This window comes from Cornus florida, unplaced genomic scaffold (genome assembly GCF_030987335.1).
Source record: "Cornus florida cultivar Cherokee Brave unplaced genomic scaffold, ASM3098733v1 CherokeeBrave_3.0.0_Hap2_Chr07, whole genome shotgun sequence".
NCBI classification, from domain to species: Eukaryota; Viridiplantae; Streptophyta; class Magnoliopsida; order Cornales; family Cornaceae; genus Cornus; species Cornus florida.
Genome location: NW_026775577.1, coordinates 28,651,698 through 28,723,786, shown reverse-complemented (window position 1 = coordinate 28,723,786; position 72,089 = coordinate 28,651,698). Strand labels below are relative to the sequence as shown.

Sequence of the window (72,089 nt, the reverse complement as noted above, 5' to 3'; positions counted from 1 at the left end):
GCTGTTTTTATTTTACTTCCTCTCTTCAGCAGAGGATATGTATGGACCTTCCTACTTCTGAGAAAAAATGGAAAGAGATGATGATAATTGTTAAAGGAAATTGGGCTATGTCTCAATCAAGCAAACTCCCAATCCCACGCAAATTTGGGAAGTTAGGTATACAATGTTTTCCTTCCCTTCATAACAAATGCTCTGGTTGCTTCACATATCGAGTCTTACTCTTTCGTCATACTTATGAATTTCTTGGTATTTTTTCAGCCACCTTCCCCTCCTCTGCAGCTAAGAGCAGGCTCACCTTTCTCGAAGAAGAGGTTTGGAGTGCTCCCCCATCCGTTGAGGAGTTGCTATCTTCGTCCAACCTTAAAGCAATCACCTCCAGCGCTGCAACAGCTAACCTCGTGGATTTAGCCCTACCTACCTTTGATAGCTTCCCTCTTACTGACGAGGAGAAGAAATGAGCTGAAGCTTTTAAGAAGAAAGCGGCGGAGGATCAGCCCCCTGTTGTTATCCGTTCTACTGAGCATGAGAAGGAGGTTGATGAACCTCCTCTAAAGAAGACAAAACATAACCCTCCTTCTACCAGCAAAAGTAAAAATACCTCCAAGAGTAAAGGTAAGAAGGCTAATAAAGCAAACCATGATGATGAAGTTATATCTTACGTCTTAGCAGAGGCTGGAGAACCTTGGAGACCTATCTTTTTAAGAGCTGATGAGTCAGTTCTACATTCCAGAGATTCGATAATCACTGACCCCTCTGCTGCTTTGGTAGTAGCTCAGAGGATGTGGCTGCCCAAAGATGAAGAGATCATTAGGAAAATGGGGCTGGACCAGCTGCTTCTCTCTGCCCCCGTTCGTGCTATGGAGGTTTGCACTTTGCTTCTGCTTTGATGTTTACTTAACTTTTTTTTCATATCACTTATGACATTGTTGATTGTACAGAACATGTACCATACCATGGCCCTGTGCACCACAGCTGAAGCTCAATCCATATATATCTAGAAAATGGATAAAGAGCTGGAGGTTGCTGGGAAGAAACTATCTCACGTGCTCTTGGATGTCAAGATGGCTTATGATGCCAGAGACGTGTGTAAAAGCCAACTTACATCTGTTGAGGCTAAAGTGATGGAACTGGAGACGGAAAACCTTCGGTGGAGGGATGCGGTCCATACTTGCACAACTACTGAAAAGCAGATGCAGGAACGCTACTCTTCCTTGGTGCGCTTGTCACGTGCAAAGGCCTTCCGGTTCAGCTTTAACCAAGGCTCAGGCGATAAACAAAAGGATCCTAAGACCTTTGATGCTGATATGGGGGTGTCTTTCCCTTATGATAACGGTCCGAAGGCTCAAGAAGCCGAGGTGTTGTTCGCTGAGATGGTGAAGTCTCATCAGGGGGATCCTCCAGCGTTAGGCTCTTCAGTTCCAGCAACTCCAAACCCTTCAATACCCCTATCTTCAAGCCCAAATGTGGTGAAGGCCTTTGACTCTGCTCCTTTTGACCTAAAGAGGAAGTGAACCTGTATTGGCTTCGGCCTGATATACTCATTTTGCTTGCGTGAACAATATTTGTAATAACTTTGATATCGAATTTCTTTTAGAATTTGCGTATTTTCTAGTACTTCAGAATTGCATATTTGTGCTGAGCAGCTTTCATGTTTTTTTGAGAAAAATTCATTTTCTCTTGGAGCTTCTGACTCCTTATGGTCCAAAGCACTTGAAGCTCCTGGCTCCTCATGGTCCGAGGCAAAAACAAGGACGATAAAAAGGAGGGAACTCTTATGGCAGTTAAGTTATTAGCTTGTGATGGTTAGACCATTTAGCGATTTAACCATCGAGGGAACCATTCTTGCCATTGACCTTGTGTAGAATAAGTATATCAATACTTATTTTTCCTTGTACTATTTCAATATGGGACAAATTACTTACTTAACTCAGTAATTGTCTTAATCAAATTCATTAATTCTGAGAATAAAATGTCAAAGAATATCTCAACCTCTTTTTAGGTTGTGGCTAATTCATCCGGATTTTGACCCATTTACTTGTATTCAAATTCCTAGTTCGGAAGCGTGAAATTCCTTGTTTTAGAGGAATGTTTTGACTACTTCGGACACTTGAGATCCAAGGTACATGTTTGACTGGTATTTTCAGACTCCTGAGGTTTGGAGTGTGTGCCTCCTCGGCCTCTACATGTGCCTTAGGGGAATCTTATTGAGGCCTTTGAATTCCAAACTTGTTGGAGTATGTGTTGCATTTGTATCATCACGATCCAAGGATTTTGAGAATGATAGGCTCAAGAAAGAGGGTCCCTTGATATGTTGGTTCTCTGATTAAGCGATTTCATTTGAAGACCTATTTATCAAGAGGCACCTTTCTTAGCGATCAATAAGTGTGGGATTGCACTATATACTGCACTCACGTTTTTCATTTATTTTTGATATGGGACAAAACTTTCTACGGGTCGAACACTATAAGGCCAAGTATGGTGGCCTGCAAGTGTGACAGTCATGAAGAATATTTTCCCTCACTTGAGTTCAAACCTTATTGACGTAACTTCGGACTCGAAACGTCCGAGGAGGTAGGTTCCTCAGCCATGAGCCTGAGAGAAATTGCATTGTACCGGACTACAAGAATTCGAGGTGGTATGTTCCTCAGCTAGAATCGAAACGTCTGAGGTGGTAAGTTCCTCGACCATAAGTTCGAGAGGAATTGTATTGCACCGAACTCTTGTAGTATGAGGTGATATATTCATCGGCTATGAGCCCGAAAGGAATTGTATTGTATCAGACTCTTGTGGTTCGAGGTGATATATTTCTCGGCTATGAGCCTACGAGGAATTGTATTGTGCCGGACTTTTATGGTTTGAGGTGATATATTCCTCGGTTATGAGCCTGAAAAGAATTGTATTGTATCAGACTATTATGGTTCGAGGCATGTATTCCTCGGCTATGAGCCTGAGAGGAATTGTATTGTGCCGAACTCTTGTGGTCCGAGGTGATATATTCATCGGCTACGAACCTGAGAGGAATTGTATTGTGCCAGACTCTTATGGTCCGAGGCATGTATTCCTTGGTTATGAGCCTGAGAGGAATTGTATTATGCCGGACTCTTGTGGTCCGAGGCATGTATTCCTCGGCTATAAGCTTGAGAGGAATTGTATTGTGCCGGACTCTTATGGTCCGAGGCATATAGTTCCTTGGCTATGAGCTTTAGAAGAATTGTATTGTACCGGACTCTTATGGTCTGAGATGATATATTCCTCGGCTATGAGCCTGAGAGGAATTCAGTGGTACTTTCAGATTCTTGGGATCCGCAGCAGGTAGTGTCCTTAGCTTCTTGCTTTAGAGGAATGTTGTTGATGTCTTCAGACTCATAGGTCCGAGGATTCAAAAATAAGAGAAGGCCAAGGAAAAGGGTGGCAGTGACTTAGCCAGATTCCTAAGTGTTTGGTTGGGACCTTTTATTTCACGGTCACCCCTTCCTTGGCATTTGCTTTTAATAAATCCACTTATATCAACCATCCCTACTCCTTATTTCTATTCGATGTAGGAAAAAAGTAGAGTTCGTATTTTAGGCCAGATAATCTGGGCTGTTTCTTAAAAAGAGAGAATTATTGCAAAGAATGCCTGCTGGTACTATTAATTACCAGCAGGCCCTCTTTGCAATACACCCAAATACGTTCATTGTTCCTTATATAAAGGAAAGCTTAAAGCTATGTCTAACCGATGTGGGACCACAACAAAATACATGTTTTGGGCTAAATATATTTGGGTTGTGTGTCCAAAAATGAGGGAAAATATTGCAAAGAGTGTCCTTTGTATATATGGCCTAGGTACATGCCTTAATTTCCAATGGGCACTCATTGCAATATATTTTCATGCTAAAGTATGCCCCTATGTAAAAGAACTTGCAGAACAATAATTTATTGATATGGGATAAAAATACAACCAAAAAGCTAAAAAATATAGTTTCGTTTGTCGTAATATCTTTCTTTTATCGTAATATCAATAGTAATTTCTTTTGTCGTAATATCAATAGTAGTAGGGTATATGTGTTGCCCCCTATGACGGAAAAAAAAAGTAGTAACAAATAATATCCCACATCAATAAGTGTTTGAAATAAGGTGCAAAAAGGTATAGTTAATAAGAATCTTTTATTATGTCGGCCTATAAGTAGCCATATTTGCAGAAAGACAAATTGATTATATTGTCTAATGATATTACCTTTTGAGGTGTATTGCATTCTATGGGCGTGCAATTGTACACCCATCAGTTTCAGCTAATCGGCAAGCTCCTTTCCCTACCACTTCTGTGACTCTATAGGGTCCGGTCCAATTGGGTTGTAACTTCTTTACGTGTGCAGTTTCCTGCTTTAGCACCTAATCGCCTACTACAAAGCTTCGGAACTTGACTCGCTTGTTATAACTATTACGCAACTATTGGTATGAAGCGAGCCTAATCGCTGCAGCATCCCTCTTCTCCTCTAAGAGGTCGAGGCTATACTCAAGCTGTTGATCATTGTTCCCCTCGAGCAACAAATGTGTCCAAAGAGTTAGTACTGCTGACTCTGTGGGGATAACAGCTTCGGACCCATAGGCCATTGCAAAGGGGCTTTCCCCCGTTGGTCACCGTAAGGTGGTTCGGTATGCCCAAAGTACCTTAGGCAGATTCTCGTACCACTTCGACTTGAACTGCTCCAACTTTTTCTTCATACAGCTAAAAATGGTTCGGTTAGTTATTTCAGCCTGCCCATTCCTTTGTGGATGACTAACCGCGGCCAACTTCTGTCTGATCCCATGCTCGATGAAGAACTTTCTAGTGCTTCTGTCGTCCAAATTCTTACCATTGTCCTTAATGATAACCTTCGGCACTCCGAATTGGCAGATTATATTGTTCTATAGAAAACTCTTTACTTGCTCATGGGTTACGCTTGAATAAGCTTCTGCTTCTACCCATTTCATGAAGTAATCCGTGGCTAGCAACACGTATTCCTTTTGCTCCACAGCTTTGGGTAAAGGTCCAATCATATCAATCCCATATTGTGCGAATGGCCATGGATTCGCCATTGCGTGCAAATCCTCAGCAGGCTGATGTTTCATTGGGCCAGGTCGCTAGCACTTGTCGCATTTCCTGTCATATTCTTCAGCATTCCGAGCCAGGTATGGCCAGAAGTAGCCTTGAGTTAAGACCTTATGTGCTAATGATCTGCCACCAAAATGGTTGCCATAATCCCCGTCATGAATTTGCTTTAATATCACGAGGGCCTCAGTGGGGTTTAAGCACTTCAGGTAAGCACCTGAGAATGACTTCCTGTACAACTGATTATTAATAATAGAATACTTGGCTACGGCGAACTTGAGTTTCCTTGCCTCAGCTTTCTGGTTCGGAAGAGTCCCATTCTTGAGGTAAGCTTCCAGCGGATCCATCCGTCATGGTTCTCGTGGAATGTCCAGGATCACCATTATCTTCTGCCGATGACTTATACTAGGTTCGTCCAGGATATCTACTGGCACTATCCGGACCAAATCTTCGTCTAAGGAAAATGCTGCTATGGCCAATTGATCTGCTTCGGAGTTTTCCTCACGAGGTACTTGGTGGAACTCGATTTGATAGAATCCACGTGTAGTAATCTCTACAGCCTCCTTGTATGCTTTCATTCTTTCTTCTTTGGGCTGATATTTGCCCGTCACCTGATTCATAATAAGTTAGGAGTCACTAAAAACCTTTAGACACCTTACCTGGAGCTGGTTGGCCAACCATAGCCTGGCGAGCAAGGCCTCATACTCGGCTTCGTTGTTAGTGGCAGGAAAAGTCAGCTGGATTGACTGCTACAGCTTGGTGCCTTCAGGGGTTGTAATAACAATTCTAGCCCCTGCACTGGTTAGATTTGAGGAGCCATCTACCCGAAGCTTCCATTATGGTTCAGAAGACTTAGGCTCGTCGGGTTTATCTTTATATTCCAAGAGAAAATCAGCCAGCGTCTGTCCCTTGTGCGACACCTTGAACTCATAAGCTATATCGAAGGAACTGAGTTCGATTACCCACTTAGTTATTCTTCCGGACAAGTCTGGCTTGGAAATAATAGCTCGCATGGGGTAGTTGGTTAGGACCACGATGCTATGAGACTCAAAATAGTGCCGAAGCTTCCTCTTTACATACACCAGTGCTAGTATGATCTTCTCTATTTTGCTATACCTTGTCTCAGCATCCGTCATCGTTTTACTTGTGTAAAAGATCGGATACTGATTCTTTCCTTCTTCTCGGATTAGTATAATGCCGATAGCTATACTAGAGATTGTTAAATACAAAATGAGGGTTTCACCAAGCTTCGGAGTAGATAAGATTGGTGGTTTAGCCATGTAATACTTTAACTGTTTGAGTGTTTCCTGCTGTTGAAGACCCTATAAATCTTTATTCTTCGATCTTATGGCATCGAAAAATGGCTTACACTTATATGATAATCGAGATATGAAGCGGCTGAGAGCCGTGATTTGGCCAGTTAGAACCTGTACTCCCTTGCGAGTTTTTGGTTCTTGATTTTGTATGAGGGCCTGAGCCTGGGCCGGGCTTACTTCTATTCCTCTCTTGTTGACAATATGGTTGAGGAACTGCCCTGAAGAGACCGCAAAGGTACACTTGGAAGGATTCAGCTTCATGTTATACTTTCTCAAAGTGTCAAAGACTTCCTGGAGGTGCTTGGGATGATCCTCCTTCTTCACACTTTTAACCACCATGTCACCAATGTAGGCTTCGACCGTCCTTCCCAGTATCTTGTCGAAGATCTTGTTAACGAGACGTTGGTAAGTTGCCCCAGCATTCTTAAGTCCGAAGGGCATGACTTTGTAACAGTAAATGTTCTTCTCTGTTATGAAGGTGGTTTTCTCTTCATCCTCTGGATTCATAGGAATCTGATTATACCCGGAATACGCATCGAGGAATGTGAGTCTCTCATAACCAGTGGTAGCATCAACCATCTGATCTATCTTGGGTAGTGGAAAGCTATCCTTAGGGCAAACCTTGTTAAGATTGGTAAAATCTATGCACACTCTCCATTTTCCATTCTTCTTCTGAACCACTACCACGTTCGAGAGCCATTGTGGATAGTGCACTTCTCAGATGAAGCCTGCTTGAAGCACTTTGCTTACTTCTTCAGTAATGATTCGATTGCGCTCAGGAATGAACCTTTTATGTCCTTGCTTAACCGGGCTAAACACCGGATCCACCTTTAGGCTATGGTATGAGATTGAAGGGCTGATTCCTATCATGTCCGAATGATCCCATGCAAACGCATCTGCATTCCGTCAAATGACATCAACTAATGTTTCTTTCTCTTCGGCTATAGGGGAAAAGCCTATATAAGTAATTTTTTGAGGATCGCTGAGGACAACTTTGACGGTTTCTAGAGATTTCTCGGTAGGCTTTGTAGCTTCGGCTTCCTCCTCTGCTTTCAGATACTTAGGCAGATGGCTCTATAATTGTTATTTGGAAGTGCCTTTGAGAATCACATCTAGCTGGGTCTGCTTAATCATCTTCTTTGCTTCATTCAGTGTTAGTATGTAGCATTCTTTGGCAGTGACCAGATCTCCTCAAAGATTAATAACCTCCTTACCATTCAGAGATAAGCATCGCATCACCTGATGAAAGGTAGACGGGACCCTAATCATTCGATGGATCCAACCTCTTCCCATAATGTGATTGTAAGAAGGATAGATCTCTGTTAGAACAAAGTTTTCCTTCAATGTCCTTTTTACCGCAATAACGGATAGATCAATCACCCCAATGGGGTCCACCTTTGTGCCATCAAACCCCATCAAAGGACTAGAAGTGGGTCGAATCGATGATGACGGGATCTTCAGTTGCTCAAAGACCACATTTGTGATAATATTGGCGTTGCTGCATGGGTCCACCAAAACTCTTTTGATCATGCAATTTGCTACCAGAAGACTGATGACTAGCGGATCCTCGTAGGGAAGTTGAACTCTCGATAAATCTCCATCGCCGAACCCAATACTAATACTGCCTTAAGCAATAGTGTTTACCGAGGACAGCTTCCTTAGCTTGTGGGCTGTCCTCAGTCTGGATCGGTACACCTCTTCCGACTCTTGGTCATCTTCTGACCTCCTATGTATCGCATGGATATCCTTCACTTGATTTCCCTCTACTTTTCGAGGATTGACCTCCCTAGGCTTTACGTGCTCTTTTGGTGTGAGGTAATCTGCTAACTCACATCTGGTTATCATGTTTTCCACTTGTCGCCTAAGGGATCTGCAGTTATTAGTTGTATGTCTGCAATCCCTATGGTAAGCACAGTGTTTGCTTTTATCCCTTTGCTCCAAGGGTTACCTCATTGGCTGAGGGGCTGTAAACCTCATCTTGTTTTCTTGGAATAGCTAAGCCGTTGTACGGAGGGGGATGAACCTCTCCTCTGTCCTTTGTGTCTTCTCAGGTACCTGGGCGACTAGTGCTATGACATGCTGGTTTCTTTGACTTTTTGCACTCGAAGCTTTCTCCCGAGGCTTATTTTCTACTGTGACAAAGGTGGTGTATTGCGCTTGGGGGGCTACATTCTCCTCAAGTTGAATGTAGATTTGTGTTCTAGCTTTGAGAGTTTGTATATCCGGAGGGGAATATTTGACTAGGGAGGTATGGAACTTAGTTCCTTGAATCATACTAATCTTGAATGTTTCTATTGCAGTCTTAGGATGACAATCTGCTATTTTTGAGGCCTCCATGTTAAATTTCGACAGGTAATCCTGTAACGTTTCTCCTCTCTTTTGCCTTATGGTGAAAAGACTAGAGATGGTCTTCTTCTGCTTCTTGTTTCCGCAGTATTGTGCTATGAATATAGCGCACAAAGTTTTGTAGTTTGGGATAGATTTGTGTGGCTTATTCTTGAACCATTCCAATACGGCTCCTATTAAACTAATCGGGAAAACCTTACACATGAACGCATCGTTGTGATTGTCCAGAGCCATCTTCTGTGAATAGTGATCGACGTGACGAGAAGGATCTCCTGTACTGTCAAACTGAGTGAAATAAGGCATGGTGAATTTCTTAGGTCTGTTAACAAGGTATATATCATCGGTGAACGGAGTCCTCACTAAAGAGTTTTTATGTCTCTGGCCATCTCAGCGGGCGTCTGAATCCTCAGGAGCCTCTTCTCATCAAAGGCCTCATGTACGCCAACACCATCTAGAATACCATTAGACCATACCGTAAGCTTACGGCTGGACTCGGCCTGTTCATCCTGCGTGCAACGAGGACGATTGTCCGAAACGACCACCTCGGTTCTTGTCCTTTGCTCTTGCTGAACTTCATTAGGTCGTACCTCATTGGCCTAAGGTTCGTTAATTGGAGGAATGTTTTGGTTGGGGGGAGGTGCTGTCGCGTCACCAGGTGGTGGTTGCGATGCTATCTGAGCTATCACCATTTGAAAGGCGTCATTTCTCTGCTGAAGTAACGCAATCTGAGCCGTGCTGGCCTTGTTCGTTTGACGAAACGTTTCAAATTGGTGCAAGAACTCTTCTTGCATCTTTTGCATAAACTCCATCTGCTGATCAGCTGCTGCTGCGGATCCTCCGATTGACATTCCAGATCGTAGTAGTATAAAAGATTTGAATCAATTGTGAAAGTATATTTCTATACGTTTCCCACAGACGGAGCCAAAGTGTAGGTACAGAATTTCTCTTATTCAAAAACGAATTAAAGAAAAAATACAACTCACTCAAGAAAAATAAATATTAACAAGAACTATATAGATAAAAGTATATATTGCTCGATGATCTTTATTGGAGGTCTAGGCCTCTATTTATATACAAAAAGGTGGCGGAATTATGGTAGGACTCGCCCGGCTTGTCCTTCAATTCATTCTATAAACATCATTATTTACTAATAGAGTATTTTCCTTTTCATAATTCTTTCCATGCCAAACTTTCCTTACATGGAGTTTTCCTTCTATGATGAGTCCTTTGATTAGCAAGACTCATTCATTCTCAAATAGTTTGGACCAGATACATCTTGGCCAGCTGGGCTTTGAATAATGGGCTAGAAGACTAGTGCTAGCGATCTTGGTCTAAAGGGAGACTTAATTTAGGTTCGACCTGGATTAGGCTTCTGCAATTTGGGCTCGACCCGAATTGGGCTCTCGCAATATATCAAAGGACCATAAGTATAAACTTGTAATGTGATGACGTGAACGACTCTCACTGGAGGGGGATTTTTCCCTCCACACATTCAAATGTTACATATTGTACAATTTGTATAGAGTTGTGCTATTTGGTCTGAAAAATACAAAAATTGATACTTTACCGATTTTACGTGACAAAATAAAAATAAATTATTTAAAATTAAAATATAAGATATCTTCAAAACTTAAAATAAAATTTATGTTCTAAATTTTGTAAATATTAACTTTTTTTTTCATAGAATCCTTATGGAAGCATTCTAATACATTCCATAGATGTGAAAATTTAGTTTTTGAAAATGAAAAATATATATATAGAAATAATTTGTTTTTTTATTAAAAAAAATATATACGAAAGGAGAAGAGATGGAAAGCTTTATGCATGAGATGAAATTTTAGGATACCTATCGAAAGAATCGTGCTTGAGTTGAAATTTTTTTGAGATTGTCACGTTATATAAAAAATTGAATTCGAGTTGAAATTTTAAGATAACCACATCAGATTGTCACATTATTTTAAATATTTTAATTTTTATGACAGATGAAAAAAGAGTTCAGATAAAAGGTAAACTAACCTTCCATAAGGAGCTTTCAACTCTATTACCTGCACATTTGCAATTGAGATCTAATCACAATTAAAAACAAAAAACAAAAAACAAATAAATCAAGAAGCACAAGATTAAGTGAAATAAGGATAATAGATTTACCTTTTTTTTGACTTATTTTACCGCCATTAATGGTGGAATTTGACTACTCTGTCTCTAGGGTATTTCTAAATTCAAAGTGACCAAGCTTCCGTGAATTTGCTTCAATTTTATGTTTCTGTAGTTTTGGGTATCTTAAGAGGTATGTGTTTTATTTTGGTCTGGTCTATGAAAGGGAGGGAGGGAGATAAATCACAATCAACTCTATTTCTTGGGAGACACACACACACACACACACATATAGAGAGAGAATATTTTAGTTTATCTAGTGACACTATGATTATATAATAGAGAAATATAAAACTAATTTAAATAATTTTGGACAGACACATAATACATTGATTTAAAAATAGTCCAAAAGGTAAATCTATTATCCTTTATCTCACTTAAGTTGTCCTTCTAGTGGTGTCCTAAATTAAATTTTGCTTAAGTCATGTTTGGGAACGTCACTTGCAATTTGAATTATGAAGGTAACAAACTTAGATCAAAATGTTAACTAAATTTTTTTTAATTCTAAATTTAAGATGTCAATTGGATACTCCTAAATATATATATATTTTTTTCTTCCTAGTTGATACTCACACACACTTGTCTCTTCTGAGACTTGAACCCCGACCTCCCTTTAGGAAGTAAGAGGCTGATACCGCTAGGTCACTGACCCGTTGTTGATGCTCCCAAATGTAATATTATCCTTGTCTTTAAATAAACACTTTTGAAATGTGAAACTTTGTGAATGAGTAAGAAATGTAGGGCTTCCTTGTTTTGTAACTCTAAGAAAATTGTACAAAAACTTTACTTAGTTCAGTTTTCTAGAAAATATTTTTTGAAAACTAAGTTATAAAAACGCTTATTTTCAGAGAAATGCCTTTTATAGTTCTTGAAAACTGTTTTCTGTTTTCTGAATTCTTGAGAACTATTTTCAGAGTTTCAAACTAAGCAGGCCCGTAATTTCATGCGCCAGGGTTTTGTAAAATTATAATAGAAAGACATAAAAATATATTTTTGAGTATGATGTTTAAGTGGTTATATGTGTGTCTTTGTAATTTCTTATAAAAATTAATTTTAATTCTCATAAGTTATGTAGGTAGGTAGGTAGGATCTGCTTAGTTTGTAACTCTAAAAACAGTTTTAAAAATTCTAAAAATAAAAAATTATTTTCATATAACTAATTTGCCATAATTCTCTGAAGACATGCATTTATAACTGGGTTTTTACAAAATTGAACCGAGTAGAGTTTTTGTACATTTTTCTAATTTTAGTTCTCAAAAAATAGACTATTTTAAGAATTACAAACCAAGCAGGCAGTTTTGCCAAACCACATTCTTGTGCTTCTTGTGTTATTTGTCATATTTTTGTGATCAAATCCCAATTGCAAATGTCCAGATGGGTCGATGGGTTGGATTCGGACCGAATCAGTGTTGATCCGATCCGAATCCAATAAGGCTATGCCCAATCCGATCCGATTCAATAATTCTACGGATATTTTGTGAATAAATCCGCATCTGATTTGTTAATAAGCGGATATCCGATCCTATAACGGGGTGTGTGTACAATTTTTTTTTGTTTATATATAAAAATATTTTGTCAAAAGAGAATAAAAATAATAAATAAAAGATAAATAAAATATGAAAAAGAAAATTATATCTTTTATTCTTTGTTAAAGAATAAAAATTTCGGAATTAAAAAATAAATAAAGAAAGTGAAAAAAGTGAGAAAAAAATAATAAAATATTTTGATAATATTTAAATATTATATATTATAAAATTAAATTATATATGTTTAATATATTATATAATATATTATTTTGGATTGAATAATTATCAGATTAATTGGATCGATCATAATCAATATTCGATTTGTTTAGTTAACGGATTAAATAATTATCGGATTGGATCGATCATAATAAATATTCGATTTATTTAGCTAACGGATTATTAGATTCGAATCGTTAACGAATTATCAGATTAAATCTTCAATTCATATTCAAATTATCGGTTCGAATTCGAATCGAATTCAGATTAAAATCCGATTCATTGCCAAGTCCAGTATTAAGGTGTTTAACGACAAAACAATTGTTTGAGTTTAAAAGTTCCTTATGAAAGTTTAAATACAAAGTTAAAGTTTTATTTACCTTGTATCGAAACATTTTTTTATTTCTCATTTAAAAATAAATAAATAAATAAATAAAAATGTTGCAAAGCATATGACATACTCCTTTTACCTCTTTTTCAATAGTTTTTATTTTTTATTTTTAAACTATGCATTATTTAAATAATATGCATAATTTATGAATAATTGTATATATTTTAAATAAGTAGTGATACTCACGGGTTGTATATATTTGAAATGAGCAGTGATACTCACTTCAAATATTTTTATTGAATTTTATAACCTAATAAAAGTAATAGGTACAATAATTTACTACAACTACCTGATTTTTCATTCCAAATTAAAAATTCATATCTTAAAATAAAAAATAAAATTAATATTAAAAGTGGAATCTGTTTTAAATTGTGATGTACTATATATATATATATATATATATATATAGTGTCATGTTGCATTGAATAAAGCTTAGGTTTAAAAAATAAAATAAAAATCTGCTTTTGAAGATAAGTATATATTATCCACCAATGCCACCAACTTGTCTTACTAGTTCCAAGGCACTTTACTAGTAATATTGTATATTTTAAATTCACTGAATTGGGTTGTAAAAGAGATCACATGCTGTGACTCATCGCTTTGTCTCCACGTTGCAGGCGACACCTGAGAGCAACAGACTTCACAGATTACGATTCATCATATTTGTCATCAGTTGCTGTTTGTTTCCGAGAAAAGGCTGAGACTCTCGATGTTTACTATTTTACCCTCCATAAAATAGTAGTATCGTGCAGCGAAAACTGAGCCACCTTCGCTTCCACCAATCGCCGCAGCTGAACCTTTGGTACTTCGAGGAGGAAACCACCGTAGGTTGACGAGCCGGGTTATTTTATTCACCCTTGAATTCCTTGAACGTGGATCTGGTTGATATATATATACACACACACATTCTAAATCTATGCATGCCATCAATTTTCATAAAATATATTATGCATGGGTGCTTACCCATTTAGTAAAAAAAAACTTAAACAATTGAATAATATTACATATTTAATTATTTATATTTATTTCACTTTTTACTCAAATTCGACGTGAAGCAAATAATCTTTATAATACTTAACTACTAAACACGGATTAAATTTACTTGGGTTGAGGTTGTAAGTAATGATAAAATAGCATGTGATTCAGTTGCGTGTGCAAAAATAATTAAAACATGGTTCATGCTATAATAATATATAACATTTTCCGTTATTTTTTTTTATTTTTTTAAAAATGAAAAATTCCCACTCATTAGAAGCAAATATAGAGGATTTTTTGAGGTTATATGTTTTAATATTTTGTCTTAATAAATTGTTAATGCTTGTGAAATGAAAGAAATATAATATATATAGAGGAATTTTTACAGGAACTGGATAAGATATATATATAATGTTGTATATGTAACATTTGAATTATTTATAATTTCCTAGTAGTCTGTGACTATTTGTTTAATGGTATTCTCTGAATCCAAGCATTTAAAAAAAAAACAATTACGGTCTAATTAACACCCTAGTTGGCTTTTCACAACTTAATTTTGCCTAAAAGATACATTCCTTATGCTAGCAAGCAGAAAATTAGAGGTCCAATATCTTCTTTTCTTTTTGTAGAGAGTTGTATATATTAAAATTGTTATATATATTTGAGTAAAGTGCAAAAAAAATCATTCTATATAAAAATTTGTACAAAGGTATCTCTGGTATATAGTATGTGCATATAAATACCCAACATTTGAAAATATGTGCAAATTACTTATTCAGTGTAAATTTTGATCAATTTTTTTCTATTAAGCTTCAAAATTCCCTTAATAATCAGTGCATAAAGAAATCAATATTTTTTTTTTATTTTTTTTGTTCTAAGGGCATTGTAAGTATTTCAATTATCAAATAGACCTATTGTTATTTTTAGAAAAAACATCAAAGAGTATTTGCACATTCGGCCTATAACAGAGATTTTTTTTACACTTTCATTGTATGTATACTCCCTTTGTCCTAAAAATTTTTGTCTATCTTTCTATTTTGGGATGTCCAATACATGTCACATGCCATGTATTATTTTTTTATAACATTTCTAAACTATCATTTTGACATTTACTTAATTAAACAAGTTTAACGAGCTTAAATTTGAAAATTTACTCTTTTCATGACAATAAATATTAAAAAAAAAAAAAAAAAGCACTAAAAACCCTCCACCATAATAATTGGATTCTCCAAATACTCCAATTGCTTGGTTTATAACTCTAAAAATAGTTCTCAATAATTCATAGAACAAAAAATTATTTTCAAATAACTGAATCAAGTCAGAATTTTTTTATATAATTTTTTATTCTCAGTTTTTTGAAAATAAAAAAACTGTTCAATTACAAACCAAGTATAATAATATGTTTGGTAGGACAAAACCCTAAATAGTTTAGGTTTACAAAATAAAAAATAAATAAAAATCTGTTTTGAAGATATTGTAGTACCAAATGCTATATAGGTCATATTGTAGACAGAACCGATAATACTTGCTATATTTCCTAGTGTCTTTTAAGTCTTTTTCAATTGTGTTGTAAGAGTTGCTATGACTCAACTCTGTCTTCATATTGCAGGCCACACTCCATCACTTTCCTTATAACGCCATAGAGCAACAGAGAGGTTCACGCGGGTTCGATCATGTTCATCGAATCTACCATCATCATCAGCCCCTTTCCTCAAAGGCCAAAGTTTCAAGACTTTTCCTGACCTTTCCCAGAAAAGTAGCGACAAACGCTCAATGTTTAATAATATTTTGCAGGTAAAACTAATTGAAGAGCTAATTACGAAAAAAAAAAAAAAAAAAAAAAAAAAAAAAAAAACAACATAATTGAAGAGATAGATTAATTAATTTAGACTCTTCAAACATTAGAGAATCAAATCAGATCGTTACAATTAATTATTTGTTCGAAGATGATAATATTTGACACACTAATACGATTTAAACACGATACGGGATAAATGAATTTGAATTAATTTAATCGTATTCATATCGTAATCGTGTCAGTTCGAATTGATACGGTAATTAAATGTGTTGTGTTCGTATTTAACTTGTCAACCCATTTATAACCCGATTCACTAAACATTTTATGTTTTTTTTTTTTTAATAAATAAATAAACGTGTAGTGTTGGTGTTAAAAATGACATATTTAACTAAATGTGTTGAATAAACGTATCAGATATAACTTAAATATGTTATATTGTGTCGTGTTACGCGTATAATAATCGTATCATGTTCATGTTTGGTTTTTTGATTTGAATAATAATCGTGTTGTATTCGTGTCGACCCATACAACAGAATAAATTCACTAACACGACATGGATATAACCCGCCAACGCCAACACGGATAATAGTGTTCTTTAACTTGATTGGTTAAAGATATAATTTTTATTAAAAGAATTTAATCTCAAATATATATATATATATATATATATATATATATATATATATATATATATATTAGTAACCAATGATTAGGTAAAAAAAAAAAAAATAAAGAAAGAAAAGAAGAAGAAAAAGACGAACAAGAAAAACAAAATATAAAAATAGAGTAAAAAAATTAGATATTTGAATTTTAATTATTGAAAAATAGAGTACAAAATAGAAAGAGGAAGAAGAAGGAAAAAAAAGTTACAATGAAAAATATTTTAATAATAGATAAATATAATCTATTATAGCGTTAGAAAATATATTTATAAAATTGTACAAATCGGCATAGATTAAAATAATAGGGTGCCTGTTTGATTTCAACTTCCCAAAAAAAAAAAAATAATAATAATTAAATAATTAAAGTCAAGAGGCCCTAGTTAAGTTGGGTCCCATTGCCCTACAGACATGACGTCCAAGTCTTAAAAATTTATGCCATCTTATCTTCCTTCGTCACGAACATGCAAACATGTGATTGCTCTCTTTTGAATTTCCGCTTGGACTCGTCGATACTATGCATACTTTGCATGTTATCTATGTTCATCATCTTTATCTATCTCTGTTTGTAAGAATATAGTGTATATATATATATATATTAGTAATAAAGTTTGTATAAAGAAATCAGGGACTGAAACAAGGGGCTGAACCTGACCTAGTAAATAATAGGATAAATTTTAAAGAATGAAACCTTCATCATAGATATTTATATGATGAACATTAAAACAACAACCTGCATAGTAGTAACGATGACACTAGTGTTCGCATCTTTAACATCAATCGATATAGGCAATTAGTATGTGGGTCCCGTAACCCATTTTTGGTAAAAGGAGGGTGAACATGGAAAATGACGTTGAAATCCTATGTGGGTCCCATCGCAATTTGTGAGGTTTACTAAGGGAGATAGATTCTGAATCAGTTATACAACCTTTAATTAGGGTCATCGACTATGATACCGACGGTACAGTTCGTTGAATCTGATGATCGAACCCACCTTGATATTCAATATTTTGCAGCACAAATTGATATACAGTACTAATGCTGGGAAAGAAAAAATTGAAATAGAAAGAAGAATGGATAGGTGAGATATTTTTAGGAAAGAAATTATATATTTTTATTTTTTGTTGGGTTAGATAAAATAATAAATAAATAAACTAATAATTTACTATATTCATTATGAGAGAAGGAAAAGAGAAAGTTTTAATTATTTTTATTATTATTTTTAATAATATTTATTATATTTTAATTTATAGAAGATACTAATTTAAAATTTAAGATAGTATTTAATTTAAAATTTCTATAATAAAATTGGTAAAGGATGAATTTATCTTTTCGTATTTTTTCTTTCTTTCCTTATATCATCTCTACGGAAGAAAAGAAATTAGTTCGTTTTTTCTTATTTTCTCTCCATACCCCTTCCTTCCGAACACGAGTTTGTTTAGTACACGTTTTGTTTTTAGTATTTTTGTTTTTGTTGAGTATTATAATAGTGAATGGTGAAAAAAAAAAAGCTCGTTTGGTAAAAATAGTTTTGTTTTGTACAGTGTTGAAACGTTTAATGAATAGTGGTAAAAAATTCGAAAGATCAATTTAGTATTTTTATATATATGTCCAATGTAGTGTTTGGTAATGTAGCAATGAACAATAAATTTTTTTAATTTTAATTTTTATTTTTTAAAAAATTCTTAAATGACCTTTTTAAACTAACTATTATATACTTCAAACTTATAACCTAAGTCACACAGAGCGGGAGCGAGTGCGGGTGTGGGAGCGAGAGCGAAAACGAGAGCGCGAAAGCATTAAAATCTAAAAAATTTAAAAGCGGGAGCGTCTTGAGAGCGTCTGTATATTAGGTTTAAATAAAATTATATCATATCATAACATATATATTTTATATATTTTTATTTATTTAATCCATATGCAAATATATTCATGATTATTTATTTCATTAATGATATATGTAATAAATAACCAAACTTTTAGATTTATTTGTAATATTCTCTAATTGGGAAGTTTTTTAGTAGTATATTTTCAAACATGTATAATTAAAATATATATATATGGTAGTATATCAACACCATACAATTGGGGCACACTAAAGTAATTAATGTATATATATTGAGTAATAGTGTAAGTAATAAATGAATATATGGTTATATAGGAGTTCCATATCACTGGGATTTTAACAAATTTAGCTATATAAAATAAATTCGTATGATTCGCGAATTGCAAAAATTGAATTCGCGAATTTTGTGTAAATTCGCTCCCAAATCGCAAATTCGCGTACGGAGTTTAAGAGCGGGGCCTCTTTAGACGAATTGTGTGACTTAGCTTATAACATCTTTTTATCGAACATATTTTCATATTTTTGTTTCTAAAAATCTCGCAATAAATAAACGTTAACAAACATACTTTGGATAACTATTCAAAACACTATATAATAAAACACTTAGTTTTCTTTCAGGCTAAAACAAACGCAAAAAATTAAACACATACCAAACCGATTTTAAGATGCTATATAGTTTCCATCAATATTACTTCTCAAACATAAAGTAATGGTGTAAAAAATAAAAATTTTAGTTTTATAAATAGATTTTAATTATCCTAATAATTAAAAGACAATTGTCAGTTTAAGAATGACTCATCAAGTGTTACATTATGAAGAAATTTTAACACAATTAAATCGTATTTTAATACATAAATTATGTTTTAATGTGTTAGAACATGATTTAACAGTTGAGAACCCTATAATATAATATAATTAAATTGTGTTTAATTGTTGAGAGAGCTGGTCCTATCCATGCATAGGATACAGACGACATGAACTAGTCCACATGTGGTCAAATTTATATGACCCGATTCATATTCAATGAATACAAGCTTCAATAATATAACCTGGCTCTTGGCCATCTGAAAATACCAAAAGTAAAATTAAAGCACTACCAATAAAAAAATATTAAATATCCAAGTGTATTAAATATCTAAGTGTATTAAATATCCAAGTGTATTAAATATCTAAGTGTATTAAATATTCGCTATGTGATTCATAAAAATAAAAAAAAGTGTATTAAATATACACTGAGTTCAACGTACCCACGAGTCAATTTACAAATAAATAATAAATAGTAGTAAGACAAAGGAGGGAGCAACTTGGACATGTTGGTACATGACTACATGGTGGGCATTGGGAAATAAAAAAATTAGAATCTAGTTTAAATCTTAAACTCACTCAAATCTCTTACTCAAAATTGACAAAGAGTATCAATGTTAATTGAAGTCGCTTAAAAATTCGATCTTTTTATCATTACTTAATTTGAAAATATTACCCATCACATCAGGCTTAGTGGGACAGACGGATTCGGGACAGGATACTTTTTTTCCTAAACTCGTTTCAAGAAAGATAATATTTTTTGAAACCCAATTTGAATAATTTAAACTTGAATAAAATTAAAATAAATTTTGTATATATTTTTTTTGTAGCATAGTCAAATATTTAACAATTATAATAATAAAAATGTTCATTAAAATTTAAAAATATTCATAAATATATATATATCTTATAACTAATAAAAAAATAATTATTTATATATTAATTATTAATCAAGACTAAAAAAAAGGTGGAAAATCACATCTAACCATTCAAGCCGCCATTTCTCACAAACTTAAAGTAAGTTTCTTTGATGGATCTCACTTGAATCTTTTACCCAATCAATTTTCCACTTATTTGATGGAGACATCTATATTTGTTTGCTTGTTTGTTTGTTTGTATTTTTTTTTTTTTTTTTGGTTAAACACATCTATATTTGTTGCCAAAAGTTAACCAAGTCTATTTTCAGATATGGTATAACCATATATCAAATGATGCAGCAAGTGCACCAAGTGGTCCAAGTTGAATTACATAGTCCACAAAACTCATCTTTCAAATTATGAATCTAGAAATTTGGTGGCTTGTGATAGGACCTATTCTATGTTTAAATCGCATTTAACTGATATCATCTTTCAAGTGAGTAGTACCTGGACACCAAATGAAAGACTGATCTGACTATAATAACAACGGTAATATATCGAATGCTTCACAATTCGAGATACTCAATGCTTATTCCAACCTAACATTTTAAATTAATTGTTGATTCATCGTATCCATAACCTAATAAATGTCATTTTAATCCTAATTAAGTAATTAACAACTCAACCCTAAACTATCATAATCCAATTCCCGTGCGACTCTAAAATCTTTATAATCCCCACCGTATTATTTTCAGCTCACTTGTTAGTGGATATCCTTCAGTCTCACGTCCTTCAGTTATAAAATCAATATATATAACTATATATAACCACCGAATCAAAAAATAAACTAAAACCTCCCTTTATACAAGATATGTCTGCCAAGAAAGACTCATTGTAACTCTCCGTCTTCAAATAAAAAACAAAAACAGAGAACCTCACCCAAAAATTCAAGCAGGCTCTAGTATGTCCATGGATTGGGTCCGTGGTGAAATAGTTGGTAAGGGAAACTTTGCCACTGTCAATTTAGCCATACCTAGAAGTCAGAGTTCTCAAACTCCACCATTAATGGCTGTGAAATCTTGTGGGGTTTTGCACTCTGCTTTTCTCCTGAATGAGAAGTCAATACTCGAAGAGCTCAACCAATGCCCAGATATTATTAGGTGTTTTGGTAAGAATTTGAGCTTTGAAAAGGGTGAAAAATTGTATAACCTACTCTTAGAGTATGCTTCTGCAGGAGATTTAGCTGGTAAGCTGCGAAATTCCGGTAACAACGGGTTGCCAGAATATGATGTAAGGCGGTTTACGAAATCTATAGTCAAAGCCCTACACTATATTCACAATCATGGTTATGTTCACTGTGACATAAAGTTACAGAATTGTCTATTGTTTTGTTCTAATCAACGTGATGGAGAAGATGTGCTAAAAATTGCAGACTTTGGTATGGCGAAGAAAGCTGGAATGAAGAGTGAGAATTTTGAAGTGAGAGGTACGCCTCTTTATATGTCACCAGAGATGGTGATGGGCGGTGAGCAGGAGCCACCTGCAGATATATGGGCACTTGGGTGTGTGGTGGCGGAGATGGCGACTGGAAAGACAGCGTGGATTCATCAACTGGATGGTGGCATGTGGGAACTATGGTTGAGGATTGGGATCGGTGACGAGGTGCCTAAGATTCCTACAAATTTATCATCAGAAGGAAGAGATTTTCTCAGAAAGTGTTTCGTGAAAGACCCCAGAAATCGATGGACGGCTGAGATGCTTCTAAATCATCCTTTCATCACCGATAAGGATGATGAAAGTAATCGTCCCTCTCCCACAAATCCATTCGATTTTCGTGATTGGGCGTGTCTAAACTCTTCAGAAACTCTTGATTTGTCGTCGGAGTCTGACCATTCCGAACAATTGTCTCCACATGAATTAAAGTTATCTTTAATTTCACCGGCAAAGAGACTGCGGTGGCTGAAGACGAATCAGGCACCTGATTGGTCTGTGTCAAAGGGTTGGAGAACAGTACGTAAGGCCGAACATATTCAGCCCTCGATTACTTTTTACTTCACCAACGGAGAGACTAAAGTGTTTGATGGTCAATAAGGGACCTGATTGGTTTGTGTTAGAGAGTTGGATCACAGTTTTTTTATTTGTGTTGTAAATACTAATACTCAAAATGGGTTAGTGAAATACAAACCACTCTATTAATATCTGACGTATTCTCTATTTAAAAATGAAAGTTTTGCAGAAAATGAGAATTACATATGTATGTTGCAGAAAATGAGAGCAACAGTTCAGAGTTACATGTGTATGTTGCAGAAAATGATGTGTATGTTGCAGAAAATGATAGCAGCAGGTGTAAGGGTTGCAGGTGTTTTGGATGTGTTAGGCTAAGCTTAAGATATTTTTATGTTTTTCTATAAATATTGTATATGAGCCTACCACCTCTCTCTCTGTGTATATAGGCTTAAGTGTCTACACAAGTATATTGTAGCATACCTGGGAAGAATTTTAGAATGGAGTTCTAAAATGATCCGAATTAATAAATATCTAAGACATTTACAAGGCTACTACTATACAGTTCTAAGGTTTTCTACATAATACCAAAGAAGCTTATGCAGCTCTACAAGATCCACATCATCGTTTTCTATATTGAATGCTCTTTCTCGTTCCTTTTATGAAATATTCAGATATATATATATATATATACACTTCATAGATTGAGCGACTTACTCTAATCTAAAAGGTACAGTTGCAGTAGAGGAAAAGACGTGGTTTGTCCACGTTGAAATTAAATAACCACCAAACATTATATAATAATCACTAATAATAATCAACTCCACGTACCTGAAATGGCTAATTTTAGTGTGATGTTGTTCCTGGAGAATTCGAAACTTTTACAACATAACATATGTTCTTACCAAATAATTATTTTATAATAATATTACACTTATAAGTGGGGACAATGATTTGAAATTTTATTTTGATATGAAAATTATGATACAAAATTAATTTTGGAGACAAGTCACAATCATTGGGCTAATTTGAACAGGATACAAAGTTACAAACCATTCTAAAGGAACATAGACTGATGAAGCCCCATCTAACAAGTTCAAACTTTCAAAAATAAATAAATAAATAAAATTGACAGATAAAAGGGTAAGAAAAAGAAAGTTTGAGAGCCAAGTCCAAAGAGCATTTTAGCATTATCTTGATATATAACAACTGACATATTAGAACAATTCAAGGGGCTAAAAATCTATACCGGTCAATTAACCATGTACACACGTGAGAGAAAGCAGGTTTCAGGTAGGGGTGCATAAGGTTCATTTCGGTCCGATTTGATTCTGAATGAATAGAACCAAATTAATCTTAGCGGTTCTAAAAACATAAGAATCGAACCGTTAGAATGGAACGGAATTAAACCATAATGATCTGTTTGGTTTAGTTCGATTCAACGATTTTGAATTTTCCTATATATATATATATGTGCGCGCGCGCATATACATATATATGAATAAAATGAAAAATCAAATTTTAATATATATAAATATATATATACGAATGATCCTATGTATTATAGTGTATGGCAAGTTATATTCTCTAATAATCAAATTTGAACAGGTGTATTGATTACTAACAGCTCAGTTCGGTTTGGTTGAATAGTTTTGAATCCCAAACCGTGTGTGTGTATATATATATATATATAGTAAGATCGAACTGTTCAATTAACGACATTCACACACATGAGAGAAATCACAGTCTATTTTGGTGCACAAGGTTCGGTTTAATCCAATTCTAGATGAAAGAACCAAACCGATCTTAACGATTCCAAAAATATGTGATCGGTTTGGTTCAGTTCAATTCTACAATTTTAATTTTGGACTTTCATATATATATATATATATATATATATATATATATAATAAATCAAAAATCAAATTTTAATATATATATATCTATATATATGATGATCCTATGTAGATGATATGTATTGTAGTGTATGGGAAGTTATATTCTCTAAGCATCAAAATTGAACAAGTGCATTAATTACTAAAGTTTGGTTGGATGGTTTTGAATCTCAAACCATAATCAAGTTACTTTAATTTTTAAAATTGGAACCGAACCATTCCATTATAGAATGGGACAATACCAAACTTTTTAATTTAGTCTAATTTATCAATTCAATATATATATATATATATATATATATATATATTTTTGTGAGTAATGTTATTATTGTAGAAACAAAGGATACTATTTCAAAAAAATACAATTATACAAGCCTATATAAACAAAATGTTTACACAGATAAGAGACAAATTTATAAATAGTCCCACAACATAATAGCAATAATGAAGAAATTACCGAATTAGTCTAAGTACTCTAATAGCACAGATCTGCAAGAAATACCAAACCAACAAAAAACAAAAATATGAATATATATATAGAAGAGAAAACCCTAACCCAATTGTTCATCTCCTGCAACGGGTGATTGCAGAGCAGCCTCTGGTGTAAGGGTGAACTGGGCCTGTGGCTCTGTAACAGTTGTGGGTGTAGTAGGACCTACCGGAGCGAGGCGGGCATGGCACTCTGTTGGCCGACAGAGCACCGTACGAAATGTAGTAGTGCCGCACTGTTAGCCAGAACAGCGATCTACGGCCAATCGCGCCGGTAGAGTCTCCGGCATTGTCTCCGAACTCGTCGTCCTCGTAGAGATCCGTCGCCGACGACGGCCAGTCCAGAGCGTCCGTCGTGAGTTGGATGCCGCCCGAGTCGAGCTGAGCTTGGGCACGTGGAATGCACGTGGATGCGAGGAGGAGGAGGACGATGAGACAGAGAGTGACGAGTGTTGGCAGATGTGAAGAAGCCATTGGTGAACAATTTCAAAGTGTAGTGTAGGGTGTAGTGTATGTGTGTGTGTGTGTGTGTGTGTGTGTGGAGGGGTTGGTGTTGGTTTTGGGGGAAGGGGTTAGGGGTTAGGGGTTTGGGTGTTTCTCTCTCTGCGTCTACGTTTGGTTTTGGTGAGAAAGAGAGAGTGGGAGAAGGTGGGGACGGTGATTCACGTGATGTGATTGGATTACAGCTGTGGCTATTTAAGGCACCTCAATTAGCGCTTGTTGTCTATTGCTAATTTTGCGGTGTGTCGCAAGATGCTAGGACATTTGCGGCTAATCCTAAACACGCTGGTTGTTGGAATCTACGTCACATAATTCAATGGCTACGCTTCCATGTTCCGAGTTCTCACTCCATTCTATATATCGCAAGGCTTAAATTATAGGAAAAATTACATATAAATGGAGGCAAAGTTTCATATTTACTTAGAGGCTGAGTCAAAGTTTCATATTTCTCTAAAATGGATTGCTGAGGTGGCACATGATTTTTTACTGTTTAGAAATTGTGGTGCCTAAAATACCCTTCCGTGAAGGTACTACTTTTTCTTCAAAGGTACCACTTTTTTGAACTGAAGATACTACTTTTTGGTGTCCAGGTATCATGTTTTTTAAACACCCGCGAAGGTACTACTTTTTCTCCAGAGGTACTACTTTTTTGAACTGAAGGTACTACTTTTTTGAACTGAAGGTACTACTTTTTTGTTAGGGAAGGGCATTTTAGGCACCACAATTTTTTAAACAGTAAAAAACCATGTGCCACCTCAGCAATCCATTTTAGAGAAATATGGAACTTTGACTCAGTCTCTAAGTAAATATGAAACTTTAACTCCATTTATATGTAATTTTCCCTAAATTATAAAGTGGCCTGGTTTAAAAATTTATTGCGTTACTTTCTTTCTTTCTTTTTTTCTTTTTTTTTTTTTTTTTTTTTTTACTGAATATCACATTGAAATATTTTTTAAAAACAATTATTACTCTTATAATAAATTTTTGATTCATTTTTCACTTACACTTCAAAAATTACTTTTATAATATGTCAAATACCTTTTTACATATAAAATGACATTATTACCTTTCTAAGTTTTAATTATATGTTACCTTAAAAAAGAGTTGAAATGACTTGAATACCCTTTGATCTTCATTATATAAATTTAAAATTATTTTTGGGAGAATTGCAAAAAAAAAAATACCCTTTACTATTACTCAATTGTGAATAATTCTTTTATGAATTTATTTGGCAAAAAAATCCCCACCAACTATCTCAAGGGAGTGTTTTTAACTGATGTCCGATTAAGTGGTTGTCTGAGAAATTTTTTTTGACGAAATTACCCCTTAACAGATTATTCTTCAGGCAATTTATTTATTTATTTTCTCTCTTCTCTCACCGCGTCAAGCAAACCTTCTCATTCCTTCAAACACAAAGCTAATAGCAGATTGAGAAACCTAATTGTTAAAAATTTATATTTCAACACTGCTTGAACAACATGATATAGCACATGTAAACAATAATTGAGTCCCTAAGAATACTCAGTTATATTCACTTAATTTATGACTTATTTTTATTTATTTACTTTTATTATTATTATTATTATTATTATTATTATTATTATTGTCATGATTTCATCCATATATATATCATTTTTAAAACCAACCCAAATTATAGTTATAAATTATAAATTTATAATTATTTTTTAAAACCAACTAAATTATAATTATAAATTTATAATTATTTTTTAAAATTATTCCTCATATATATATTTCTCATCATGTGCACCAAAATATATATATATATTTACGGAGAAAATAGTGATATGAAGAGTTTTGAGGGTGACAGAGTAATAAATGAGGGCAATTTAGTTATTTCAGGCTTTTGATATTTTGGATTAAAATAGATTTTAAAAATAGGGATAAATTGTCATTTTGCACCTTTTTAATGGAAAAAGCAACGGAAAAGTAAATTGGGGTCTGAGTAATAGTTAATTTCGAAAAATATTTGAGGATAATATTTGGGGATAATATTTGGCCAAACATGAGGGTATGTTAGTGAAATTAACCCAAGTTTTTTTTTTTTTTTTTTTTTTTTTTTTTTTTTTTTTTTTTACTCTGATTGAATTAAGTGAAATAATTACATATATATTGAGAATCATTTTTTAGGTCCAAAATGCCGTCCACGATCTTATTTTAAAATACCAAATTATGCTTCTTGACTCAAATAAATCCTTTAACTCAAGAAATTCAAAAAAATATCAAACCCATTCTCAAACTTTGTTTGGTTAAAAAAAATTCAAGAAAATATCAAAACCAATACTCAAGATCTCAAATTCTAGAATATGGCTTGGCTTGTATGCAAACTCAAACGCCATAACTGTTGACTATTGCATTAAGTTTTGCTTAAGGAAGAAGAAGAAAAAGATTCGATCTTTAATACAAGGGAAAATTATTACTTTGTAGAAGTACGTAATGTAAAATACAAAAAATTCTTGCAAATTATGAAAGGGTATGAACTTGGAAAATTTGGAATTGAAACAAATCAAATGCACAATATGGTTGATATATAGTATACAGTAATGGACATTATTTGATTGATAATTCGTCTAATAATTTGTTGGAAATTTTAGTATATCAAATAAACTCTTCAACTACCAAAAAAACACTTATAAAGTTAGGTGATTGTCATACTGCAAAATAGAAAAAAGAAAATTGAAGAAGTAAAATTGAGAGGATGTATGGAAGAGCCCTCACCTTGCTCAGAAATAATATTATTCACTTTTAGCTCCCCCGGACCAGAGACCTTTCAGCCCACACTGGCCACCCACCCCAGGCAATATTGTCCTCTTTGAGCCCCTACTCAGAAACAATATTGTCTAGGGTGGGTAGGCCAGTGTGGGCTTCAAAGTCTCTGGTCTGGGGGAGCTATAAAGAATATCTTTAGGCTTCACTCTTTCTCATACATCAATCATGAACTATTCTTAGCTGGTGAATTTGTCCATTTTGCCTTTTACTCTTTCAAAATTGCCCAAGGGAGTGTGTATGTTAATAGTCTCATGGTATAGGGGTGCGATTATCCACTGCCATGATTAAGCATTTTCATGTTTCTTCTTTTATTGTCTTCTGAATCAAATTGTCTGTTATTGTATCAACTGAAACTGTGGCCTTGTCCAGAGTCCTGATAGGTTCATGGCTATCATAACTTTAAAATGCGTTGTGTCATAGAAAAGTGTTAAACCTAAATATAACACTTCACTCTTTGCTTTTCGCTCTACCGGATTAGAGACTTTCCAGCCCACACTGGCCCACCTACCCCAAACAATATTGTCTTCTTTCAACAGGCCTGCCAAAAGTCAAAACCCCGACCTTGGTGCCTACCCTCAAGGCTTTGTTCCTAGCTAACCTACCACTAGGCCACTAGAACACGTTGTGTCATAGAAGGGTATTGAACTTATATATAACACTTCACTTTTCCTAGGCGATGTGAGAATTATGAGCACACGTAACTTGCACTAGAGCCTTACCTTTCACAGGCCTGCTTTCGCCCACCGAGCCTCATAATTTCATGTGGCGACCTTGTAGGCGGGTGTAAGAGGCACTGACAGGGTACCACATTGGGTGAGGTACAAGTGCACAATCCCACATCACTTGGGTGTGAAGAGGGGAAATGCTATATATGTAGGTATGTCACTTCAATTGGTATGAGGTCTTTTAAAGTAAAATCTAAGAGCAAAATCGTACGAACTCTGGCTCAAAGTGGACAATATCATATAATGTGGTGGAGAGAATCATTACAAATTGTATCAGAAACTGATCTAGTTGAAAGTGTGGCCAACGAGAGCGTTGGGCCCCTAGGGGGTGATTGTGGCCACTTTGTGGGCTGGTACAAGAGGCATTGACATGCTACCACAATGGTCTTTTGAAGCAAAATTCAAAGCGAAAAATATCATACCATGTAGTGGAGTGTGCCATTACAATGTATCCTTTACACATGTTTTGCTCTGTCATCAAATTAAACATTTGTTTGAAGTGGGTTCCATTCTTGTTTTTATTAGTTCATTTTTAAAAGTGGAAGGAGCTATATATATTAATATTTAAGTTGAAATTCTTCTTTGATTGCCCAGATACCGTTAGCATAATTCTACAAGACCAAATAATTATATGGAAAACTACACATAGATATAGTTGGGGGTTCTAAATAACAAATTGATCAATTTTAAAAGTTGATTTTTCATTTTGATTGAATTAAGAAAAATAATTACAAATGCATTAAAAACTATTGTTAAGGTCCAAAATACACTCTAAGCTCTAATTCTAAACTACCAAAATATCCTTTATAAAATTATATAATTTTATAATATTAAAATAGATAATTTTAAACTACTTTGACTATTATTTAATTCAAACTGTTCAAGAATGTGATGCAAATCCTTTACCATGCTAAGATTTTTACTCAAGAATGTGACTATTATATATATATATATATATAAAAACGTATATTCTAACTTAGAACAGAATGGTTCTTGTCTAATAAAAAAGATGCAAACTTTTGTAGATGGATATCATTTGACTAAATAGATCGAAGAATTCATTCAAATTTGCTACGACTATTACAGATTTTTTCCTAAGTATAAATTCATTCTTAAATAATTTTCTTTTATCTTACAAGTATTTCCCATATTATGTAAATGTGACATTCTTGATAATGCCTTATCTTAGACTCCCATCTCTTTAACTTATATTTAAAGTAATTAACACATTTTATTTCAGCTTTGGTATATATCAAACTTTTGGTGGTAATTAACACTTGCTAAATTTAGCACCTTAATATCAGCAATGAGTATTGAACAAGGTTATAGTTTTTGTTTGTTTGTTTGTTTTTATTTATTTATTTTTTAGTATTTTGGAAATATATGATTATTTTACCTTCCAAAAAAAAAAGAAGGTTATTTTAGTATTTTACAATAAGGGCTTAATAATAATTCTTGATGCATTTGTAATTATTTTATTTGATTCAATCAAATTGAAAAATAAAATTTTAAAATAGACTATTTCGTTATTTAAGACTCCTAACTCTACTTATGTGTAGTTTTTCCATAATTCTACAAGACCAAACAGAGTTCCAAAGTGGGTTCAATATTTTTTTGAATTTTTTGAGTGGTAACATAATTGATTTAAGAAAAATAATTTGGCATTTTGAAATAAGAGTTGGAAGGACAATTTAGACCTGGACAAGTATTCTCAGTACACATGTAATTATTTTGCTTAATTCAACCAAAGTAAAAAATAAACTTTTAAAGTGGACCACCTTATAATTTAGGACTCTTAACTCAATTTAAGTATAGTTTCCCCCCCCCCCCCCTTTCAATTATAAATTCACTAATTCTGTATTTATAATAAATTTTTTTATTTTTGCATAGTGACAAAACATTGTGCAAAAAATTAAGGGTTTTTGTTAAGAAGTAAGAGGAAGGGTAAATGTGCAAAGGTTTTAAATCTAATTCAAAAATAACATCATAGATTTAGGTACTTCTTGTAGTAATTTTGAAAGATTATATGCTTTATTAACATTGAAAATAGAAGTCGAGGAACCTAACTGACCTGAGAATGTTTGTAACAGATGTTCAAAATCCAAGATGCGTAATAAGTAGCGGCAAAAGTACTATGTAAATGAAATGTGATTCAAATTTTAAACAATGACATTCTATATATATATATATATATATATAACTGATAATACCATTATTTTGACATTTAAAATGTAAGCTCAATAGTTTTAATAATTGACTAACTATGTTATCTAATAGAACTTAAATATAATTTTTTATTCTATCTTATTCAATTTTTTCATTTACCAATCTCAATGTCCGATAGCTTTATATTGAATTCCTTTCATTTTAAGAAAAACGGCAGTTAAAGCCCGACTTCCTTAAGGTACTATTATGAAGTAAATATTTTCTCTTACTTCTTATTATTAGTTGTAGTTCTGATGATGTTTTGTTTTACACTCGTAATTATTTTTTCCTTTCACTAAAATTGAAATTATTTTAATGCAAAAAAGAAAAAAATTAAAAAGAATTTATGTGCAGAGAGTAAGTCCTAAGTCGGACAAATCAGCTTTCACTTCTATTTATAAGGCAAGAGCCTACAACCAATGACCAAGATTTACACAAATAAGAATTCTATAGTGGAGTTTTAGAATATTACAAAAGACTATCTAAGATATTTACAAGAATTAAATAAGCTCACATGGACAGAAAAATTCCCTATCTTCAGTTGACCACCTAACTATAGGCACTCTACTTCTCTATACTTTTTAGAATGTAAATTTAATAAAGAGTTGGATATTATGTTACATCAAATTTCATGATAAAAAAATATCAATTATAACAGTTTTTAGGATCTAAGATTAGTTATATAAAAGGATGATAAGATAGATAATAATATTATTAATACAATTATAATAAGACCAGAAAAAAAAAGAAAAAAAAAAAAGAAAGACAAACTAGTGGTGTTTAATGCGACGAAATAATAATAAGATAAAAAGAAAATTTTATAGGATCATTGTTAGACTAATATTTTATATAGGGAGTGTAGATCTTTAAAAAGAAACAAGAATAACAAATTCATGTAATTAAATTGATAATGGTAACATATAAAATGTTTTTGCATTTCTATACAGCCTTGATGTAAGTATTTTTTTAGGTAAAAAAAAAAAAGAAAAAAAAAAGCCTAGAACTTGCCCGAAAGAAAATAAAACAGAAGCCTCTAGGTTAGAAACTCAGCCTGCGAAAGTGTTTTGGACGACCCATGAAGTTTGATAGGTTGATGGGCTGGGCTCTGGCATAGATTCCAAAGGCCCTGTTTGTTAGCTCTGTCAACCAACTAGTTGATGGGCTGGGCCCTGGTATAGCTTAGGGCTGATTCGGGATTTACCATTTACAATGCTTACGTTTATTTTATAATAGGACTTCTTGTTATTTATTTATTAAGAGAAATCTATCATCAGAAAAGCCATTATCTCTTCCAGTTAAAGCATTGATTTGAGAATTTTTTAAAACATTATTAGACTTTTTATATATCTCAAAAATTTATTTTAATTTAATAATTAATAAATATTTATCATATGATGCCTCTTATCATCAAATGTCACACTTATTTATTTATTTATTTATTTTTTTGGGTTTTCCCTTTAATAAATTTGCTAACACACTTAAAAAAAAGTTGGGGAAGAAAGACAATTCATCATTTGGGACAACCCGGCTGCTTATTCAGTCATAAATCAATCATTATGTGAAGACTCCCTTATGTTGAGACTCAAGACTTTTAATAATAGAATTTCATTTCACTTCATTAGGAAAGTAATAGTATTTTTAGGGGTAAAATCACATTATGGTGCAAAAAATTCTTATTAAAATTAAACACCCTGTCGATTACAAAAACATTATCACGTTATCTCATTTTCATTTGAATCTACTAAATAGGTGTGAATGGACAAATTTAACCTTAATATATAATATGAAATTTAAAAACGTATTAATTATTATTTTGCAAATTACATATTTAACCTTACTAAATCATCTTATAGAGAGGAGAGAGGCCCAACAATGGTGTCTTTTTTCAGTCACTTCCACACTCACCTCCTCTTCTTCGTCTTCTTCTCTATCTTCAGTCAACAATGGCATCTTTCCAAGCAACATTAACCACTCATGTATCAATTTATATATCAACACACTACTCATCAATCACATGATTCATACATATATATATATATATGTGTGTATAGATATAGATTGTAATGGAATCGGTGTAGATGATTAATTAGTACCGGGGGAGCAGTACTGAACGAGTGGATGAAGAAGACTTACTTAAGGGTATGGCGTGAACCCTTTCGCTCCTGCAAATGCTTTGAGGATGGCTCGATTCACTGCGAGTGAGCGAATTTGAGGTATGGACCAGTGAGGTGACTATTCCGGCAACCAGCGAGATCGTTGCTAGCGACCACTAAGGTCGTCACCGGCGACGACCTCCTGTTGTACGGGGATGGATGGTGCCGGCAAGGTTGGTCAGGTCTTGTAACTACCGTAGCAAAGGAACACATGGCAGTCGTACGGGGGATCGATGGTGTCGGCGAGGTTGGCCTTGTACATCTCCGGGCACTTGAACCCGAGCTTGACTTTATCGGCAACTTCGGCCATGGCGAAAAGTAAGGTTTGCAGAGAGTTATAGGGAATGTTTTTTTTTTTTTTTTTTTTTTTTTTCTAAAACTAATTTTAGGGATTGTGGGAGAGTGACGCATAACCCTTACATTTATAAATATCTGTTAGGGACTTCAGCTACAGAGACCCAAAAACATCTAATGTTACCCATGGAAAATAAAATAGAAGAAGAGAGAGTCACTACAGAGATCCAAACACCTTAATATTGCCCAAAGAAAAAAAAAATTTTGACACCCTTGATGAGAAGGGAAAGGAAGAGATGAGGGTATTTTAGGCATGAAGACCTTAACCAAGTGCTTGTGCAAGTCACGTGTTGGCTTGAGGGGCATTTTGGCATAAAATAATTAAACAAGAGCAAGTGACATTTTAACGGAAATGGAGCAATGTGATAACCTTTTTATAGTTGAGGGAGTGTTTAATTTTAGTGGGAAGTTTTGTGCATAAAAATGATACCAGAGAGGGATTATCTGGTTTTACCCCATATTTTTATTGAGCTAACTGTATGTTAGTGTAGTAAACCCCCTCTAGTTTTAAATAGTTGGACAATATTTCCTGTTGCAACTTATCCTATTTTGACTGATGGAAGATTAATGCAGTTAAGGGATGAAGAAAATTACATAAATACCCGTAATAAGAAAATTGAATTAAAAGAAAAAAGAAAATAAATAAATTGTCATAAGTCCCCCACAATATCGTCCTACTAGATTTAATGATCATCTTCTTGTAATGTTCATAACATTGCCAATCTGGTACTGTTATGTGACCCTTGGCACCACCATTGTTTACAACAGTTAGGTGTACCACTCATGTTGAGCAATGATAATTTTACAATTGGAGTTTTGCTTCATTGTTTCTATGGCCAGAGATAGAATGAATGTTAACTAGGAAGCATGATACGACACAATATAAACAGTACATTAAATCTTAAAGGAAAAATAGAAAAGAAAAGAAAGCAGAACACAGATATGATATGACACAATACAAACTGCATGATACCATACATCTCAATATATATATATATATATATATTTCTGGTTGAATAATTGAGCACCAGGGGGTTCTTTGAGCACAAGATTTCCAAGCCAAATTCTCACCGATGATGGATTTAGTATTGACATCTTAGTGAAGAGTTTTATAATAAACTTATCTTTGTCTTTCCCACAATGTATTGCAGCCTCAAGTACACATGAGCTCAACTAACAGGTCAACTACTTTCAGTTCAAAGGCACAATCGGGTATGAAAATCGTCAGCAATCCCTTGTATGAAGTTCAATCTAGGGCTGATAGTGCAATCCAGGCTCCCTACATTGGATAACAAATCAATGGCCCATCACGAGAACCTACGTGTTCTATGCCAAGCTCGGCCAGAATCACATGAGCATTTGTTCTTCAATCACTGTTTTGTCTCACCAATATAGTGACAGGTGGGTGAATTTTTTAACATATATAGAACACAGATATATGCTAAAAAATAATAAAACGATATATTATTATATATATACATATATTAATTTTAGTTAATTCCGCGTGTGAATGAAATCAATCGTTACTTCCTTTGACATATCATCCGTTTACTACTTTACTCACAATAATCTGTTAGCCCCCATACTAATCAACATTACAAAAAGATAATTATTAAATTTAGTAAGCAGATATTGTGTCTCATGACATTCTATCTATTTTCTATTTTTCTTCTAATTCTATTTTCTTATTACCAATATTTATGTAATTTTATTTTACCGACAGTTAATCCTTCATCTCCATCAGCCAACGTTTCGAAATTAGAGCGTGTTAGTGCACTAAGGCGATAAATAAATAACCTAATAATTTTTAATAGTTAACTATAGGTTTGGTTTGGTTTGATTAGGTAGAATCAAGTAGAAAATAAAGGAAAGAGAAATTTTTTAATTTTTTTTAGAATTTGAATAGATGAAAAAAAGAAACGTAATAAAATTTTTTGTTTCCCATACTGCCTATGAAAATTATATTGTTGATATGGAAATGGTGCTTTTTTATTTAACATTCTTATTTTATCTATTAACTTAATTCTGCAAAAAAAAAAAAAAAAAAAAAAAAAAAAAAAAAAAAAAACTCATTTCTTTATTTTTTTCCACTGAATTTCAAAGAGACAAGTTGCAACCTGTCTTTGCTTTCACACAATAATTACCTGGCACTAAAATAAATATGTCAAATTTATTTATAATTATTATTTATTTATGTGTCCTGTGATTAGTTGAACTGTGTGGTCCAAGACACGCATTTTTTTCTCCTCTCTCCACGGACTTCACGTTGAGTCCGTTACTTTGTTTTGGTTGAGAGACCAATTATTAAGTCTTTGAGAGATACAATTATTAACTTTCTAGGGGAAAAATTACAAAAACCTCCTATACTATTATTTAAACACCCTGAACCATAAGAAGAGGTCACCAAGTTACTCCCAAATAAGTATAAAATGACAAAATTACCTTAATAATTTAATAATTAAACAGGGAGGAGTTATTCGCACTCCACTTTTATATTATTGCATTATAATCTTAAAGGAAATGACATCTCTAACCTTAACTTTAAAAATTAATAATTATTTTTCTCAAATATCACAATTACTCTTTTCAATTGTGGTAAGATTTTTTGTCCCCCCCTCTTTCCCATTAACGTTTTTGGTATCTTACGTTTTTTTTGTTAATCTCTCTTTTTCTCTTGCATCCTTCCTTTTTTAAACTCTTTATATATTTTGTATTAACTTTCTATTATCTCTCTCATTAGGGTTTGATATTGATCTTTATAGGTAATAATGAAATATTTCACAAATGAAAAAATAAAAGAGTTAAAGAACAATGTAATTGATCTTGTTAGCATAAAAAAATATTGAATAACTATTAAAATTTCATAAACTATTAAACTCCTTTGATGATAATAGTGATGGAATGGTAATTTGTTTTTTATTTTATTTTTCTCTTCTGTTTTATGCTTTGAGTTTACGTTTAGATTTTTTTTTTTTCTAATGTGATTTTTAAGAATTAATTTGGATGGTGATGGGAATGACATTTTTTTAATTTTTTATTTTATGCTTTGAGTTTAGTTTGATTTTTTTTTTTCCTTGATGAGATTTTTAAAATTTTATTTAGAATTTATTTGACTATTTAATTTTATGTTAGACTTGTTGATAAAGGAAGTCCTAATTATTCTAACAATAAAATTAAAAGACTATGAATTTTGTGAAAAAAGAAAAAAAAGTAAAGAAAGTAAATAAGGTAAGAAGAAAACATTTATAGTGAAAAGGGGTTGATTTGGTATTATAAAATGAGAAAGGATGCATTAATGAATTTAAAGGCCTTATTGTCATTTTTTTTAAAATAAAATAAAAAATGAAGTGTAATTATACAAAAATGAAGTACGAATATCGGCTACCTCAAATTAAAACATATAATATTATTATAAGATTACAAAAATACCCCCCACCTCTTTCTAAAACTCTTAGACGACTATGCTCGTCTGTGTTGCCCATCAGAGATCAGGGTAAGGTATGGATCTCTCACTTCGTTTTCTCTTGCTATTTTCTTTTGCGTGTCTTTGCTTCTGGATTAGTACGGTGGTTTTGTCTCTTGTGATGATCAATAAGAAAACTTTCGTTCTTCTGACGATAATTTCATGCGGAATGTTTTTGGAGACCTGAACTGAAGAGACACTTCCGATTCTTATAAATTGTATAGCTTTTTCGTTTTTGCTTATTTCCTTTAAGTTTTTGGACTGAAACCATATAAATATTTAACTATATCTATGTGTTTATGTTCATAATCTGCACTCCTATTTAGAAATCGAATTTCATGTTTATTTTTGTTTCTGATTTCCTATCAAACGAAGCAATTGACGCCTTATAGTCAACTGATAGTAAGAATCGGAGTTTAAATTTCCTTAATTTTTGTAAATTTAGTTTTGACGCTCTTAAATGTATTTTCGAATTGATCTGGGTTTTGTTATGTTTTTAAGTGAGCATTAAGGTATTTCTTTCTGGCCTCTGATGATGATGAAAAAAAGAAAACTTTCGTTCGTCTGAAAAGACCCATGTGGAAAATCTATGGAGACCTGAACTGAAAGGCCTGAATGAGATCCTTAAATGTAACACGTTTGTTTTTTTTAACTTTTGGACCAATCTTTGTATACTTGGTGTGGAACAGAACTATATATATATATATATATATATATTCGCACATCACGTTATATTGTCTTAGGTTAGAAGTTGGAAATAGTTGTATTAATGAATCTGGATAGTTGCATACTCCATTAAGTGCACATTTTTGAAGTTGGTGGAAGCAAGTGGCGGTTGCGACGGAGGGTCATCGTCGTCCAATAGTTGGGTGCAGCAAGCGTCGGTGGTGACAGCGAACCAAGCAATCCTCGAAGCCACTGAGAGAGCAAACGAAGATTCACATCGTGGATTTTAAGATCGTTCAAGGCGTTCAGTGGGCGGCTCTTCTGCAATCTCTGGTAACTCGACCCGCCAGAAAACCCACCAAAATCCGGATCTCCGGTCAAGCTCCAGCACTAGGTACACCCACGCAATGGGTGTGGTGAGAGTTTTAGAGAGGGGTGTGGAGTATTTTTGTGAACTATAATAATATTATAAGTTTTAAATTTAATAATTAAATTGTAAGGATAATTTTGTCATTTTATATTGATTTGAGGGTAATTGATGACTTTTTTGTTTTATAGTTTAGGGGATGTTTAATTTTTATGGAGAATTTTTGAACGAAAATAAATTTATAAGAGGGATTTGTGATTTTTCCCTTACTTTTTATTCTTTTTACTCTTCAGTCACAAATCAATCAATTTTTATATAAAGATGGACTCCCTCAATGCCTGTCGGTTTGTAATATCACTGTACCACACTTTATTTTAGGGAAAATTACATATAAATGGAGTCAAAGTTCCATATTTACTTAGAGGCTAAGTCAAAGTTCCATATTTCTCTAAAATGGATTGCTGAGGTGGCACATGGTTTTTTACTGTTTAGAAATTGTGGTGCCTAAAATACCCTTCCGCGAAGGTACTACTTTTTCTTCGAAGGTACTACTTTTTTGAACTGAAGGTACTACTTTTTGGTGTCCAGGTACCATGTTTTTTAAACACCCGCGAAGGTACTACTTTTTCTTCGAAGGTACTACTTTTTTGAACTGAAGGTACTACTTTTTTGAACTGAAGGTACTACTTTTTTGTTAGTGAAGGGCATTTTAGGCACCACAATTTTCTAAACAGTAAAAAACCATGTGCCACCTCAGCAATCCATTTTAGAGAAATATGGAACTTTGACTCAGTCTCTAAGTAAATATGAAACTTTAACTCCATTTATATGTAATTTTCCCTTTATTTTATAAGTTAAAATCATAAAACTCCTCACTATAGTGCCTAAAACTCTAATAGAATTAAAAAACTCACTGAATTGATAAAATTTATCAATTTATTTTTAAATTATTTAAAACTTACTTACTCATTGGTGAGTAGGTCATCTCTACTAACTGCTGATATAGTCCAGTCAGAAATGCACAAATAATTCATAATTACAAAATCAGTAAAGTGACAATAACTTTTTTGGAATAAATTCAAACATCCTTTCTGATTTCTTTATACCATCTCCAGCGGTTGTGTGTCTATATATATATATATTTGTGTAAATATGATGTGTCATACTAGATTTACATAAAAAAATTTGGACTACTTATTTTTACCTCCAGCCATTATTTTATACTTTTTTGTGTAAAAATGTACCTATTAATAACAACCAACCACGTGTCCCATATAACTTGTATAAACCTACTTAATATAGGATTGATTCGTTAATGGAACAAGAAATAGAGAGGAGAAATGAACTATGCTGATGTGACTGTTTAAAAAGGTTGTGTAAAATTCATAACAATTTTATACATTTGTGTATCTTAACAGACTGCTGGGAATATATATTTTTAATACATTATACGTAGCAGTGTATATTTTACACAAAAGATGTTTTAACAGACTGCTGGAGATTATCTTATTTATCACTTTACAAATTTTGTAATTACAAACTATTTGTGCATTTGTGATTGGACCATATCAACTGTCAGTAAGGATGATCTTCTCACCAATGAGTAGGCAAGTATTGTCCTGAATGAGATTAATATGTGTAATTTTCATGGATCGATTCAAAATATAAAGAACTTCAACTGTATTCTATGAAAATATTACTAAACAGTATTTTAGTTCTTATATCGATCAAATATTTATAATTTTCATACATATTAATAAAATATATATATATATATATATATTTCTCATACTAGTCATTGATTTAGTATATAAATTTGCAATGTTTTTTTTTTTTTGGTTGAAAAATCTATATTTGTTATATTAATTGACTTTTTCATTTTTTACACCTAACCTTCATCTCTTTCTATATATCTGTCTTTGTCATGGTGCTTTTAAATACTCAGGTTTACTACGATTAATTACCCACTTCCATGAACAATTATTTCTGGGACAAATAAAGTTTTAGAAAGAGAGAGTGATCTAGTTTCCAATTATAAGAAATGTGTCTATTTCTTTCTCTTGAGTTAGAGAGTAAATAACTCCACCTACTATATTTTATAATGACCTATTTACTACGCGTTTTGTTTTAACTGGAAACAAAATAAGTGTTTCGTTGTGTAGTATTTTGAATAGTAATTGGAAGCATATTTAGTAACATTCATTTATTGCAAGATTTTTGGAAGCAAAAACAAAAAAATATATTTGGTAAAAAAGTGTTGCAAGTTTAAAAAATACAATAGTTAGTTTAAAAATATCATTTAAGAGTAAAATAAAATAATAATAAAAAAAATTAGTATTCATCGCTATAGTACCAAACTTTAGTGCGGAAACATATAAAAACTTCAAATTGGTTGTTTGATTTTTGACTACTATTCACGAAACGTTTTAGCACCATACAAAGTAAAATCGTTTTTAACAAAAGTATTTTTTTTTTTTAAAATTCACTGTTAGAGTATCTGATAAAAAAAAAAAATTAAAAAAAAAACGCATACCAAACAGCCCATAAGAAACTTAAAATGACTCACAGTCATTTTAATTTACATCCATTTCAATCCTCTAATTAAAGTGAACTAGTTGACATTTTCTTTATAACTTAACCTAGCTTATTCGTTTAAAGCATGGTCAAAATTTTATTTTAAAAGCACATGTGATAGTGAAGTTGTTTCAATGCCATATTATCTTTTTCCAAGTCCCAACCAAATGCAACTTCTATGAAGTTGAGATCAAACTATCTTTTGGCATGGATTGAAAATTTTCATGAGGTATTGGCAGCTAGCTGTTTTTGTCAAGTCTTCGTGCTCCAATATGGCCCATATGATGGGGTCATAAAGTATACATTATTGAATTTTCCGTGAGGCACACTCATGCACAAAGCTAGGCTAGGAAGGTTGCTTTATATCAATCAATCTTTCGTGTAAAATCTCATAAGGTCCAAAAATGGGTAAAACAAATTATAGGTCCAAATATGTGAAAAACACACACCTTTTAATTTATTTAAGGGTAAAATGCAAAAAAAAACTTTCATGTACTATGAGAAAACCTGCAACTAATTTCTTGTACTATCAAAAATGCAAGAAACCCCCTTAATTATGCAACAAAAAAGTTGCAGATCGCCTCGTCCGACTAAGGTCCGGTGAGAATTAGCCGTTAAAATTTGTTGAATTATTATAAAAGATCATACTGCCCTTAAAAGCATGAAAGGACAAGAGTGCCCTTAATTTCCAACCGTTAAACCCCAATATCCCAGTCCTTATAATGAGCAACAAAGTTAAACATGGCTTTAACCAAATTTTCCCAAATCACGAACCTTGCAATTGGTAGGGTTTTTGTTGGTGTTCTTGGTGCTCAATCGACTGTTAATCTTGGTGATAATTGCGGTCAGAAAATCGATACAAGTCTTAGTAAGTGTAATAATCCATCTTTAGTTCTATGTTAATCTTGGTGATAATCGTGGTCAGAAAATCGATACAATGCTTGCTTGTGTACTGACATTGAGAGCTCAATGAAGCCTGGGCTGATATGTTTGGGAGACTTGAAACTGATAACAAGAGAATTAATTGGCTGAGGATCACTACAATCATATCATTCTTGAAATCAATATCACAAGACGCACAGACAATGTGTGTCACTCACATCTTCAAACCCAAGTTTGATATCTTTATGAAATGTCCCTGTATCAAAAATGTCAAAGCAAAGATAAAAGAAAAACAAGAAGAAGATTTTGAGAGCAGATAGGAATTATTGTCCAAGGTGCTTCTAATAATTATTTTAGATTCTCTCTTAATGGTGGGTGCATAGGTGGACACCTCTTTTCTTTGTCTGGGCTTTCGTAGATGAGTGCTTCGTGGCAGTAGGCTCCACAAATCAAGCCAGAATGAGAACGCTGCTGGTTTAGTCTTACAAACATACATGACACTTCACATACATCTACAATGGCTTCCTTTTCTGCTCTCTGTGTGTTTGCCGTGAATAAAGGAAGGTGGGTTAGGGGTCTGGTGGTTGTGTCGGTGATGTAGACATAAGAGATAAGAATCCTTATCTCATTGTTGTGTTGTCGCAATCCCATTGGTTGGTTTGATATTGTTCGTCACATCAATAACTTGAGAAACTGCATCGTTTTATTAGAAGGGCAGTTTCGTCTTTTTTTTTTCCGGTTGTCTAAGTGGTAAATTGCAACAAATTCAAAGTTAAGTGGTTTTTTATAATTACGAGGGATTAGTTGCAAAACCCCCGTAGTTCACCGAATTTTTATTTTTTTGCATTTTACCTTTTATTTAAAGGTGATCATAGGTCCTACTTTTGAAATGATAATCAAGCCGCCACAACAGAATAGATTATCCTTAATGAATCATTTTTCCATCAGCAATTAACATAACCAAACAATTCTCTAAATATAGACACATAAGTTTCTAAAGTTGAGACCAAGGCAATAGAAAAAATCCCCAACACATCATCTTATTCTACGAATCCAAATCCAAGGCTATGGCTCTCAATTGCAACAAGCCTGTGTCCATCTGCAAAAATTATATGCTGTTGAACCCAGAAGATGTCCATCTCTTGGATCTTATTTGCATCCTTTTCCTGAGTGACATAGAGAAAAGGAAATTCGTAGACTGCCCCAGAGGGGCTCACAAGGAACCCTTCGAGCGTCGATGGCTCATTTTCATGTCCATCTTCGCGCAAAAGGTGCTGCAGAATGTATCAACACCTTTGCGGTGGTTTGGTGACAAGCTAGAGAAGTGGCTAAACCTTCTGTCAAGTAATGGCAACTTCCTTGAGCTTGTGTGGAATTTTTTACGTGGTTAGTTCACTATTAGCTCCTTATTATCATTCTTGTTAATGTTCTGTCTACAAAGCATTTCTTGAAAACCCAGAGGGTTGGCCTACTCACTTGGGCCTGGTGCCTCATGAAGTATATGATTTCAAGATCGATTCCTCTTTTATCCGATCTGTTTGGAGGGATTGCTAAATCGCAATTAAAAATTTTCAAATCATGATTCTGCCATGTAATGATAGAGGGATTTATATATACACACACATACTTCATTTTATGTTTTGCAGTGAAGGTGGTATGGCCAGATAAGTCGTCGGCTACTTTCTTGTCGGTCAATGGACACTTAGACGGTCGAGTTGAGTTAGAAAAAAATATTAAGCATGGTGACAGCAGATACTATGGGGCGTTTTCTGTGATGGCCGCTAAAATATCATACGAGAACAAAGATTACATCAAAAAAATTGTGGTGGACCACTGGAAGGTACAATTAATACAAATGATTAACATATTAGTGATTATAATTTTTCTGCTAAAAAGGGTACAACTAAATGATTTAACTTAAAAAAAAAAAAAAAAGAAACTGTAAAATTAAAGGCAAAATGACATTCCTCTTCTTTTGTAAAGTTTTTTCTAATTAAATAATTTAGTTGTAGGGTTTATGAGAAGTTTTTATGAGTTAAATACAATTAATGCAACTTTAACAACCATTAAAAAAAAAATTGGGTATATTATATTATATACATATTCTTACTAGAGTTGTTTTTTGGAAATTAATTAATAACATACACAATACTATCATAGTGCAATTTGTATCCTACATTAATCTAAATCTATAGTTGTATATATGTGCAGATGGACTTCTTGGGCTTCTATGATTTTTGGAATGGTGAGAAAGCATCCTTCTTTATACTTTGTCAATGTGACGAACTCAGAAATTTGATATGAGACGAGCGTCTTGAACAATAAATATAGTATTATCAAATATTAAATAGGGGCATATTTTTAAAATTTTAACCAAAATTATAAGTAATTTTGTAGATAAATAAAAAAATTCAATAGGGGCAGCTGCCTCTCTTAGTCCTTAGTAAGTCCGTGCCCTCGTTGTCATGTTTTTCTTAAATAGAACACAAAAAATTATCATCATCATTATTTATTTATTTATTTATTTTTGAGAAAAGTTCAACCAAAAACACACAGCACAACATCGACCCTAGCATGTTCAAACATTAAATCTTCCCTTTTGGTAGGAGCCGGAGAGATCATACCATCGGTGCTATATAAAAATATTATTGATATGCTTATAAATCCTAATTTTTGCAGAGTATCAAAATAAGGCTACCACACAAGCATTTATGCTTCGTGACAAAAATGTTGATCTAGAACTCATTGTTGTGGCCTTCAGAGGCAGATAATTCTTCGATGCAGATGCATGGTGCACCGACATTGACATTTCTTGGTATGACTTTCTCGGCATGGGCAAAGTGCACAGCGGCTTCATGAAAGCTCTAGGGTTGCAGAAAGATGCAAGTTTCCCTAAGAAAATCGAAAAAACCGATGACCAACATGCCACGGCTTATTATTCCATTAGGGAAATTCTTAAAAAGCTTCTGCAAACAAATGAGAAATCGAAGTTCATAGTGACCGGTCACAGCTTGGGCGGTGCCCTAGCGATTCTGTTTCCGGCGGTGTTGGCATTGCATAAGGAAAGAGAGTTGTTGGAGAGGTTGGAGGGTGTGTATACATTTGGACAACCAAGGGTAGGAGACAAACGCTTTGGAGATTTCATGGAAGAGCAATTGGGGAACTATAGTATACCATATTATAGATTCATTTACTCTAGTATACCATATTATAGATTCATTTACTCTAATGATATTGTGCCCAGGTTGCCATATGATGACTCCACACTCATGTTTAAGCACTTCGGGACATGCCTATACTATAATAGCTTCTATGAAGGCAATGTAAGCATCTCTCTCTCCCTACTTATCTCTCTCCTATTCACATTGCTGTATTGTGAAAAAGTCAAAGGTTGAGATCATCCCATGTGAGGTGTGATCTCACGAAAAAACGTAGACCCTACTTCACACGGAATGATCTTCACGTACTCTCCTGCACAATATGGTGCAGAGGATCACGTTCATGTGTGAAAACTACTAATAAGTGATTTTTTTTTTTCTCTTTAAATTACAAAATTAGTAAGTTAAAAGGCAAATTACACAAATCATGTGACAAACTTGCTTTGGATTACCAGTTGTAATACCCCTAGTTTTAAAAAGGATAAAATTGAAATTTCAATTATTTTTAATAAATTATTTGAGTATATTTTTGTTTGATAATTGTTTATTTGTGGTTATTATTTACTTTTAATTGCTTTAGTTGATTTATTTGAGATTATTTGCATTTTGTGTCTTATTTGTTTTAATTGCATTTAATTTTGTCATTTAATTAATTATTTTTGTTACATTGAACTTGATAAGCTGTTTGTTTTAAAATTGACTTATTTGGTAATTGTTAAATTTAATAGGTTAAATATGTAAATCCGTTAACTGAGGTTTTAAATATGTTTTCAGTTAGGGTTTTCTTGGAGCCGTTATACAAGTATCTAACATGTATGTGACTTAAGTTTATGGGCCGACTCTAGTTTAATTAGGATTTCTGCCTTAACTCTAGTTTAATTAGGGTTTTCTAAGGGCCTATATATATATACGTGTATGAGTTTCACTAAGTGTTTTCGAGAACCCTATTCACGGTACAGTGAAAATAGGACGTAACAGAGAGGGAGTTGAGAGAACAGAGGCAGTCGTAAGAGCTACCAAGGACAAGAATAGAGAGGATCAAAGGAGGGTTGTGGTGGTTTAAATCACACCCATAGGAGGCTTAAAGGAAGTTAGTAGTTGCCGGAAACTTAGAGACGATGCTGGGGTTTTCATAACTGAAATCAGGCAAGTTCTTCTACTTTCTCCTTCTCTTTGGCTCGTGTTATGTGCACCTAGATAATCTCTAGGGTTTAATCAATCAGTAACTGAAATTTACATGCTTAGTATATGTTATATTAATAATCTGTTTGTGTTGAAATCAAAACTGTTACAATTTCTACATGTCTCGTTCCAGTTGTTTTTCTGTAAGTATGTAATCTCTGTTGTAACTTTAGACTTAGTAATTGATTTGAACTACTGCAAACAAAACCATGGGGACATTACTGGGATGAGATAAGATCCTTAGGTTCAATGGTGAAGAGGAACAAAGGGGTTGGAATTGGACTGAAACTTCTTAGATTAGTTTCAGAGTTGTTCTTCAAGTATACTGGTTTAATGGCTTTGTTTAATCTCTGTAATTTGATTTCAAATTGTTGTAAACAAATCTTGGGGATGATTTTAGGCTTTAATAAGACTCCTAACTTAGTTTTAAAACCAAACATAAAGGTTGCAACTGGCCGGAGTTGGAACAGAGGTCAGAACGAAGCTGAAACGGAGGGGTAGCTCACAGGGGGAGAGAGAGCCGGCTCTGGAATGCCAAGAGCTGGCTCCCACCTATTTAGAGCCGGCTCCAAGGTGGTGGTAGAGCCGGCTCTATGCTGATTTGGAGCCTGCTCTATTTTTCTGGAGCAGGTTCTTTCATTTTGAAGCATACAGTGACTTTTTGGCTACTGTTTGGGCACTTGGGGTTCTTGAACAGTTTTAAAACTTTAGGGGGCTTTTCAATAATTAATTTAACATGTAATCAAGGTCTTAGATTGCATAAAATACCCTCTTTGTATAAATGGAATTAACAGTACGTTAATTAACAACTTGCGCACGGTTAACTACTAGAAGGAAGTTAAGTTGCCTAATTTCAATTTGACAATTTAAGGTGCGACAATATGATTCTAAATTAAAGTTTGGATGTATAATGGAGTCTTTTAATTAACAAAATTAGACTTGTAGCATATTGTGGCTCTGTGCTAAAAGATTAAACAGTATACTAGTATATAACTTAGCACGCTGTTATCGGATGGAGAGAATTAACTTGTTAAATTAATTTAGCAATTTTATTGGACTATAATATGATTGACAAATAATTTTAATGCATGATAGAGTCATTGATACATTAGATGTGATCTACGCATGCTTCGGATGCTAATTGTTGAACCTTTAAACCGTTTCCTGCAAATACATGGTTTAACACTTGGATTTAAATTACTGAAACTATAAATTGTCTTCTGCAATTATTTGGGATGGTTTTTGGATTGTAAATTGCTAAACTGTTAATTGTATGTTGTAATTTACATGGTTTGGATGTTTGTTGTGAAATCTTATATATTATTCTACAATTAATTGGATTATGGTTTTGAACTATAATTGTTGTAGCATTGCATAAACTATTCTGCAATTATTTGGATATTTGGTTTTGGATTGTAAATTACTTGTTTATTATTTATATGTTATAATTTACATGGATATGGAGGATTGTATGTACCGGTATGGGACGGTGACATACTAGGTATGGTTTAGCTCAAAACGTTAATTCCTACCTTATGGATTTTAATTGGTGAACAGTTTTACCTGTTCAATCAATTATATGAATTTTGTGGATTGTATGCACCGGTATGGGACGGTGACATACTGGGGACAGACTGATTCAAAATACTCAGTTCTACCTATTTTGGAATAAGGGTATGGGTTGTTAAATAAAATCCTCCTTATTTATATGAGTCGGTGCGGTTGAATACGCCGAACGACTTACTGGATTTCTTATGGATGAATGTGAACGGATTTTATATATATTGTTATGGTACCATGACGTGAGCTTGAGTCTCATAGTCGACGGTTAGGGAGCGTATATGCAGTAGGATGCGTAGCTAGCTATGTTGGTTGAGGTATACCCTGTTAGGCTTAGGTAGTCATGCCCACTCAAGTGCGTATTGCATGTTGCCTTCTATTCAGGTTGAGACCCTCAGCATAGTCTAGTGAAAGTCCTGTAGTGTGGATATATATTTATCTATTACGGACTAGATAGTTATTGTTGAGATATCTAGGGTGTATCTGCGTATCGGGTCACTGTTTGGATTGTAGTTAGAGAAGAATTTGCATGTGGGCCTAACCCACTCTTATTTTTTCAGGTGTTCGTTAGTTCCGGTCTTAGAGCTGGATCATGCTGAGCAGATACAGTCATTCACTCCACCGATACTGTAGGACTTTGTTTCATGTTTTAGGCTTTGGGTTTTTTCCAGTCAGCTGAGTACAGTGGGATATTTTAGGGGTCCACTAGATGGATTCCCGAGTTGTATATTTTGGAGAATGATTTGTATTCGTGGAAGATCAGTTGTAACAGAATAGTTTATCTGTTAATAAAATTTTATTCTGGGGTTTTTTGATTATCATTCTAGTTTCTTTTCAGCAAATTTTATTTACTTCATTTGTTTTAATTATATTCTGTGTTCGATTATTACTAATTGGTTTGATATCCTCGGGTAATCGGGCGTAGGCCTGGCCAACCCGCATCCGGAAATTCGGGGGTATCACACCAGTGCATACCACTTTAGTGTATTGACATACTATCACCTTTACATTTTATGACATGTTTGGTTTAGTTTATGCTAAGCACTAAGAAAATTCATTTGCTTGACATCTTCAAAAAAAACTATCTTACAAAAACCCAGTTTAAAAATTATTTATTTTTTAAGAACATTGTGTTATTATGTTCTTACAACTATATATATATTTTTTTGGGCCAAAAAAAACAAAAAGGAAGACTATATTTCAGTTTGAAGCTTCAAAACAGTTTCATATAATCAAAAGAAATAGGTGACTAATGTACAAACTAAGCGTGGAATTTCATGATATTGTTAATTATTTACCGCAATATACAAATTTAAAACAAGTTATGTTTTCTACTTTTGATGATGCAGGTTGTTAAGAAAGAACCAAACAAGAACTACTTTTCTCCGTCGGCCGCCATACCAAAGATCATAAACACATTCTGGGAGCTGATAAGGAGCTTCATCATTCCATATATAGAGGGACCGGACTACAAAGAAGGTTTTTATCTTCGAATGCTTCGGCTAATAGGATTGGTAATTCCAGGTTTACCGGCTCATTCAAACCAAGATTACGTTAATTGCACTCGGTTAGAATCATCAGACATATATAAACCAAAACGCTCCTCTAGAACCGAAAGCTATTCTGCCTAACTAATCCAAACACTTAAAAAATAAACTTTTGGCTCTGAAAGCCAAAAGCGGCTTTTTAAAAGGCAATCCAAACAGGGCCCAAGATTACGTTAACAAACTCAGATGAACCCAATATTTTGTAACTGACAAATTGTGTGTTGTTTCAGTGAAATTAGTGTGTTTGTGTGTGCATGCAGTTATTTGCTAGCCCAAAATGTTGTTTTCATTATTACTTGCAGACCTAGTGATGTGTGTGATTTCCATGCACAAGTCTCTTTCTTTCAATGAAGTAGCCATTAACTCTGGAGTCTCGACTAATTTGGAGAGCCCAAGTGCACATATAACACATTTTTTTTTACTCCACACATATAACACATTTATCTTACCCACGCAATACTTTCCGAGCTAGAATATACATGTATTGAAACGTTAATCTGATAATTTTAAGAGTGAACAATGTCCTAAATTAAAATTTAATTATAATGAATTTTTTTTTCTCGATAATAAAAAATTAATTTAGACATATCGTATAACAAAGAATATAACACACTACGAAAAAAAAATTATAGATAGAAAAATATCACAAAGAGAGAAGAAATTTTTAATTGGACAAGACTTGTCTATTCACTCGTAATTGGACCACGTTAGCGGTCAACAGAAATAACATACTTACCTGAGTAGGCAAGTCTTACCCTTAAATAAATAAATGAATAACAAGTTAGAAAGGAAATTTTATAGAAACCATTTAACTAATATTTTATACATGGTGTTGGGTTTTAAAACAAACAAGTACCAGGGGCAGAACTCTTTGTGGGCTAACCTGGGCTATAGCCCAGGTCAAAAAATAAAATAGTACTACTATTTCCTATCAGCCATAGCCCAGCCCAATTCATAATAAAATATAAATGATAAATGACTTAATCCAGCAAACGAAAGCTACAAGCCTACAAACAAATTATAGTTTATGGAACTAGAAGATTGAAGAAGACTTAATTATTCAGGTGTAACTGTAGGCTGCCGATCGTTGTTTGCATCTCGCAGCTTGAGTGATAAATCATCTTCTGCGATCTTCACCACTGTTAGAACTTAGAGGAGGCTTTATCGCCGACGCTAGGGTTTTCTCTTAATCGGAGACAATATCGCCATCAACTTCTCTTGATAAAGCGGAGGCCACCACGCCTGTTTTGTCAATCTTCTCATGGTAAAATTTCTCCCGTTCACTCTTCTCTCTTCTAATTGATGACACTATCATTTTTTCTACACCAATTTTGATATAGTATGACATCATGAGTTCTGAATTGTTATTTATTTATTTATTTTTCTTCTTGTAGGAGTGATGCATATGATTTTCATTTTATTTTGTTTAATTTTGTAGGTATTGAGGTTAGTGATACTTAATTATTTAGAAACTATTTCTACAAATTGCAGCACTCTAGGTTTGGTCCTTGCAGGTTAATTTTTCCCCAATATGAGAAGATTGAGTTTTGTAAATGTGAAATGAAAGTGTGTTGTGGACACGCACATAAATAAAGTACAAAATTATAAATCACACATCAAATTGCTACATTGCAAAGTCTGCAATGGAATGACTTCCACCGTATAAATTATAATGTATTTCTTGTGTAGTGCTAAAAACTATTTTTAGCATCAGGTTAAGCCAGATTTTTGTTTGGGTTTTGGGTTCATGAAGACAACAAACAAAGTAGAGGAAACAAAATAGAATATGACCTTGAAAACACACAAAACACCAAACAAGTCAGTTAATCCAGTAGATTTTAATATATATATATATATATATATATATATATATATATATATATATATATATATATATATATATATTCTGAAACAGTTGACAGATTAAAATTCTATTATTATTATTTTTAAAATATATATGAGACACTAATTTTTTTAATTTATTTTTATTATTTTTATTTTTATTTATTTATTTATTTTTCCTATTATTGATAGGTGATAGGCAATTAGGCTTGCCCGTTATTTTTGTTTATTGAAGCACTACAAGGTAGGAATTTTCCACCACGGACATATATACAAAGACGAGAGATAAAGAGTAATTAGATTTAGAATGAAGGTAGAAATCACCATTAAAGTATATTCTGCGTAATACTTTCACCTTATATTTTAAAAGTGTGTTAATATTTTTTGGTGGGTTTGTGGGAAGTTGGATTGTATATATCTTTTGGTGGGTTTGTAGAAAGTTGGATTAGGTGTGTGGACTGAATCAGGTGGATCGGGGGCCCAACTACAAAAACTAATGACCAATTGAGTTATATATTTATGTTCATTTAATAAACAAAAGAGTAGAACATAGGAAGGGAGTTGTGGACTATCCACGATCCAGTGAATTCGAACCTCCTTGCTCCCGATCACCAAACGCACGACATTTTTAGACCGACTCAACTCGTTATTATTGTTAGTGTCATTGGTATAATGAGTTTGGGTGTGATTCACCAAAGGGTTAAAATTGGGTGAAAGGGGCAAAAGAGAAGAAGAGAGGATGGAAGTATGTAAGCGGCGGTGGTGAGTGAAGTTAGAGAGAGAAAGATGAGGAGAGAGAAGACTTTTGGTCCTTTTCGTCATTTCACAAAATAAATTTTTTATTTATAAATAATATGTAAAATATGTCAGTAAATTACTAAATGTAGTTTGGACTTATCAAATCAGATGGGACTTATTTGTAGCAAATCAATACGTGTTTTGTGCACGTATAGAGTGTGATATGCGCATACTCTTAGGAGTGTTTTTTGCTTTTTCCATGTAACCCTTAGAGTTATGTATTATGGACATATATACGAAGACAAATAGATGTATTAATAAGATAAAGACTAATTAGTATAGAGGGTAAGAGAGACTAAATTAATATGAAATGCAATTATTAAAAATAACTTTTTAAAGTTAATATAATGAAAACAATGACTTTTAATAGATAAAATAATATAAAAAAAGATACTTCATGTGATTCATTTAATTCATATAGAATTAAAACAAATTTCATATGATTTACTCCTATGTAGGACTAAAACAAAGAGGATAATCTTTTAAAAACAAGTAAAAAAATATTTTGAAGCATAATTGTAAAATGCAACAGTATTTTGTGAAATATGTGGAGAGTGAATATAATTTATTTTGTGTTATTTATAATATAAGTTGTTCAAGTTGATATCAATTATTGTAAAGTTGTTGTTATGAAATTAAAAGTTATAACATGGTGGTATTTTTACGTTGAAAGGTTGAGAGTTCTATGTTTTTTTAAAAGAGTAAGTGGGCGCGTGAGTATGAGAATATTTTTTGTTGAGGTTAAAAAAATAATAATAAAATAAAAATAAAGAATTTTTCAAGAAAAAAGAAAAAGGCCTAGAACTTGCCCAAAAATAAAATAAAAGAGAAGCCATGAGGTTGGAAGCTCAGTCTGTGAAAGGGTTTGGGTCAATTCATGAGGTCTGATAGGTTGATGGGCTGGGCCCTAGCATACATCCCAAAGGCCCAATCTGATAAATCAGTCAACAGCAGTCCCCACATTTTTATATTTTGTTTTTAGTATTTGTTGAGATAATGGACTATACATTATAAATGTATTTTTGTTTTGCCACTTTGAAAATAATTTTTAAGAATTCAAAATATAAGAATTTTTTCACGATTTTTTAACTTTTTGTTCTATAAAAATAAAAAATTATTTTCTGAGTAACAAACCAAATAGATTTTAAGTTTCTTGTTTAGTTGTTGAATCTCACCCATCTCATTCCTAACGCGTTTCATAATTTTCATTACAAATTTGCCACATTTCAATGTCAAAAAAGAAAAAAAAAAGAAAAAAAAAGAGAGTAACTCATATGAATTACAATATACAAATATAATCCCTTAACCCACAAAATCATGGTTGGCACTATCGTTCACGGTCGCAGTATAATAGACTCAGACAAAGTGAGTATAAATTGGCCGATACGAATAGCATATTGAACTAAAAAAAGAATCACGCATTAGACAATACGACGAACCATGCCAAATCAAACCGTATTCAACCTGTCTTGTCGCTGGATGGATTGGGCCTCAAAAGCCTAGGGCGGAGTAGGGATCACCCTTTACAATGGTTATTCTTACTTTATAAAACACCACCTCTTTTTTTTTTTTTTTGATTTGACCTTTGATTTGAGATTTTTTTTTTATAAATATTTTAGAAAACTCTCTTAATCCAATTAAAAAAAACGAAAAGAAAAGAAGAGAGCTCATGATCATGAGAACTCTTTTGATAAACTTACTCTTTATTTATTTATTTTATAAAAAAATAAATTTTCTAACACATTCCTCCATTGTAGTTGAACCCTCAACTTTTTTAGTTGGGTGTGGAGAAGTACCCTTTGGAAATGGGGACACTTGAAAAGGTTGGGGAAGAAAGAGAATTCAACAAATGGGACCGCTGGGCTGCCTTTTCAGTCACAAAATAATCATTATGTTAAGACTCCATTTTCAAACAGTAAGTCAAGAGACTCAAGAATTAATAATATAATTCCATTCCACTTTATTAGGAGAGCAATGATATTGTATTGACCTACTTATGTATTGCTATTCATTAATTGTGGTATTACACCAGGGTCAAAATGTATCAATCTTTTCAATTTGAAGAAGACTCTAAGCAATTCAATGTAGCAATGAGTTGGTGATACATAGGGGTGCACACGATTCGATTCCTTATGATTTTAGTCGGAATCAGAATTGAAATTGCTCACAATGGTTCCTTGAAAACGGAATCGGAAGTATATAGTATGGAACCGAACCGTATGGTTCCATGAGAACCGTTACTGTTTGATTTTTTTTTCTTTTCCTTTTTGCAGTGTTGTAAGTTGTAACACTGAAATGTTCCCTTAATTTAACACTGAAATGTTGTAAGTTGTAACTGAGTAGTGTTCCATAACTTCCATTACTTATCACTTAACAGAATACAATTTAATAAATACAAATACAGAAAATAAAACGGATACTTAACTACTTAAGTTTGATAGTCTTAATTATATAATATTACATCCCATACTGAAATCTAAATAACCTTAAACAAGTCTGAACAAAGAAGAATTGCCCAAGAATCTGAGGTGAAGAAAAGAGAGTACAAATAAAGATAAAAATATATCCTTTGCAAAATTGAACACTAACAAATCAAATATTCACACACTCAGGAAAAGGAAAAGGAAAAAGAAAAAAATAAAGAAAAATTACCTTCACAGGCTTGACCGAGGAAGATGATGAAGTTGGAGAAGCCGTGTCGCTGACTGAAATGGTGTGTGGGTGTAGATCGGAGAAGTCATGTGATCGTATCGCTGTTTGAGAAGTTTAGAGGATTCACTTGACTCATAAATCTGAGATGGGAGTGAGGATGAATGACTGATGAGAAATCTGAGATGGGAGTGACAGATTGATCAAGGACTTACCGAGTAATTTGAGATCGGAGATGATTAATGATGAAATCTGAGATGGCGAGGGCAATGAGGACTGAATCGACGAGGAAGCTTCAGATAAGACTTGAGAGGAGGTAAGGGCGATGAGGACAGAGGAGATGAGAGAAGGCGACTTAGGCGAGGGCGCTAAGAGGTCAGACTTCAGAGGAGGCGTGGGTTAGCTTAGGGTTCATCACTTTGTTTGTTTAGATGAGAGATTGAGAGGACTCAGAGGAGGCGAGGACTAAGAAAGTGAGAGATTTAAGGCAAAAAACTAAAAAAATAGGGTTTTTTTTTTTTTTTTTTTTTTTTTTCACGTGTCTAAGGTCTAGCGACTCCGGCCCAGTTTACTCTTTACTTCTTTAGTATAAAATTAAATATATAATACACACACACACACACACACACACACACACATATATATATATAGATATATATACACGGTTCTGGTTCTTACCGGTTCCCACAAGCTGGAACCGGAATTGTACAACCATGGTTCTTAAATTCGGTGTCGGTTCCGGTTCCAACAGTTCTAGTTCCGGTTCTACGGTTCTTTTGTGCACCCCTAGTGATATACCTGGCCAGATTGCAGTACATGTTGAAAAGTAAAAAAGTCTTGGATCATCGGCCCGTTAAAAAGTCAAAACACTCAGTCTCAAATCACTCAAACTCTAGTACGGCACTAGGTTACCAAATCTCGAGGCCTCGCTCTCGAGTTACCAAAACCTGATATTACACTAGGTCACCAAACTTCGGAAGTCTCACTCTCAAGTTATCCAAACCTTGGTATCGCACCAGATTACCAAACCTGGAGGATCTCATCCTCGAGTCACTCAAACCTTAGTACTACACCAGGTCATCAAACCTCAAGGATCTCGCCTAGATCTACAGAAGGACTAGGGGGTAATTGCCTCCCCTCCTCTTGAAATTATTAAAAAAATTCAGTATTGCCCCCTCACATAATATCCTTAGTCTGTCTTTGCCTCAAGAACCTTACTTTTGAGTCACTCAAACCCTAGCATCGCACTAGGTCATAAAACATTGAGGGCCTTGCCCTTGAGTCACTAAAAAGCTCTGGCATTTGCACCAAGTCATTAAACCTTGTGAAATTAGACCGTAATCTCTATTGGACTTTGGCTCAAGCATAATACAAAATAAAGGTAGGGCCTTCTTGAATGCTTGGGACTCATTTTGGGATACTCTGAAGGATCTTAAATTAGTGGATGAAGAGCTAGAGGATGCCTCGCACTTGCAAAGAGGCCTGATCGATGAGACAGTGGACATATGATGTGACAGAGAACCTTAGCATCACATTTAATGCTCTGACATGATCATTATGAATTCGGCTACCGGTGACCTCTTAGGGTCCTAGGGCCATCATACATACCCAGGGCAAGGACAAGACATGTGATAGAAGCTTATTTTTTGTATCTCTCATAATATATATATATATATATATATATATATATATATATATATATATATATATATATATATATATTAGTTGGTACTCATACACCCTACCTCAAAAGAATTGTTTGCACCTAATATGAATCGATCATGAGACCTGATACTTTATGAGGCACCAAGGTACAAGTCTTTTCTAATTATGCCAACTTCTTAGGGCTGTATCTCTCATAATTATGTTTAAGATATCACCGGCATATTTTATTGGGTTACAATAATGAACCCCTACACTCTTCAATATGGATTAATGTGAGATTTGAAGTCCCTTCTCTCATTATTAAGTCCTTGGCCTAGCTGGATTGACTTATCTCTCCTTTAGGGTTCAAGCTTGAAGTGGGCTAAATAGATGAGGAAGTTGCTTGCTTACTAAAAAAAAAGAAAACTTACTTCTTTTCCTTTCTGTTTATAGGATAGATATTCAGTGAGCTGGGTATATCAAGTTATTAATATACTCCATCAATTAAAATTCATCATACCAAATGATATATATAAATATAAAGAAGTTAAAAAAGTGAATATATAAATTAATTAGGTCCATGCAGGAGAAAGGGTACCTCTAAAATTTTATAGGTGGTCTGGCCAAAAAAGAGCCCACTTGAGCTAATTAGTGGACTTTTGTTTTGAATGAGTCAATTAATTTGAACCATAATCAAACCACATAGTTGATTATTTTTTAAATAAATATTAATGGGCAAATTCACCACATTCAGTTCTCATACAATTGAAAATTATGAATGTGTGGAGGGATTTGAACTCTTATCTCCTCGAGTTAGTGGTTAGAGAGAGAGAGAGAGAGAGAGAGAGAGAGAGAGAGAGAGAGAGGGAGAGAATAAAAAAAAATTCATGGTCCATGTCATGAATATCTTCATATAGGTCAAATTTGTATGCTGAAATCAAATTGACATCACCAATATATTTGTATGTCACACATGTAAGCCGGGATCAGATTTACATCACCAATTTATATATCTTCATATAGGTCATATAACTTTATTTCACCACAGATCCTGTGATAGAAAATGATTTCTAGATTCGGATCGCATCAAATATCATCTTATTTGAGAGGTTTTTCAATCAATGAACTCCAATTAAGTAGTTATAAACGTACTTACAAGTTACACTTACATAAAGAACAGTGAGAATCTAATCTAATATACTTAATGAGATCATATTATATTCTATACCATAATGTAGTTCACATACAACCATAAATGATGCATCTACATTCAGCTTCAAGAGACCCATCCAAGGTGGCGACTATCTCGCCGGAGAAGATGACAGGCCAGAGGGGAGAAGAAGAAGGTTGTAGTGATACAACCAGTTTATTAAATATTAAAACATAATGATAGAATTCACTAAAATAAAATACTTTTACTTATGTGACATAATACAATTAGTTGATGACATATTATTTGATGATACAGATAACGAAATATTAAAGGTACAAGTAAGTATTTCTTGAAGAAGAGAGAGAGTCACAAAATGAAAAGGGTTACGGTTTTGTGATGACCATGTGGGCAGGTGCGAGAGACACTGACAGGCTACCACATTGGCAAGTTACGGGTGCATAGTCCCACATCGTCTGGGAAAGGGAAAAGTGAAGTGCTTATATGTAAGTGTGTCATCTCCAATTGGTATGAGGCCTTTTGGGGTAAAGTCCAAAAGCAAAATTGTGCGGGTTTAGGCCCAAAGCGGACAATATCATACCATGTGGTGGAGTGGGTCGTTACAAATGGTATCAGAGTTTGACCTAACCGGAAGTATGTTGACGGGGACGTCGGGCCTACAAGGGGGGTGGATTGTGATGACCCACACTGATAGGTTACCACATTGGCGAGCTACGGGTGCATAGTCCCATGAAGTGAGCATACAAGTCATGTATGTTGTTATTTTTATTACTACGAGTAAATTACTCTTATTATATATATATATATATATATATATATATATATATATATAATTATAAATAAGTGAATTTTGTAAGATTTTATTACTTTGAGATAGGGTCAAAGTCAACAATTTACAAATTTATGAATTTTGACCAAAATCTAATGTGGATATGAAAAAATACTATTTATTTGTACAAACTACCCTTAGTATCTTCGAGTACAACTTTTGTACATGTAAGTGCAACTTTTGTACACAGTTTATGCACACAATTACCATTTTTGTGATCAAAGTACCACTCTTATGATCAGAGGTATCACTTTTGTGCACAAAAGTTATACATCTGTATACAAAAGTAGTACTTATATGTACAAAAGTTGTAGCCGAATATACTAAAGGTAGTTCAGGCAAATGAATAGTATTTTTTCATGTCCACATCAGATTTTGATCAAAATTCATGAATTTGTAAATTGTTCACTTTGACTCCATCTCTAAGTAATAAAACCTTCAAAAATTCACTTTTTTATATATATATTTTCATGACTGTTGTTAAGTTGGAGTTCTCCATCAATGAATGGTTTCTACTTCCTTTAAGTGAAGACTATACCGAACTTCATTTATTATTTTGGTGGGCAAAAGTAAAAAAAAGAAAGGAAATAAAAAAAATTAAATACTTTATAAGTTTGGCTAGGAGGAAAAGAAAATTAATTTTTGACCACAACCAATTAAAATTTTCATAAATTTTCCTAAAAAAACACAATTTTTTTTATTTTTTCCTTGAGAAATTTTTATGAACTTCAAATAATTTTCTTTATTTTATAGTAAGTTTCAATGGTAAATTTTCATAATTTTGTTGAAACAATTTCATGCTAATCAAATACACTCTAATTTCTTCTACTTTCACTTTTCACTATTAATATTCAACTAACCAAAAAAGGCCTAATAATTTATAATTTTTATTGAACTATAAACAAATTAATAGTTTTATGAATTTTATCACTTTAAATTTAATAGTCCTACAATTTTAGTGATTAATTCTCAATTATATATATATTTTTAATTTTTTTTAATTTAAATTTCAAATTAAAGACACAAATTTAACCAATTTTTTTCAAATTCTAAATTTAAAAAGTATTTCTCCAACTGCAACATTAATGTTCTAATTTTTTTTTTAAAAATGGAATCATAACTTTTTGTAAAGAGGGGATTGTTGCTGCTTTGTGATTCAGACTTGCTTCATTTTTCAAGGGTACCTCATTCTCAAATAAATAGCAGACGTTGCAGCATCATGACTGGTCCCTTTCAATTCTATCTACATATATTGAGTGTGTGTAAGTTATGCCCCATCTCATCCTATTTTTATTTTAATTAATATATATATACCTTTTTTTTTTTTTGTTAAAAATATATATATATACTTTACTAAAAGAATTCGATTAAAACAAAAAACAAAAAAAAAAAAAGTCACATGTTGTGTACCATATAATGATAATTTATATTGGACTCGTCTAATTAAATAGGGTTAATTTCATTGACAACCCACAATTTTAGTTAATATCATATTGAAACACCTTTCAAAAATTACGATCATATTCACGTTACAAATATTTGGTCCGTTTTTCACTCACACCCCAAAAGTTACTTTTCAGTGACGTCAGAACACTTTTTACTTGTTAAATGATATTGTTGCCCTTATGACTTTATGTTGACTTAAAAAAAGATTGTTTCCTTTATAAAACGACATTTCTACCCCCATTAGACCCATTTCCTCATTCATTTCGATTTCTCTCTAACATGTCTCTCTTTACACACACACACACACACATTTTCCCTCTTTCTCTTGGTCAGAATGATGAACACCAATATGTAAAACTCACTTTTTTTTTTTTTTTTGAAGATTCAACAAAGATAATGAATTGAAACAAATAAAATCAATGTTTTTTTGCTTTGTATCGCAAAATTGAATTTTTATAGGAAATATTTATGTATTAAGAAATAAATTGAAAAAGACAGGATATAAAGTAAATATAAACAATTACCATTCAATAATAATATATTAATTATTATAATACCTTCGGCTTATACACGATTAATCTTCCATCAATTCCTTATTAACATACACGGTTTGTATCTAAAGGCTTCTGGTCATATTCGGAGTTAGAGAGTGAGCGATTTGTATGCAAATCGTTAGTAAATAAAATCTTCACTTGGGGATGGAAAGTTTTCAAATCTAGGCCTTTGAAATCATCATTCATAGTCTTCCATTGTAACGACTCACTCCACCATATGGTATGATATTGTCCGTCTTGGGCCTAAGCCTACACGGTTTTACTCTTGGGCTTTACCCCAAAAAGCCTAATATCAATTGGAGTGCCCATCTGTGTAACTTGCCAGTGTGGTAGCCTGCCAGTGTCTCGCACCCGCCCACGGCACAACCGCCCACAGGGTCATCACAATCCACCCCCCTTGGAAGCCCGACGTCCCTGTCGGCACACTTCTGATACCATTTGTAACGACCCACTCCACCACATGGCATGATATTGTTTGCTTTGAGCTTGAACCCACACTGTTTTACTCTTGGGCTTTACCCCAAAAGGCCTCATACCAATTGGAGTGCCCACCTGTAGCTTGCTAGTGTGATAGCCAGCCAGTGTCTCGCACCTGCCCACGGCACACCCGCCCACAGGGTCATCACACCTGCATAATCAAGCTAGGGTTCGTATTTGGGAAATGTAAAACGCTTATATGTAGGTGTGTCACTCCAATTGGTATGCGGTCTTTTGGGATAAATCCCAAGAGTGAAATCGTGCGGGGCTCATCAGGTCCAAAGCGGATAATATCATACTATGCGGTGTGGGTCATTACAAATGGTATTAGAGTCTGACCCAGCCGGAAGTATGTCGACGGGATGTCGGGCCTCCAAGGGGGGTGGATTGTGCTAACCATATGGGCGGGTGCGAGATACTGACAAGCTACCACACTAGCGAGTTACGGGTGCACAATCCCACATCGTTTGGGTAAGGAAAATGTGAAATGCTTATATGTAGGTGTGTCACTCCAATTGGTATGAGGCCTTTTGGGATAAAGCTCAAGAGTGAAATCGTGCAGGCTCAGGCCCAAAACAAACAATATGATACCATGTATTGGATTGAATAATTTCATGAGGTGTTTTGTCAAGACATGCACATATATGGCCCATATGATAGGGTCATATAGATTAATAATGGCGCACGCTTAAAAGGCAAAGTTAGGTAGTTTGCTTTTTCTCAATCGTCCATGTAAAAACTCAGGAGGTCCCAAACATGTGGAAAACTCATACATAAATTTTATTTTATTTAAAGGTAAAATGATAGGCCCTACTTGAGTTGGCTTAGTTAATTTGATTCAAACCCTCATGATCCAAACCCTACTTTTGAAATCATAATCAAGACACCACAATTGATTATCCTTAGTGAATAATTTTTCCATGTTCTATATATATTCACATACATACACACACACACACACACATATATGGTTCTAAGGTTGAGACCAAGGCAATAGAAAAAAATCCCAAGCTCTATCATCTTATTCTGTCATTCCAAATCCAAGGCCATGGCTCTCAACAGGTCTGTGTCCATCTCCAAAAATTATATGCTGCTGAAACCGGAAGATGTCCATCTCTTCGATCTCATTCGCATCCTCTTCTTTCGTGACATAGAGAAAAGGAAATTTGTAAACTGCCCCGAAGGGATTCATGAGGAACCTTTCAAGTTTAGATGGCTCGTTTTCGTGTCCATCTTGGCGCAGAAGGCGCTGCAGTTTGTGTCAACACCTTTGGCATGGTTCGGTAACAAGCTAGAGATGTGGCTAAACCTTCTGTCAACGAACCACGGCTTTTTAAAGCTTGTGTGGAATTTTATGCGCGGTTAGTTCACTGTTAATCCCTTCATTATCATTCTTGTTAAATTTTCCGTCTAAAACGATAGTAGAATACATGTCCATCAGTAGCTTTGAAAATCATAGTGTACTTCCTCTTGCTAGGATTTTAATTAGTCCAAAAGCAAATGATTAATTGTGCTAATTATTTAAAAGTCAGTCCAAAGTCCAAACAAATGGGTAGTCATCAATTATTTCATTGCTGGGACCAAATTAAAAAAATGCATTTTGGAGGACCTATTGTTCTCGAAGAAAACCAATTATTCTACAATGTGTATCACGCCTATTTGTGATTAAATTTTCTAAACCAGGATCGATCTAGATCAGTTAAAATCATAGAGAAATGTACACACATATAAACACAATCAATTAAACACATTTTTTTTTTTTACTTCAGTTGTGACAGTATGTTGCCTAACATATGACACACTTGCATTATTTATTTATTTTTCTGACTTTTCTTCAGTTGTGACAACATGTTCTTTAGATTTGAGGATCTGTTTATAATAATATAACCATAGAGCTTATGCATTTTAAAATTTGCAGGGACGGTGGTAATTCCAGATAAGTTATCGGCTACTTATTCGTCGTTCTATGGAAACGTAGACGATCGGGTAGAGTTAGACAAAAGCATTAAGCACGGTGACAGCAGATATTATGCTGCATTTTCTGTGATGGCTGCAAAAATATCATATGAGAACAAAGATTACATCAAAAAAACAGTGGAGGACCTCTGGAAGGTACAATTAATATATACATTTGCAGCTTCATTTGAACATATTAGTGATATTATAGAACTAAACAATTGATTACTTGGTAGCTTTCATGAACATAGTCCCATGAAAAGAATGAAGCTTACATATAATATATACAAATTAATTACTTTTAACACTATTGATGACATTTTTATGAAAAGGAAGAATTAAAAAAAACTTGGGTATATTATATACATTCTTACTAGACAAGTTTCTATAAGAGTGGTCTTTTGGAAATTAATTAATAATGTATACAATATTATATATCATAGTACAATTTTTTTTTTTTTTTGATGGTAAAGCAAACACACACACTTTTTTGTCCATGCCGGAGCTAGAACCCTCCCCTCTTCTTTGAAGATGAGGAGATTATACCATTGGGCCAAAGGCCCTTTAGTTCATAGTACAATTTGTGTCCTACATGAATCTAATTATATAGTTGTATATATGTGCAGATGGAGTTCTTGGGTTTCTATGATTTTTGGAATGGTGAGAAAGCATCCTTCTTTATACTTTGCCATGTTTTCCTTGGATAGATCACAAAAATCAGAAACAGAAACAACTCTTCATTTTTTCTTCGAAAGTTGAAGCAAACGCTACACACTCACAATATTGTCCTTACCGGGTTCAAACACTCAATCTCCTTTTTTGAAAATGACCGGAAATATCATATATATATATATATACCATCTGGACTAATGTTGATTGATAATTAGATAAAATTATTTATATACCTAAAATCCAACGTACTCTTTGCAGAATTTCAAGAAAAGGCTACCACACAAGCATTTATGCTTCGTGACAAAAATGTTGATCCAGAACTGATTGTTGTTGCCTTCAGAGGCACAGAACCCTTCGATGCAGATGCATGGTGCACCGACTTTGACATATCTTGGTATGACTTTCCCGGCATGGGCAGAGTGCATGGTGGCTTCATGAAAGGTCTAGGGTTGCAGAAAGATGCAAGTTTGCCTGAGGAAATTGAAAAAACCGATGACCAACACGCCACGGCTTATTATTCCATTAGGGACAAGCTTAAAGAACTTCTGCAAGCAAATGAAAAATCAAAGTTCATAGTCACGGGTCACAGCTTGGGCGGTGCCCTAGCGATTTTGTTTCCGGCAGTGTTGGCATTGCATAAGGAGGAAGACTTGTTGAAGAGATTGGAGGGTGTGTATACATTTGGACAACCAAGGGTAGGAGATGATGAATTTGGGGAATTCATGAAAGAGCAATTGAAGAATTATAGTATACCATATTATAGATTTGTTTACTGTAATGATATTGTGCCTAGGTTGCCATATGATGACTCCACACTAACGTTTAAGCACTTTGGGACATGCCTATACTATAATAGCTTCTATAAAGGCAAGGTATGCATCTATCTCTAGTCCTTCTATATAGGCAAGGCTTACATCTCTCTCTCTCTATATATATGTACACATGCACATAAATGTATATATGTGTTTGTGGAAAGTGAATTTTTGCACGATACTGTGGACAAGTTATTAATGCTGAAGATTATTTCATGTGGGTGTTGTCCTACTAGAAATTTTTACGTGGTTGAGACTACATAGTCCCAACCAATTCTAACTTGACACGAAATTACAAATGTATTAACTTTATTTAAGTTTTTATTTACGTGTCAAATTGTGACGGATCGAGATCATGTAGTCTACGGACTATATATATATACCACGTAATAATTTCTCTTTTCAATGTAGACTCTGCCTCACCCGGGATGATTTCCATATATTTTTCTGCAAAGCAAGGTGTTGTACTTGTTTGCGTGTGTGAATAATACTAATATGTGATTTTTTTTTCCTCTTTAAATTACAAAAATACGAAGCTAAAAAGGCCCATTACATAAATCACCCGAAAATATTTACGAAACAATGATTTTCATCCTTCATGACAAAATTTTCATCAAATACAGTGTTTACCACTTTAGTGCACTGACATACTATCACTTTACATTTTATAACATATTTGGTTTATTTTTTAAGAACATTGTGTTATCATTTTATAAATATAAAAAAAAAAAAAAAAAAAACGTTGTGTTATCATTCCCCATAAAACTATGTTTCTGTTTCAAGTTCCTCAAAACCGTTTCACAAAAGGAAACAAACAACTATGGTTGTACAAGCTAAACATGAAAGTTCATCATATTGTAATTATTTACAGCAAAATACGTAATAGTGCTTACAAATTTAAAACAAGTTCTATTTTCTTCTTTTGATGATACAGGTTGTTGAAGAAGAACCAAACAAGAACTACTTCTCGCCATTGGCAGTGCTACCAAAGATCATAAACGCGTTCTGGGAGCTAATAAGAAGCTTCATCATTCCATACACAAAGGGACCGGACTACAAAGAAGGAGGTACTCTCCGAGTGCTCCGGTTAATCGGATTAGCAATTGCAGGTATACCGGCTCACTTAAACCAAGATTACGTTAATTGCACTCGATTAGGACCGCCAGACTTATATCAACCAGTTCAGGATCATGTCGAAAGCACAACGAATTCACATGTACCCAATATTTTGTAACTCTCACCAACTGTGTGTTGTTTCAGTGTTAGTGTGCCCGCTATTGAAACTAGCTGATTATTAGCTAGCCCAAAGTATTGTTTTTCATCAAAACTTACAAACCTAGTGATGCGTGTGGGTTGCCATGCACAAAAGTCTTTCATTCAATGAAGTACAGTCTGGCCTCTTGACTAATTTAGAGATCTCACTGTTAGAGTTTGGTCTGCATAATACCAATTGTTATGGCGCAAATGCAAAATAAACAACGCTATTTAAGGAATAAACAAGCAATCACGAAGAATAAAAAAATCACATACAAGAACACAAGATATAATGATTCACCCAAATCTTAGAGTTACGTCCATAAAGCACATCGAACAAATTCACTATGAAGAAGATGAATAATTACAATAGAGAATTTTCTTTCAATCTATCTCAATTGTTCTTTCTTGTATTGGTACAAATTAATCAATTATACAACACGTAAGATGATTTTCTCTTTCTTCTTCTCTCTATTTTTACCACACCCTAAGATCTTATTAGTGTTGATATATATAGCTCCAAATAAATTGTCCTACAAGAAATTACCATTTATAGAATCCAAAACCGATAAGAAAGTTAATGTTGTCCAAAATATGGTCTAACTATACCATATACTATTGTATTGTTTATTTAAATATTATTTAAAAATATAATGTGTATATATATATATATAATTATTATTATAAAATAATAATCTATATATATATATATATATATATATATATATATATATATTTTTTTTTTCTTATAATATATAGTTTAATATAACAAAATAAAAACTATAAGATAAAGGAACCTAATTAAAAGTCGAGGCTATAATTTGATTCTATATCCTTAAGACAAATTCGCCCCGCTATGGTGCTAACAGATCCAGTGGTGTCTATCTCCAAGGATACAATGATTTGTCTTCCTTCGGTAGTAGCACTGCAAACCAAAGGAATAGGCGAACCGGCTCAGTGTAGTACTCTTTGATTCAAACTCGAACTCAGAGTTAATGACTAAGGCTTGAACCCAAAGACTAGGGCTCGAACCCACAGATCGAAGAGAGAAGGAGGAAAAAGAAAAATTCAGAAGAAGAAGAATTATTCTGAATTTTGGTGTGATTAGTAAATGACCCTAAGGTATTTATAGGCAGCAAAATGCCTTTTTGGGTATGGGTGCAACCATGAGTCATGTTAGTTCAGTACTAGTTGCAACCCTTTAGAAACAGATGTAACTTTTTGGAAAGCAGATGTAACCCTTTGGAAAAAACTAATTTTTATTTTAAATTAAAAATTTTAATTTAAATTAAAAAAACCAACCACCCATTTAAATAAGCCAAGCCCAAAAATCAAGGCCCAATTTCGTTTAGTAAAAAATTAACCACACTTTACAATCAAGTCCAAGCCCAATCATGAACTGGGTCGGGTTGTACGAGTGAGGCACCCGCGTGTGTGGTAAACGGTTTGGACCCAAGCTTGCCTAGGTCCTCCCCCTCTTAAAAACTTGGGTGCCCTTGGGCCCAAACCCAAATCCCAAACTTGGCTTATTTAAACTCCAATTGATTTTATTATTATTTTTATATGGGACAAGCACTTCCCATATTTTGTATACCCATTTAGGCTTATCAAACACCTCACTTTGGAGCTAATTTCTCATTCACCCAGAAACAGATTTGAGAAAATATATATATTATCTTTGCAAAGAAGAACGAGTTCGTCTATAGATCCATAAAAAACTCTTAGCGGAATTTACTCCAAATTTCATCCAAAGTTTCGGTTTTATATGCCCCGGCCCATTTCCAACAATCCCCCATATGAATAGAAATTTGCGTAAATTGCAAATGATGAAAATATAGATACTAGAGAGAGTACTATTGAAAAGTTACTGTATCGGGATAGGTAGCTTTTGGCCTTGAACCTTCCCTAGTGTATTACTGTCAGATTTACTGGCTAACTAATTAATGAACATGATGTCTTGAACTATTCAGCTGTTGATGTAAACCAAGACAATAGCAAACACATAGTTCTTTCCCGCACAAAGTCGGTTCTCACGGTTGTGTTGATATGGCCCTGAACAACTCCTGGTAATTCATAAGCGCTATAGAAAACTTAGCCTTAGAAGTTCTCATAGAAGTGGCCCCACTTCACACTCATATAGGTGACTTCTTATTAAGAGTATCCTACTATACTCCACTTGAATTTTCAAGCTATAAGAGTCATTAAAAGCATATCTTATCTTAAGCATCGCTGTAGGTAGCACTGTTTCATCATAGAAATTGGTAGAAGATTAAATCTTCTCAGTGCTTCTGGTGAGCCATTCAGAATTTCTGTTGTCCCTTTGAACCTAGATCTTGGGATCTCCAATCAATAAGGTTGGCTTTCCATTAAGATAACTTGTTAGCTTTCGGCTTTAATCTCATTCCCCTCAATGAACTATACACTTGCTCTTTTGTCAAACCTTTCGTAAACGGATCTGCTAAATTATCTTTTGACTTGATATAATCTATTGAGATTATCCCAATTGAGAGCAATTGTCTAACAATACTATATCTTTGACGTATATGTTGAGACTTATCGTTACACATATTACTTTGTGTACTTCCAATTGCTGATTGACTATCGCAATGTACACATATATCGGGCACAGGTTTAGGCCAATTTGGAATATCTTCTAAGAAATTACGAAGCCACACAACTTCTTCAACAACTATAGCTAAATAAATGAATTCAAATTCCATAGTAGATCTGGCAATACAAGTTTGTTTTCAAGATTTCCAAGATATGACACTTCCTCCAATAGTGAAGACATATCCACTTGTGGATTTAGAATCAATTAGCATTACTGTAACCTTCAAGTACTGCTGGATATTTAGAATAATGTAATCCATAACTTATGGTATATTTTAAATACCTTAGAACCCTGATTATTGCAGTCCAATGGTTCTTTCTTGGATTACATGTATATCTACTTAATTTATTAACTGAGTATGTTATATCTGGTCGTGTGCAATTCATTAAATACATTAAGCTTCCTATAATGCGAGAAAACTCAAGTTCTGATATGCTAGGACCAGTATTTTTTGATAAATGAAGATTTATATCAACAAGAGTCTGTACAAAACTACTATCTTCTTTATTAAACTTTTCTAATACTTTCTCAATATGAGATTGAGATAATACTAGACCATCTGATGTTCTAGAAATCCTGATTCCTAGTATGACATCAGCTATGCATAAATCTTTCATATCGAAATTTTTAGTCAACATCTTTTTAGTAGTTCTGATTAAAATATCATTACTACCTATTATTAGCATATCATCCACATATAGGCACACAATGACATATCCATTTTGAGTGTTTTTTACATAAACACATTTATCACACTCATTGATTTTAAAACTATTTGACAACATCACTTTGTCAAAATTTTCATACCATTGTTTAGGTGTTTGTTTTAATCCATAAAAGGATTTCACAAGCTTGTACACATTTTTTTCTTTCCCTGGAACTATAAAACCATCAGGTTGTTTCATATAGATTTCCTCCTCTAATTCACCATTCAAGAATGCACTCTTAACATCCATTTGATGTATTTCTAAATTTTGTAATACTGCAATAGCAAGTAACAATCTAATGGATGTTATTCTTGTGACTGGTGAATATGTATCAAAATAATCTAGGCCTTCCTTTTGCCTGTATCCTTTAGCAATAAGCCAGGCTTTATATTTATCAATTCATTTATCAAGCTTTATCTTCCTCTTAAAAATCCACTTATACCCTAAAGGTTTAGTACCAGGAGGAAGATCCACCAACTCCCAAGTATATACGATTTTGCATAATAGATTCAATTTCACTATTTATGGCTTTTTTCTATAAAGGAGCTTCAGGAGAAGACATAGCTTCCTTATAGCTTTGTGGCTCATTCTCTAATATATATGTCAGAAAATTAGGACCAAATGACTTAGACGTTCTGTGATACCCCTCGGATCCGAGACACGGGTTGATCAGGCCCAGGCCCAAACCCGAGGGATATCAAATAATTAATATGTAATTGAACACAGAATACAAGATGAAATAAATAATAATAACAATAAACTGAAAGAATGCTAATTTAAAATCCTTAAAAAAAATATAATTATTGAAAACTGTTAAATCCCAAACTCTATAGGTTTACAACTCGGGAATCCATCCATTGGACCCCTTATTAAAAATTCTCCAAAAGATACTGAAATAATAATAATAAAAAATAAATAAAAAATCCAAAGCTAACATAGAGAAGATTCCTACATAATCGGAGGAATGAATAGCTGTATCTGCTCTGCATGTCCAAACTCTAACCCTGGAACTGACGAGCACCTGAAAAATAAAGAAGTGGGTCAGGCCCACATGCAAGTCCTGATCTACTACAATCCAAACAGTAATCCGATACGCAGATACATCCTAGGAAGACTCAACAATATCTAGAGTAGTCTATATATGTATATAATACACACTATAGGACGCTCGCTAGTCCAGTAGGTTTGTCTCAGCCTGAATAGAAGGCAACATGCGAATACGCACCCTAGGGTGGGCATGAGTACCTAGACCTACCAGGGAACAACACCTATGTCCAGTTATCCATCCTAGGCGATATACGTGCCCTAACCATGGTTATGAGACTCAAGCTCATACCACAGCACCATATAATATATATATAAAGTCCGTACTCCTCCTAATACAAAATACCACCCATCTGTGTAGTGGTCTGATATATGTATAACCAATCCATCCTGAAACCATAGTAGGTCATTAAATTCACAATTGATATGACACATGTAGGTGATGGACTTAACCTTTATGATTAATCCATACCTTGATCCAAATTTAGGTAGGTTTAGTGTCTGAACTAATTTGTACCTAGTATGACATCGTCCCATACTGGTGCATACCATCTTCCAGTTTACATAGTTAATAACACAGTATATCTATTTATTAACCACATCCCAGAATAAGCATAAATATAGTTTAGCATGTATACAACCAATTTATGCCTCCAATATAACATTTAGATATCCCATTGCAGTTCTTTATAAAAATAAAAGACTGTACACTTAGCTCCTCCAGTTAACGTAGTTGACGAAAACAGTATCAGATACTAACCAACCATATTCCAAAATTTGCATAAATATAGTTTAACATGTGTATAACTAAATTGTGCCTCCAATAACAATTTTAGAATCCCAGTTCCAATCCTTTAAATTGACAAACCAAGATTATACAATTTATTTCTCCATATAATACCATAACTGATGCTGGTATGTTAGTTTGTAAACATCAGTAAATTCCAGCTAAGAACACATATATTTTAACAGTCATATGCTCTTAACACAGCTAACAATATGATTCATAATTTAAGATCATGCAATAAAACCAATTGCTAAAACAGTAAGCAGCGTAATGTAAATATTTAACCATTCATCTACGAGCCTTCTATTTGATCTTAAATTAATTCCTATCCTCAATAACTGAATGTGAACTTGCTTCTTAACAATATTATAAGTCTCAAACACATATTTACAACGTTTAGTAGCTTCAAACAGTTCCAGAAAATTCAATTTCAGCCAAACGAACCACAAAAACAGTTTCTGGACCTTTTAAGAGAGAGCAGGCTCTAGAAATTAAAAGAGCCTGCTATTCTTTTCTTCAGAGCCGGCTCTAGGCTCATTAGAGCCGGCTCCACAACATCCTAGAGCCGGCTCTACCTTCTAGGAGCCGGCTCTAAGGGTTTTTCAGAGCCTGCTCCCTTTTCCCCTTAGCAGCTTCGTCCGTTTCATCGTCTTCTCTGATTTCTGTGAGTACCAGTTCTTGTAGTAAACTTTTAGTGCATGTTCTAAGGTCTAATTCAGTTCCAGATTCATTGTAAAATAATGATATACCATCAAACTTAAATTGAAAACGAAACACTACATAACGGAGCAAGGTTACAGAACTACAGTTTCTTTATTATCTTTCTGAAACAACGAAGAACAGGTTATATTTCATGAGTTTAAACATTAATTAAACATGCATAAAGGTTATAATTAAGCCTTAGTTTAATTCCTGGAGTCTTCCTAAACATGCACAGAACACAGATTAAAGAGATAGAGAAGAACAAGACTTGCCTTTGAGACTTTAGATTAAAGTCTCTAACCGTCGTCTCTATCAAATCCGGCAACGTCGGTTGTGCTAAACTACCTCTACTGCTCCTAATTCAGTCCCGAACTCCTCCTTGAATCCCTCCTTTAATCTTTTAAGGTTCTCTCTGTATTTTATCTCACAAAAGATTCAGTTGCTCTCTATATCTCAAGGTCTCTCTGTTTTTACAGAATTTGACTTAGTTTTCTAAAACCCTAAACCACCGTATTGCTTATATTTATAGGTGAATCCTGATAACCCTAAGTCCATAAAGATATAACTCGGCCCATAGGTACCTAGGTTATAATCAACGTCGGCTACCCATGTAAATTTTAAACCTAACTTACGATAAGTAAATAAATTCAAAAATGAAAACAATTAATTAATAACAATTCTATCAGGTAATAAATCAAATAACAAAATTTAATGGAATTAAAGCCAAATAAATAATTAAAACAGTTAACTCAAATAATCAAGCAATTAAAAAAAAAATTAATATTTAAATAAGACAATTAAGTCAATTAACTAATTAAAACACTTAAACAAATAATTCCTATTAAATAATCAAATTAATCAATTAATTCAACTAATCACACATAATCAAATAAAATGCAGTTAAATAATAAAATTAAAAACCCAGGAATATCCTTTTAAACTAGGGGTATTACATTCTTCTCCCCTAACAAAAGGAATTCCGTCCTCGGAATTCGCTCTTACCTTCTCCCAATATTTCAGGAAACTGCGAGCGAATAACATCCTCCCGTTCCCAAGTGGACTCAGCCTCATTGTGATGATTCCACTGAACACGAACCAATGGAATAACCTTGTTATGAAGGATTTGATCCCGACGGTCGACAATACGACACGGTGGCTCCAAATAAGTTGCATCCGGCTGTAACTCAATCTCCCCAACATCGATATGCTGATACCGATCCTCATCTCGCAGAAATTGCCACAACATGGACACATGGAATACGTTGTGTACGCGGTCCAAATTATCCGGCAGTGCCAACCGATAAGCAACAGCTCCAACTCGATCCGTAATCATGAATGGACCGACAAACCGCGGAGACAACTTCCCTTTCTTCCCAAAGCGCATAACACCCTTCATAGGAGATACTTTGAGAAGAACCTGATCCCCAACCCGAAACTCCAAAGCACAAGTGCGACGATCAGCATAGCTTTTCTGCCTACTTTGGGCAGTACGCATGCGATCTCGAATAAGAGCAATCTTTTTAGAGGTATCCTTGATGAACTCAGGACCTAAGAATCGATTCTCTCCAACCTCCATCCACCAAACAGGTGATCGACACGGTCGACCGTATAACGCCTCAAAAGGTGCCATCCCAATAGTCTTCTGGAAACTATTGTTATAAGC

The 72,089-nt window shown here is 33.8% G+C and overlaps 3 protein-coding genes, 2 non-coding genes and 1 pseudogene across 5 annotated transcripts; 5 read left to right on the top strand and 1 right to left on the bottom strand.

The window, feature by feature from the left end:
• The first annotated feature begins 20,928 nt into the window (after positions 1–20,928).
• LOC132316522 (mitogen-activated protein kinase kinase kinase 20-like) lies at positions 20,929–22,050 on the top strand. The gene has a single exon (XM_059814996.1). It carries the CDS (start codon positions 20,929–20,931, stop codon positions 22,048–22,050), a length of 1,122 nt encoding a protein of 373 aa, XP_059670979.1.
• Positions 22,051–24,205: 2,155 nt separating this feature from the next.
• LOC132267617 (protein RALF-like 34) lies at positions 24,206–25,009 on the bottom strand. Its single transcript, XM_059768752.1, has one exon. The coding sequence runs from the start codon at positions 24,819–24,821 to the stop codon at positions 24,423–24,425; it is 399 nt and encodes a 132-aa protein (XP_059624735.1). The 5' UTR covers positions 24,822–25,009; the 3' UTR covers positions 24,206–24,422.
• An 11,637-nt stretch (positions 25,010–36,646) lies between these two features.
• LOC132268036 (small nucleolar RNA Z159/U59) lies at positions 36,647–36,733 on the top strand. The gene has a single exon (XR_009469178.1). It is a non-coding gene; the product is annotated as a small nucleolar RNA Z159/U59 (small nucleolar RNA).
• A 327-nt stretch (positions 36,734–37,060) lies between these two features.
• On the top strand, positions 37,061–37,147 carry LOC132268037 (small nucleolar RNA Z159/U59). Its single transcript, XR_009469179.1, has one exon. It is a non-coding gene; the product is annotated as a small nucleolar RNA Z159/U59 (small nucleolar RNA).
• A 5,537-nt stretch (positions 37,148–42,684) lies between these two features.
• Positions 42,685–48,555, top strand: LOC132316521 (triacylglycerol lipase OBL1-like; annotated as a pseudogene).
• A 12,145-nt stretch (positions 48,556–60,700) lies between these two features.
• LOC132266902 (triacylglycerol lipase OBL1-like) lies at positions 60,701–64,712 on the top strand. Its single transcript, XM_059767914.1, has 5 exons — positions 60,701–61,242; positions 61,800–61,993; positions 62,464–62,497; positions 62,768–63,381; positions 64,256–64,712. The coding sequence occupies exons 1-5, from the start codon at positions 60,930–60,932 to the stop codon at positions 64,553–64,555; spliced, it is 1,455 nt and encodes a 484-aa protein (XP_059623897.1). The 5' UTR covers positions 60,701–60,929; the 3' UTR covers positions 64,556–64,712.
• Positions 64,713–72,089: the final 7,377 nt, after the last annotated feature.

What these genes read in the sequence shown, in the direction of transcription:
- LOC132267617 (XM_059768752.1), bottom strand. Translation starts at nt 24,821, where the DNA reads ATGGCTTCTTCACATCTGCCAACACTCGTCACTCTCTGTCTCATCGTC.
- LOC132316522 (XM_059814996.1), top strand. Translation starts at nt 20,929, where the DNA reads ATGGATTGGGTCCGTGGTGAAATAGTTGGTAAGGGAAACTTTGCCACT.
- LOC132266902 (XM_059767914.1), top strand. Translation starts at nt 60,930, where the DNA reads ATGGCTCTCAACAGGTCTGTGTCCATCTCCAAAAATTATATGCTGCTG. An exon ending in TGTGTGGAATTTTATGCGCG is followed by an intron (nt 61,243 to 61,799) that starts GTTAGTTCACTG and finishes TAAAATTTGCAG; the next exon opens with GGACGGTGGTAATTCCAGAT. An exon ending in TTTCTATGATTTTTGGAATG is followed by an intron (nt 62,498 to 62,767) that starts GTGAGAAAGCAT and finishes TACTCTTTGCAG; the next exon opens with AATTTCAAGAAAAGGCTACC.